A 72,089-nucleotide genomic window follows, 5' to 3' on the forward strand; every position below is an offset into this window, starting at 1 on the left:
ACATTTGATAATAAATATCTGTATTTTTGCTAAAGGAATCATGGGCAATGCTAGTGAAGGAACAAATGAAATGATGAATTAAGGAAATGCACGTACGGTACAAAAGAGGATCAAAACAAAGTACAAATACAATGTAAAGTGGGTTTCAATCATCATCTGACACGGTGCTCATTGCAAGTAATGCATGAAATGAAAACGGAGATGCCCACGTGGGATTGTGGGAGGCCCCACATTTTTGACCGGGAAGTCTTTGAAGATGGTCCACTTGTGGGAGGGCCCCACAGAGAAGAAAATTACCATCTTCCGAGTTTTTCAAAGGAAGGCGTGGCGGTCCTTGAGTTGAGACTTTGGTGGAATCCAGTTGTACATTATTCTCTCTGCTTTACATTTCAAAGCTATTTCCCCCTATAATTTATCAATGCTTTTATTTAAGCCCGACTAGGCTCAACCCAAATATTAATTCACACCCTACGCACACATATTTTTTAAGTATTTATTTTAATTTTCTTTTTTAAAAGTATTTATTTAAATTAATGGGTGCATTAAAAGATATTAATTTCGTCCAATTGAAATCACAATCTTAATTTATAAATGTTTCAAAAGGAGTTGCAGAATTAATCAAAATAATAAGCAATTGTAAGGTCTTGCGTGGGCTGTTTCAAGGGTTGCGGCTTGTCCTGGAACTCTAAGCCACTAACCACAGCCAAATTAATAAATTTATTTTGTTTTATTGGATTTTATAAAACACGTGGCACTCTCTCAACACGTCACCAGCTTTGCCACCATCTCTCGATGGCTTCTCTTTTTGGCACGCGTCTACAAAGATTCCCCGCCGCCATACACCTCTTTCTGGAGAATTTATATCCTACTTTTTTTATCACGATTTCTTCGCCTTCACCTCTCGTCAACTTTCAAACTCTTGTTTTTCCAAGGGCAAAATCGTCATATCAGGTATTTCATACGATCTTAATCTTTCTGTATTCCAATCTTAATATTTTTATACACCAAATTGTTTTGTTTTAAATTTTTTGCATTATTAAATAAGTATTCGATAAGCTCCAAATTATTAATTAATTCAGATACTGAAATCATAATTTTAATATGTTTAAAGGAAGGATTGGAAGGATACTATTGCGATTAAAAAAATAAATTGAAGGGTATGTAGATGCGGTTTTGGCATCATGCATATTGGATTATGCCCGGCTAAATGGGCTCCAAGCAATTTGTCCGTAGGATGGATGACAGAATGAAGAAAGAAGAGGAAAGCAATTAAGCCAAGAAATAGAGAGGAATTGGTACTAGGGAGGCCTTGTAATTAACACTATATATATATATATATAAAATAATTAGCCTTTGAAAGTAGTCCCCCAATGGGCAACTTAAACCCAAAAGTTAAATGAATCCCACAATGCCACGTCTCGAGAATTATCACGAATTATAATACACTTTTTTGCAATCTAGAAACCTGGGACTCTTATAATATGGTTCAGGCCCCATGGCCAATGTTTCAAAAGTTCACATGGCTAATCTAATATATTAATAATATGCTTTTGAGATATAATTAAACTCTTTAAAATATAGATATCTTAGTAAAGTTGCACATATCTTTAATTTACTAGATTAAACTAATTTATCCAAAACCATGCTTATATAATGCAATCATCTATCTATATGGTAATTTTTTTTGAGACTATCTACATAGTAATTAAATAGAACAAAAGGTAATTAACGAGCGACCTACAGTGTCAATAACAAAGAATGAGACCTAGAAAAAGCTCAGATTACAATTCCTCCCCTCCTCTAAAAAATAATAATAATAACAATAATAATAAACAAAGGAAATAAAAATCAAGTAATCCACAATTAGACCTATATGTCTATCACAGATTCTATATGTATATTATGAATCATTCTATGATCCATAGTTTTTTTTTTTTTTTTTTTTTTCTAAATCTCTACAGGTCTCTTTTTGTTGGGGTTTTTCACATGTTGAACCAGATATCCTCAACATTCCATAAATTGTAGGATGTATCCCCACCGTCCACCCAAAATTGGTTGTTGTTATGCTCCATGGCTGGGAAATCCGATACCTGGTTAAAATAACCAGATGGACTAATCATTGACTCCGAGTAGCCAACTTGCCCAGATTGAAAATAATCCGGATTAACCGAGATGCCATAATAATCATTAGGCGAAACCTGATTTCTCAATGAGTCTGATGATGCAGCCGTGCTCGAAGTTTCTGGGGTAGTGTAAGTACTAGGAGTAACATGTGCAACCCCAAACTCACTCCCGACATGAGCTACGGCCCATTGCCCGCTGCCCATGTCGGTGTTGGTGCTGTTGATTAGGTGATGATGATGAGTGGCCTCTGTGATGGTGCTGTTGATTAGGTGATGGTGATGAGTGGCCTCTGTGATGGTGCCATCTATGGTGGGTACAACTGCGGTGGCAGTGCTAGTGCTAGTGGCTGTGGTATTGGCTGCTTGAATTCTCTCCATTAATCTCGGCATCCATAGGTATCGCATGGTGTCTTTGAATTGCTTGCTATTCACGTCACATTTAAGCTGCTTAGCGTGCTTTTGGACACGGGTTCTCCAGTAGTTCTTGATTTCATTGTCGGTTCTTCCTGGCAAGTGTTGCGCGATCTTGGACCATCTACGACAAGCAATAATGTTAGGGTTAATTAATAATGAACCCAAAAGAAAGAAAGAAAGAAAGAAAGAAAGAAAGAGTGTGAGTAGTTGTGTATATATTTATTATTACCGATTGCCCCATCGTGAATGAAGCTCGAGGATCATGAGTTGTTCTTCGAGGGTGATATTACCACGTCGAACGTCAGGTCTTAAGTAGTTGAGCCATCTTAATCTGCAGCTCTTTCCGGTTCGTTTAAGGCCTGATTCATATTGCAACCAAGTTTTGGTAAAGTTATATCGTAAAAAAATATGTAATAATAATTGGAGGAGAAAAGGAGAGCATTTTGGCTCATGCTTTTTTCCAGTTGATGTGGCTGTGCATAAACTTTATGATCGAGTTGCCTTTAGATATCACAGCCTTTTCCCTTGATTTAATTAATATATATAGCAAGTTGTACGGATTACATGTTCATATTCTGAAAAAGATTTCATCAATTGAGACAAAACCCAAGAGTTTCTCATTGAAGGAAGAAGGAAAGAAAGAAAGAAAGAAGGAAAAGGAAGCAGAGACTTAATTTGCCAGGGTGATAAATAGAAAAAGGCTGTCATTTTGTACAAGGAAATTAAACCCATTAATTGTAGAGCAGAGATAAGGTGCAAGAAATGATAGAAAGAAGCATAACAAAACAAGTCGAGACGTGTTGGCAAGTGGAGGTTTGGCCTTTTAACCAAAAATCGGATCGTTGATATTCTCCAAGTGAAAAAGTGTAGAACATAGTAATTACCTGCGCAGCGAGCGAGGGAGTTCCAGCGACCCTCTCCGTAAGCAGCAATGTAATTGATGAGCTTGAAGTCTTCTTCAGCAGTCCAAGGACCTCTTCTTAAGTCACCCATCTCCTCTTCACTTTGTGTGGTGGAGGAGGAGGAAGAGGAGGAGCTATTCTTGTGGTTGCTGTTTCTGCCTTTAACATCCATCATTCCAAATTCCTCTAAATGGAGAGACTGATTGATTGAAGGAGGAAAATAGGAAAAGGAGAGAAAAATTTTAGAGGGAGATAGAGAGGTGAGATTAATACAGGGAAGATAGAGAAGTGGGGTTTTATAGATGCGTAGATAGGCTTGAAAATGGAGATAAAAGGCAGCACGTGAGAGGAAAGCAAGCCGCAATAGGAACTAGGGCTTTAATTAAATGCTTAATTAACCACTTAAGCTTGCTAGTAATTATGGTTAGTAAGAGCCCATAGTGGCTTTGAAGTTTTGACCCTTTGACTTTCCCAAGTCTCTCTCTCTCTTGTGTCAGTATTTTTTGTTTTTTTTAATCAAGTTCCGTGGAAATGGGTTTTTCCTCCCCAAGCAACTTGTCCATTTTTTTTGTGGGCAATTTGTCTACTTTTATTTTCTTTTTTCCTTTTCTTAATAGAAAAGCATAGAAAATTAGTTTGATCATGTTCGGATACGGGTATGAAATTTTGGTGGGTGCGATGCCAGTTTTCTTCCTTAATTAGCTGCTTTATTACTGAGTTATTAATGGCTGCTTAATATTTAACATATATATGGAGGATTTTAAGATATTATTATTATTATTATTGTTTTAATTTTTATCCCTCTCTTCAACGAAGTTGATTATTTTATCCCTGACAAGAAATTAAAGGGGTAGGTGTGCTCTTATGGTTACATTTTCACTTGATCTTGGTGATGCTTCAATATTGGACTTTGGAAGATCAATTTCATAACGATGAAATATAAGCATTATTGTCTCGCATTAGTCAGCCAAAGAGGGCTCAATAGGCAATAGCACAGCATTCCAGAACACCATTTCTGACACTGTATATGGTTGAAAGGAATCAAGAAAAATAGTCAACACCACCACCCATCACAGAACACACTAATTAATTTTAACTTCAATTTTTATTTTTCAATTTTGTTTGGTTAGCCAATCCCATCGGCTATGTCCTCGCTAGCAGCTTCATAAGCCTACCATCTCATCCAACATCTATACTATTTACTCCACCTATATACCCCCTTTCCCTTATACACTGGGTATACGTAATTTTTCTTAACATGTATGTTCCTCAGGACTTAGGAGGCGGTTTAATATGTAATTATAGCTATTAAATTTTATCAAATTAATGGAATTAAGATCGATTTCCATTGTAATCCCTTAATGAGATTAGTATTATACCTTAATTTTAAACTAGGAGAGCCACTCCTTACCTAAATCTTTTGTTAAAAAAAAAATTAACAAACTAATTGAATTTAATTTTTATAAAGTTATCTTTTTCAAAACAAGAAATTAAATAATGACTAAATATATTATCACACACCTGTATTATTTAGTTTTTATCTATCACACCCCTAAATTAAATTTCCGACTTAGTAGACGCTCCAACTTAAAAAAAAAAAAATAATAACACTTAAATATAAAATTGCATAATCAGACAGAATAAGAGGTAAAATCAGCACATAAGAACAAGTGAATTAGAACAATAAAATTTACATGGCAAATCTAATGGTTATAACTAAACCATCTTTTTTTCTTCTTCCTTTTTGCTCGTAACAACATCTCCTTCTTCCTCCCGTATGGTGCCTAGTAGTCATTTTTTTCTTTCTTCTCCATTAAAACCCAACTATCTAAGTGCTCGTGAGTCGTGACAGGGGTTGTGCCTATCCCCACCATCTCTGCAAGAATCATTGACATACCATAGGTTCATGCAACCATGATAGAGGAATGGCAAAGTTCTCAATAAATTGGCGTTATGATTCATCTGAACTTTAAGTTTCACAGTACTGAAATAAAATTTCCCGAATAAGTGTAGCTTAGAGATATGGATAATTATCATAGGATGGCATGTGAAGGACCACATTGATGGCCCAATGACATTGCCCAATACGCAAAAATTGTGAAACAAATCCCATGTCAAGAACTTGAGGATCATTAGAGGAGAAAATATTGAAATCCATCCAAATATTTTCAATAAATTTTGGGATCCTCAACGTTGGCCTAAGCATGTTCTTGTAAGATAGACATGGGAGGAAAATCAGACATTGACGCTACTTCTGGATTCTATGTGTTGTTTGGACCACGTTTGATGTTGTTTGGACCACGTTTGATGTTGTCTTTCATTCTCTCAGTGAGGTTTGTTGTGCTCCTTCTCTTTGCTTGGACTAATTTCAGTCAGTCTATTAGGTTAAAATCAAAACAAACAACTGAATGAAAATTAAAAAAAAAAAATCTAAAGAATATAAATTTTTTAGAAAGTTAAGAAAAAAAAAAGGGTGAGCAGAGGTAAGAATTTTGCATAGCTTCCAGTGATGCCAAATGCTGAAACTTTTGTATAGCTTGATCTTTTAAAACCTTTTGCCAAAGCTGATGAGTTTAAAAAAAAAGAAAAAAGATAAGCCCGATTGTGTGGGTGCTTCTGGTGAAGAGAAGCTTTCAAAGAGAAGTATTTCTTCTAACTTTTTTTTTTTTTTTTTAAATAATGAATTGTACATTGAAATTGCCTAATTCATTAGTAAAGCTCTTTTCTGAAATGAACATTTGGTTTTCAATATCAATAACATTGTGGATTGCATATTTTCAGTCTGAGAATAAATAAATAAATAAAAAGAACAAAAGGAGCTATGTTTTGTGTACATCATGAGGAATACCACACAGGCATGCATGTCATGCTCACAGCAATCCTTATCTGAAATATCTTGAAATCCATGGCCAGGTGAAGAGTGAGACATTCTTTGCAGGTGAAGAGTGAAATATCCATATAGATTGTAGTGAGGATAGATTGTGTGAAAATCATCCTATTTAACTTAATTAATATTTTGAATATTTAAATTCATATTAAATTTAATTAAAATTAATTCTAAATTATTTGAATTCTTTTCAGACCTAATTATTATTATTTAAATAATATTTGATTATATTTAATTTTATATATTTTAATCAATAATATATATAAACATATATTTTTATTAAATTTAAAATTATATTTATTAATAATTAATATATAAAAAATTAATATTTAAATTTTATTTATTAAAAATATAATATATAAAATTTTATAAATATTATTATAAAAAACATATTTTTTATATTTAATTAATTATTATTTATATAAATATATTAGAGTAATGAGTACCCATCACATCAAACTTGAACTTAGTATATATATTATTTTTTAAGCCTAAACTTACCTTAAATTAATTATATATTATTCAAATCGGTCATAATAGAATTTAGTCTCAAACACCGAAAAATACTCGATATGTGGCCATTTTAGACATATTAATATTTAAACTAGCTTATATATCTATAGATGTATTGTAACACCCCAAAATTTTAAATTTTATTATTTTATGAGTATTATGGATATTTTAATTTTATTAAATTTTAAGAAATTATTTGAGATTTTTCGGATTTTAAAAATCGGGTTCGATTTTCCGAAAATATAAACTTTGATGATTTTTAAAAATTAATTTAAAGACCACGTGGCAAAACTAAAAATATATTTGGAATCTACGAATTTTTCTGAGTTTTCTGAAATTTTTTCGGAATTTTTGGACCTCGTTTTCGGTCCCGAGGCAGAGTAAAAATTCAAAAATTTTGTATCCTGAATCGAACCGGCCGAATCGAACCGGACCGGATCGGACCGGTCGAATCGGACCGGCCTTTTCTTTTTCTTCTTCCCTTCCCCGCGCGCGTCCGACCTCCTCCCCTTCTCTCTCTCTTTTCTCTCTCCTCCCTCCTCCCCTTGCGGCGCCACCTCCCCTGCCTCCCCACCTCGCCGGCGCGCCACCTCAGCCCTCCCCCACGGCCGGCCGCCGCCTGGAACGCCGGAAAACGGCTCCAGAAGCGACGCGCAGCGCGCGCGCGACCGTTCACCTTCCCGGCCAAAATCCGGCCGATCCGGCCACCAATCGGACCGGGTCTTGTGTCTAAACTCATCTACTCGTCGAGAGCTTTCCATAGACACCAAGAACACCGAAATCCATCGAGCGGTTTGTCCAATTTTTGCCCGGGAAGTTTTAGCCCATTTTGACTTTCGGGCTAGATTTCTCACAAACCGTGAACCCCACGAAAAAACTGAGAGTACCAGAGCGCTCCACTCGTCGAGAGCTTCGCGGGGATATAAATTTCAAAATTTTTCGACACCGTTTTTCGGTGGGTCCCACGGAACTTCGCAGTGTTTTTCCGAGCATTAAATGAGCTTAGAAAATTCTGAAAAATTTATGTACTAACCCTCGTATTGTGGGCTTCGTGTAGGTATCCTCAATTCGTGGAAATTCGACAGTTGGCCGGGTTTGTGAATTTTCGGCCAAACAGACCCATTACCGGAAAAGTCTCCGAATTGGACCGAGGTTTTGGCTTACCCCCCATTGTCAGACATCCCGAGCGCGTTCCCGAAGTCGGAATCGGCAAAGGTAAACCCGAACCTTGCTTTTTCGTAATTTTCTAGTGCTTAAATAGGATTAAAAATCCATAAAATATTCGTGGTAGCTCAGAAAATTATGATTCTTTTTGCAATAGCCTAGTAATATTGCTAAGGACCGCGGGGCAAAGTTTTAGAATTTTTATAGCTTATTTGGGCAGTTTTTGCAAAAATGATCAATTATAAGGACTAAATTGAAATTTTACGTATTGTGATGGATGACTGATTTGATGGGCCCAGGAGGGGCTGTGTGACGTGATTGAGTTGTGGATATATGGATTGTGAATATAGAAGTGTGTTTTGAGCCATTTTGCAGGTTGGGTAGGTCCTAGGTACGACATAGGACGTATTTGGTCTTTTCTTGATTGTATTGAGTCATTTGTATTAAATAATTGTAATGTAATTGTCAGGTGAGCCGGGACAGCCTCATTCCTCCGCCCAGCCGCCACAGTGACCGTTGTCAAGTCTGTGAGTAAAATATTAATTTTAATTGTAATTTCGATATTATTATATGTTCAAGCATGCCCATGCATCACTTATATGCATATATTTATGTAGTTAAACTCTAGGCACGATTTATGTTGCATTCATAAGTGTTAACGTGCCATGGATGTTGTTGTGGTAATTTGGAGCAGTGTGCGTGCGTTGGCGTGCGTGTGATGTGGTGTGAGCTATGGATAGGACGGGTAGTCACGGCTTGAGTTCTTCGCTGGGACCCGATCCTTCGGGGGATAGTCACGGCTTGAGTTCTTCGCTGGAACCCCCGATTTGGTTTATTAAGCGAAAGTCCGGCTTGAGTTCTTCGCTAGCACCAGGTTGGATTTAAGAGAGCTGTATAGGGGTTCAGCTCCCATATATTATGATTGATATTACAGGGTGTGTGAGTGCTCCAAATTACCTTTTTGATGTTATGATGTGAAGATGTTGTTGATGTTGCATTTCACTCTACAGGGTGTATTAGTTTTAGATAGTTATAGAGATTATGATTAAAATTGATATTTTACTCTCTGAGTCGAACACTCACTCCTGTTCAATATTTTTTCAGGCTACAGGAGGATTTTATTGTGGTTAACCTGCTTTTCTTCTTCGCAGGTTGTTATTCAATATTTGTGTAATTTTATTTACTCCTAGACTTTCCGCATGTGTTAGAATTATTTAAATGATTCGGGTCTGTAATATAATTGTTATGTGGACTTGTAAAATTATTATATACATGTTTGATGGACTGGATGAGGGAGCTGAGCTCCCATTTATCTTTATGTTGATTTGAGTATGTGGAGGGTGAGCTGAACTCCCCAAGTGATGATATATTTTGTTTACAGGTCGGGTGAGTCAAAAAACTCCCCGTTGAAAGGTCCACTTTATGGCCAGATTCCGTCCGGTTGATTTCCTGAAATTGGGCCCAAATGGGCCTTAGAGTTGGGTTAAGTGAATAATTAGGCTTATTACGGGCCTCGGGGGCTTTAGGTTGGCCCAGGTCCTAGTGCCGGTCCGGCCCATAGGTTGGGTCGTGACATGTATCAATATTTAAACTTGTACAATGAGGAAGAAAAATGTATACTTAATCTTCATTAAACTTGTATTAAGTATCGAGGGTTTTTTTTTTCCCTAATATCAAAAACCTTTAAATGGAAGAACGGAATAGAGTTTTAAACTTTGAATTAACTTTAATTGTTTTATCCCTTTTTCCATTTTTCCCCTCTTTCAAATGCACGGCTCTGTTTGGAAGATAGTGAAAAATGGAGGAAAGGGATTTGAGAGGAAAATGGATATGTGGAGGTGGAGGCCACTAATTAAGATCCCTCCCCTCCATTATCCTCCCTTCCTCGAATAGAAGGGTAGGCTGTTTACCCGGGAAGAAACACTGTGCGGAGGCCGAACTACAACATAAGTTGCATGGAGTGGCGCCCGTCTTGTCTGGATTCGAGCCATAAACGACCGTTTTGATTTGGATACTAGTTTGATTTAATTTTAATTTAAATTAAATTTAATGATTAATTTTTTTTTAAAAAAAGTATAATTTTAATCTGAAATTGAATGGATAGGTTTTGGTTTAATTTCAATTTTAATTTAAATATACGCACGATGAATTTAATGCATTTTAATATAGTTTTAAGTTTGAATTAAATCTATCCGATTGAAATCAGATAGTGCCCAAATTCAACATGAGTCATGACCTCTCAAAAAATAGATTTTTTTTCTTTTATAGATTTAATGGAATTGAAATTTACAAACTCTTAACATAAATCTCAAATATTTAATCACCACTTGACAAATAAACAAATTAAATCCTCATTTTAATTAAATTCAGGCAATAATTCCATTAAAAACATTTCTTGAAACCAACCACATGATCGAGCTTAATTAATTATGTCGATGTAATGGCACGGCCATATAAAAAAAAAAAAAAAAGTAATTGAAGGCGCATGAAACATGGACAAATAGGCAAAGTCACCATCTACAAAGAGTAATAAAAAACACAAACCATCATGTGTATCAGTACCATTATAACCATCAATATACATGACTCACTGCTCTTTCTTTCTTTTATTTTAAATGTTGTTTTACTTTCCTTTATTTTTGTTTTCATCATATACATATATGTGCATATATTATATTATAGTAATTTTACTTTCTTAATTTATTTATAGCACAAACCATATAAATACATATTTTAATTACTCATTTTGCTTTTTTTTTTTAATGGCTTCATGATCAAATATTATTAAAATGTAGGCTTTTTTGAGAAATTGCTTACTTTATTATAATAATAATTATTATTAATTAATCTTTTGATGATTAGATATTAAAATCACCAATTGCCTATTGATTGGTTTGCTGGGATTATTATTTTAATTAATTAAAAAAGATATTTTTGTTGAATATAAGATGAAAAAAATTAAATTTTCACACAGTGATATTGACATAAAGATCACGTGTAGATTGCCTAAAAGAAATAGTTTCTTGTTTCTGCACGTCATTTGATACCTTAAGCATCCAATACCTTGTTTGCCCTTTCATCTCTGTGTTCTAAAATCTTTTTATTTTTTTTTTCTTGGTCGGATCAATTAATTTCCTTGATTTGTTCTAATATATGTATGTGTGTAGGATACATAATTGGCATCGAGGAAAGCAAACTCATTAAGAAAAAGGTCGCATACCCTTAATTATCCATTTGTGAACCTTAATTAGTGGTGCTAATCCACAAGTATTTTAATATATATAATATTTAAAAAATCCAAATGATCGATATATAGGTGAGGTGTGAACGACAACCCATAGTCGAAAATGTGTTCGAGGGGAAATGCTGCTGTTGTTTAAAGAATTGTGGACTGGACACCCACATGACTATTAATTAATTGTAATTCATGACAAATTAATTAACTACTAGTACCAGAGATCGATCGATGGATGTAGGTTATGTCCGAAAGCTTACTTTTGAGGATACCTATAATTTAAATATTATTATCAAAAGAGGGTTAGATCCTGTTTTGTAATTTCCATTGATTCCTTTGAAGGTTTTTATTATTTTTTTTTTCTTTTAAAAAAATTGAAGCTTGGATATATATATATATATATATATATATATACTTGTTAACAGACAGGAGTCATAAACTTTTGCAGTCATGATTCTTGGCCACTTGTGGGCTAATTTGGTGAGTCATCACCACAACTTCATCACAGGAAGAGTTTGTCCCTTATTTCAAATGTTAATCTCCATCTCTTGAGAAGACCAAAACCATCAATCATCAATTCGGGACCTTTTTTCCTCGTTAAGTTACCATCTTATTTTCAAACATGTAATTATTGGCTGCATCTTTATTAAAAGATAAAAAAAAAAAATAAAGTAGTGATATTATCGTACACAAAGAAGGAGTTTTCATGTAAAAGTAGTCCCATTACTCCTGCTTTTTAGTTAATAATATAAAAATATTCAAATTTAGCATTTAAATTTAAAATCGAATTTATCTAATTCGGATTTAAAAATTAAAAATTAACAAGAATGAATTATACCATTATATATGCATTGTCTGCTGCTGTACTGTGCCATGCTATGCTTAGGTGTATGGGAGAATATTTTTTTTTTAATTTTAAAAAATAATATGATCATTTATTTCAAATGTATATATTAAATTAACGTGAAAAATTGTATTAATGCATAAAAATTGAATTAAGAATACGATTTTAAATATATGAAAAAAAAAAAAAAAGTAATGGATGAACCTCAATGAACCCAAAAATAGGACCCACCGTACCACTAATGTCTCAGTCTATCAAATAATTATTGTCCTTTAGAATGTGAATTCGAATAACCAACGGCCAGTTTTCTATCCAAATTTATGTATATGCAATTGTTGACATCTCTACAAAATAATTTCAGGTACCCAATGGTTAATTTTTTAGGGCTTAGAGTCCTCGAGCAACCCCCACACAATAAGTTACAAGTCTATGTATGTTTAAAAAGGAATCACAAATAACGAAAAAGGAGAAAGTGCCTTCACTGCATACAACCATTAAATTTAGACGAGGACGACAGGAGAAGAGAATTCTATCCTCACCGCTCTCATTTGACTGTTGAAAAACATATACGTATAAGGTCCAAAATATTGACTCTAACCCTTTAAATTGAAGATAGCCCAGTAATCAATAGAAAAGAAAAATGGATATTCATGAGAGCGACACACATCCATTGTTTTGTCAAAAGCTAAGCGGGTTTCAAGGGTTAATGGAGTTGACTTTAATTTCCAGTGGAAGCTGTACGTTCATATTCGTATATCCACGTTCTGCAATAAAGCTCTAGCCTTTAGCCTTAGCCCCCTCTTTTGGTTATTATGATAATTTCAAGTTAATAATATATTTATATAAGTTGCACTATATTTATCCTCTACTTGTTCTTGTTCTTCTAATTCTTTCTTCTAAAGCTGAAGCTGAAGCTGAAGCGTCTTTGACCCAAACATGGATTGGATTGTAGCCTTTTTCTCCTCACCATTTTTTTGACCTATAATTTGAAAAACATGCCCTTTTTTTTTTTTTTTTTAAAGTTTCCTCCAACAACAAGTATCTGTTGGGTATTAAAAAATTTATCCGTGTTAGAAATTTTTGCATATTCTTCCGCAATTGGATGAAAAAGCAATCCATTGCACTTGAACCATTTGAGCTGACACACAACACGCCAGAAAATTTATTAAAAAAAAAACATTAATATTATTTTAAATCAGTGTAAAATTAATAAAATTACATGTACACAAAAATTAGGATTTACATAGCAAAATTGAAATTATATATAGTAAACGTATGGAAAAAATACGAAAGTATATAGTTGACTGTAATATTATATTAGAAACTTAAACCTAACTTTAAGGCTAATTAAATGTTTCAAGATGTCCTTAAATTTTAACCTTTTATTTTTTATTTTTTTAGATTTCAATCAGAAGAAATTATTTTTAAAATATTAAACATTGATTAATGAATGTTCAATCACTGCCTTCCGCGTTTTCACTGTCAGGCCTAGCTAGCCATATACTTTGCTTGCGTGGCCACACGGTTCTACCTGGTCCAAACTGAATATAGAAAACTTAATCAATTTGCCCTTGTTAATTAGTTTTTCTTTTCTTTTCAATCAAAATGTATGTCTGAAATTATCAATTATGAAATATTTTTTTGTAGCAAGTGGTAAATTCAAGTTGAACCCTAGAGATTAAATTATTAAATTTCGTACACTTGTGTAATGGAAAACGGAAGAGACAAAGATTAAGGGGGGAGGTTGTAACACAAAATCAGAAGAAATCAGAAATTCAAGAACTAAATATGAAAAATTATCAATTTAAACAAATTTCAGTCTAAGGTAATTCTCATTCCAATGCATTGATTTGATCATAGACAAAAGAAATACAATTATCTCTTATTGAATACTTAACGTATATTTACCAAATAGCGAGGTAAACCCCTAACTTCTCTATACTTATCAATTCGAGCCCAGCACTCTTATTGACTCTAATTATTAACTGAGTTGGTATTAAGCAATCCTCATCAAATTAATAACTGCTTTAAGAAAATGAAGTAGTTAAGCTGAACAACAATCTATAAAGCATAAATTATTTAATCCACCATATTGTTTCCTTAGGTTATTATAAAAAACTGGGATCATAATCAATAAAACCTAATTGCAACTTATGTTCACTTACACAACAATTACGGATTATGAAGATGAACTAGCAATTAATCTCATCAAACAATCAACTAATAGGCCTTTTTAACAAATCATTCAATAGATCAAAGACAAATAAATCAGAAAACAATAGATATTCAAAAAGACATAAATTAAATTAAGAACCTGATCTCACAAATCAAGCAAAAGAACTTGAATCCTTTGAACTGAATTAAAAACTTAGCCGCTCATGGCTTACAGAAAAATAAAGAAAAGAAATCTAAAGCGTGAATGGAGAATAAAAGTCTTTCTGATGTCAAGAGCGACTCTCTATTTTTGATCCCCCTTGAGCGGCTGTTGTCTCTTCTATTTATAATAAATGATCTAGGGTTAGGTTTTTTAGAATTTTTGTCAAAACTGCAACTGGAGCAAAATCAGGAATCTGACTATCGACAGATACATGGCCCATGTATCACTACACGGCCCAGGGCTGTGTAACCTACTGGAGCTGAATGGGCATGTTTCGCATGGGCACAGAAAGTTACACGGGTCTCCAGGATTTACACAGGTCAAGTTACACGGCCCGTGTACTTTGTTTCTTCCTCGATTCTCTGGATTTCTTCTGGCAGAAAGTTACACAAGTCTCCAAGATTTACACGGCTCGTGTACTTTGTATCAACCACACTTCTCAACCTTTCCAAGTTTCCTTCCATACTTTTATGTTCTAGGACTTCACCAAAATCCTGAAAAATACAGAAAGAGTCAGATAAATGCAAATGCTAACAATTTCTCTATTTAACACAATTATTCCAATAACTCTCTAAACATATACCTAATAGATAATTATACTTTAATCAACTGAATTAGACATAAAGATATCCTAGAAACACTCAATGTGATGGAAGTAAAATTAATAAATTATGTACTTATCACATTTCCCCACACTTATTCTATGCTTGTCCTCAAGCATACTTAAATTCTCAGTCAACTCCACTTAGAAGTTCCTTAACTTCACCCTATCATAATCATTCTCTAACAAAAGATTAAAAGTTTGAAAGAAGAGGCAAGTAAGGTAATGACCATCACAACAAATTCCATCAACACTATACCAATACATCAATAATTTTCCAATATAAAACAAAAGGCTTGATATCAATTAAGCTCACACAATTAGAGTTCCATAAAATTTTAAGTCAATACATACCAAAACATAAGGTTAATTTATCAAAGCACAATAATTATAGCTCTTTGCAAATCTTAGGGGAGGTAGAAATGCTTTTTTTTTTTTTTTTCATATTTGAAATTGGTACTTCTCTCTTGTCACAGTTATTTTTTTTTTCTTTTTTCAACTGTCACCTTCAGAAAAGTACCTTGCTCATATCCTAGCTAGCTTTTGGCCTGAGAATCGACATGGGGTTCATAAAGACCCCTGATTAGTTTGCTTAACTAAAATAGAGGAGCAATTTTCAAGTTCAACATTTTATTTCCCTCAATTTATATATCTACATATTATAAAGTGCCCTGATAGATTAAACAAAGTTCTGAAATATGCATTACATTAGTTTAAAGTACACATAACTTATCATTTCACCATTAAATCAAGTCTAAATGATTTATGCAGGAAAAAATTTCTCTATGGTATGAAGAAGAGGGAAAATCCATCTTTAAAGTTGCTATTACCTTGCTTAAAATCTCAAAAATTCAATCTAAAGTAGAAAAATTATTTCAAGGACAAAGCACTTCTCTACGAGAGTTAATATAGAATCATGAATCAAAGCTTATAAGAATATTTTTTTTTTTTATTAAAGCAACAAATTTCTCCTCCCCCACACTTAAAACTTACATTATCCCCAATGTAAAGCCCAAATGCAAAAGAAAAGGAAAAATGCTAAAAAATAAAATAAGATAAGGGAAAGAAAACAAATCTGATTGTGGCTAACAAGCCACTCGTGGGTTGCCTCCCAAGAAGCGCCTTTGTTTATTATCGTTAGCCCGACATGGCAAATCTCTTTAATCCTCATAAATTGGGTTACTCAATTTGAGTTCCTCCACTGTATGCTCCTGAAACCCTTCATAAAATGGCTTGAGTCTATGACTGTTGACCTTGAACACCTTATTAGTTCCTAAACTTAGAATTTCAACTATGGGTGTCTTGTAAGCAGTCTTGTAAGCCCACAATGCATCATCAAGTCTAAGGCTCTAATCTTTTCTATTTGGCTTCACTGTTTTTTCCAAAATATGCTTGATCTCTCTATTAAACACCTTTGCTTGCCCACTTGTTTGAGGATGATAAGCTGTAGATACTCTATGGAAAACACCATATCTCCTCAATAATGCCTCAACAATCCTATTACAAAAATATGTGCCCTGATCACTGATTATAGCTCTAGGAACTCCAAACCTGCTAAAAATGTTTGACTTGATAAAACCTACGACAGCTTTAGAATCATCAGTCCTGGTGGCTTTTGCTTCCACCCATTTCGAAAAATAATCAACAGCAAGTATTATATAAACAAAGCCAAAAGAAGAAGGAAATGGACCCATAAAATAAATACCCCACACATCAAAAATCTCACAAATAAATATTGGATTATGAATCATCTCATTCCTACAGGTTAAACTTTCTGTTCTTTGACATTGTTCACAATTTTTGCAAATCAAATATGAATCACGAAATATAGTGGGCTAGTAAAAATCATAATCTAATATTTTTCTACCTATCCTCTTGGGTCCAGAATGTCCTCCACATGCATAGGCATGACAAAAAGCAAGAATAGATTGAATCTCATTATCAGGAACACATCTCCTAATAATTTGATCTGAACAAAATTTCCACAAATATGGGTCATCCCACACATAATACTTAGCTTCACTTTTCAATTTCTCTTTCTTAGTTCTACTCAAATCAAAAGGCACAACTTTAGTAACCAAATAATTCACCAAATCAGTATACCAAGGGATCATACCTTGTAATTTAAATAACTGCTCATTAGGAAAAAATTCCTGCTCATCAGGAAAAAATTCCTGCAAAGGAAGTGGATCTTTTTGTGTCACTAACCTGCTCAAATGATCTGCTACTAGGTTCTCAGCTCATTTCTTATCCTTAATTTGAAGATCAAATTCTTACAGCAGAATGATCCATCTAATCAACCTTGGTTTTGCTTCATTCTTTGCCAAGAGATACTTCAACGCTGCATGATCAGAGAAGAAAATTATTTTAGAACCAAGCAAACATGATCGAAATTTATCTAAAGCAAAAACTATAGCAAAAAACTTTTTTTCGGTTGTAGAATAATTGCGCTAAGCTGAATTGAGTGTTCTGGATGCATAATAAATCACATGAAAGAGCTTCCCAACACGCTGCCCCAAAAATGCTCCCACTGCATAATTACTTGTGTTATACATAATTTCAAACGGTATTGTCCAATCAGGAGCCTAGATGATTGGGGGTGATATCAATGCAGATTTCAATTTGTTAAAAGCCTCCTTGCACTATTCACTGAACTTAAAAAGGAACATCTTTTTGCAAGAGTCTAGACAAAGGCAATGCTATCTTAAAGAAATCCTTAATGAACCTGCGATAGAAACCTGCATGACCAGGAAAAGAGCGTACTTCCCTCACAGTTGTGGGATAGGGTAAGTTCACAATTAAATCAATCTTAGATTTATCCACCTCAATACCCCTATTAGAGACAACATGACCCAAGACAATCCCCTGTTCCACCATAAAATGACACTTCTCATAATTCAGAACAAGATTTTTCTCAATGCATCTCTCAAGAACAGAAGTCAAATGAAGTAAACATGTATTAAATGAATCACCATACACAGTAAAGTCATCCATGAATACCTCAATGCAAGTATCAATGTAATATGAAAATATGCTCATCATGCATCTTTGAAATGTGGCAAGTGCATTACAAAGCCCGAAGGGCATCCTTCTAAAAGCAAAAGTTCCAAAAGAGTAAGTGAAAGTAGTCCTCTCTTGATCCTCCAGTGCAATCACAATTTGATTATATCCAGAAAAGCCATCAAGAAAGTAGAAATAAGACTTACCTGCTAACCGCTCAAGCATCTGATCAATGAATGGCAGTGGGAAGTGGTCCTTCCTTGTTGTTGAATTCAGCTTGCGGTAGTCTATGCATATTCGCCATCCACTCTGAATCCTTGTTGGAACAAGTTCATTATCTTGATTTGCTACCACAGTGACTCCTGATTTTTTTGGCACTACTTGGATTGGACTTACCCATTTGCTGTCTGAAATTAGATAAATAACTCCTGCATCCAGTAGCTTTAAAATCTCCTTCTTCACAACCTCCATCATCTGTGGGTTCAATCTCCTTTGAGCTTCTCTACTTGGTTTAGCCTCATCCTTCAGTAAAATCATGTGCATGCGCACTGATGGACTTATACCTTTGATGTCAACTATTGTCCATCCAATTGCTTCCTTGTGTACTCTCAGAACCCTAATCAATCTGTCTTCTTGAATCTTTGTTAAATTACTTGAGATGATAACTGGAAGTGTCTCATTGTCTCCCAAGTAAACATACTTCAAATGTTCATGTAAAGGCTTGAGTTCAAGAGCTGGTGCCTGCACCACAGAAGGTAATAATTTTGTGTGAGATACAAGTAAGTCAATCTTTGATACTTCATACTTTTTTGGAGCAGGAGGTAATGACTACAATGCCATTACTGCATCTTTAACCTCTACACTTAATGGTTGATTGGTACTGACTTCTTGAATTCCTTGACTAATCACCACTTCTAACTCATCCTCCATGCTTAAATCAAAAACATCCTGTACAATTGTATCAACAACATCAATAGAAAAAACAGAATGGTCATCAGCAGGATACTTCGTGGCATCAAAGATATTAAATTTGACAGTCTCTCCATCAAACTCCATAGTTAAGGTACCATCATCCACATCAATTTTTGTCTTGGCAGTTTTGAGGAAAGTTCTTCCAAACAAAATCAAAGTTGACTTTGATGTGGGAACACTATCCTCCATATACAGAATGTAAAAATCTATAGGAAAAATCAATTCTCCAACCTACACCAACACATCCTCAACTACTCCTAATGGGTAAGCATTAGAACGATTAGCTAACTGAGTAATGACATTGGTTTCTTTCAAAGGACCCAAATTTAAAGTTTGAAAAACTGAATTTGACATAACATTAATAGATGCTCCTAAATCTGCCATTGCGCGTTCAAATTTAGAATCACTTATTCTGCAGGGAATAGAAAAGGAACCTGGATCCTTACACTTAGGAGGTAATTTTTGTTGAATTAATGCTGACACATTTTTCCCCACACTAATCTTCTCATTATTCCTCAACTTGCGCTTTGTAGTGCATAGTTTTTTAAGGAATTTAGCATACTTGGGAACTTGTTTGATCACATCAAGTAAAGGTATATTCACCTCTACCTTCCTGAAAGTCCCCAAAATTTCTTTCTCTTGTTTTTCTTTCTTCGTCTTGGCCAACCTGTAGGGGAATGGAGGAAGAACAAAATTATTAACCTTATTCAAGTTAGGTTCAGTATTTACCTTAACTTCAGGAACTTCTGACTCTTTTTCTCCTTGCTTATTCATTGGCTCATGTGGAGTTTGGTCCCACGTCGCAACAGTATCGCACTCGCATTTTCTCTGGGATTCATGACTATTTGTGATGGGAGCTTTCCAGAACCTTGAGCTTCCAGCTTACTCACAGATGAGGCTAACTGACCAATCTGCCTCTCTATGTTTTGAATGCTATTTCTGATATCCTGTTGAAACTGTTGTGTATTCTTAGCTAAGGCTTTAACAATTTCATCAAGTAACATACCTTGACTTGAGGGAGGCAGAAATGGAGGCGGTTGTGGTTGATTCACTTGTGGTCTTTGTTGCTGGTATCGGTTTTGCACCGGTTGATTCCCATAACTCAAATTGGGATGATCTCGCCATCCTGGATTATAAGTATTAGAATAGGGATCATACCTGCATTATGGTTGTCCATAATGTCCTACTGTATTAGCATGTTGCATTGATTCATCCTTTTGTAATACATGACACATGTCAGTAGCATGACCCGAACCCGAATAAATTCTACATACCTTAACAGTTTGCATGTTCCCTACAGCCAACTACCTCACCAAAGAAGTTAAATCAGAAATTTGTTTCTCAAGGTTAGATGTACTTATCTCATTAACCTTAATGGGTGAGTGATCTATTCTCATTCCAAACTGCTGAGAATTTGTTGCCATATTAGCAATCAACCTCCTTGACTCTTCTGGTGTCTTATCAACTAAAGCTCCTCCACTAGCAGCATCTATCATACTGCGGTCCATTGGTAGAAGTCCCTCATAGAAATATTAAATTAATAGCTGCTCACTTATTTGATGATGGCGACAGCTTGCACACAGCTTCTTAAATGTCACGACCCAACCTATGGGCCAGACCGGCACTAGGACCTGGGCCAGCCTAAAGCCCCCGAGGCCCATAGTAAGCCTAACTGTTCATTAACCCAACTCTAAGGCCCATTTGGGCCCAATATCAAGAAAACAAACGGACAGAGTCCGGCCATAAAATGGACTTTCCAACGGGGAGTTTTCGACTCACCCGACCTGTAAACATAATAAATACTCAATTGGGGAGCTCAGCTCACCCTCCACATACTCATATCCTCATAAAAATAAATGGGAGCTCAGCTCCCTCATCCAATCCATCAAACATGCATATCATTATACGTTTACAGGTCCAACATGATAATAATATTACAGACCATAATCAAATAAATACTTCTAACACATGCGAAAATTCTAGGAGTAAATAAAATTACACAAATATTGATAAACAACCTGCGAAGGAGAAAAGCAGGTTAACCAAAATAAAATCCTCCTGTAGCCTGAAAAAAAATATTGAACAGGAGTGAGCGTTCGACTCAGAGAGTAAAATATCAATTTTAACCATAATCTCTATAACTATCTAAAACTAATGCATCCTGTAAAGTGAAATGCAACATTAACATAATTTTCACATCATAACATCAAAAAGGTAATTTGGAGCACTCACGCACCCTGTAGCATCAATCATAACATATGGGAGCTGATCCCCTATACAGCTCTCTTAAATCCAACCTGGTGCCAGCGAAGAACTCAAGCCGGACTTTCGCTTAATAAACCAAATCGAGGTCCCAGCGAAGAACTCAAGCCGTGACTACCCTCGAAGGATCGGGTCCCAGCGAAGAACTCAAGCCATGACTACCAGTCCTATCCATAGTACACACCACATCACAAGCATGCGCAACGCATGCTGCTCCAAATTGCCACAACAACATCATGGCACTTTAACAGTTATCAATGCATCATAAATCGTGCCTAGAGTTTAACTACATAAATATATGCATATAAGTGATGCATGGGCATGCTGAACATATAATAATATCGAAATTACAATTAAAATTAATATTTTACTCACAGACTTGACGACAATCACCGTGGCGGTGGGCGGAGGAAGAAGGTCATCGGCTCACGACAATTTTATTACAATCATTTAATAAATCGACTCAATACAAACAAAGAAAAAGACCAATACGTCCTAAGTCGTGCGAAAATCAGTGAGTCTCCCTATACCTAGGACCTACCCAACCTGCAAAAGGGCTCATAACACACTTCTATACTCACAATCCATATATCCACAACTCAATCACATCACACAGCCCCTCCTGGGCCCATCAAATCAATCATCCGTCACAATATGTAAAATTTCAATTTAGTCCTTATAATTGACCATTTTTGCAAAAACTGCCCAAATAAGTTCTAAAAATTCTAAAACTTTGCCCCGCGGTCCTTAGTAACATCACTAAGCTATTGCAAAAAGAATCATAATTTTCTAAGCTACCACGAATATTTTATGGATTTTTAATCCTATTTAAGCACTAGAAAATTACGAAAAAGCAAGGTTCGGGTTTACCTTTGCCGATTCTGACTTAGGGGACGCGCTCGGGACGTTTGACAATGGGGGGCTAGCCAAAACCTCGGTCCAATTCGGAGACTTTTCCAGAACGTGCATGCAGCCGAATTTCGAACCGGTCAACTGTCGAATTTTCGTGAATCGAGGATACCTACACGAAGCCCATAACACGGGGGTTAGTACATAAATTTTTCAGAATTTTCTAAACTCATTAAAGGCTCGGAAAAACACTGCGAAGTTCCGTGGGACCCACCGAAAAACGGTGTCGGAAAAATTTGAAATTTATGTCGCCGCGAAGCTCTCGATGAGTGGAGCGTGCTGGTACCCTCGATTTTCTCGTGGGATTCACGGTTTTCGAGAAATCTAGCCCAAAAGTCGAAATGGGCTAAAATCTTCCCGAGCAAAAATCGGACAAACCGCTCGATGGATTTCGGCGTTCTTGGTGTCTATGGAAAGCTCTCGCTGAGTAGATGATTTTAGACACAAGACCCGGTCCAATTGGTGGCCGGATCGGCCGGAGAAGCCGAAACGCCAGCGAGGAGGGAATTCGCGCGGTTCCGCCGTTCTTGGCCGGTGGCCGGGAGGTGGGTGGCGCGCCGGTCGGGGTGGGTGGCGAGGAGGTGGGCGGCAGGGGAGGGAGGAGAGAGAAAAGAGAGAGAGAAAGGGAGAGGGAACGACGCGCGCGGGGAAGAAAAAAGGAAAGGGAGCCGGTCCGATTCGACCGGTCCGATCCGGTCCGGTTCGATTCGGTCGGTTCGATTCGAAATATAAAATTTTGAATTTTTTACTCTGCCTCGGGATCCAAAACGAGGTCCAAAAATTTCGAAAAAATTCCAGAAAACTCAGAAAAATACGTAGACTCCAAATATATTTTTAGTTTTGCCACGTGGTCTTTAAATTAATTTTTAAAATTCATCAAAGTTTATATTTTTGGAAAAATTGAACCCGATTTTTTAAAATCCGAAAAATCTCAAAAAAAAATCCTAAAATTTAAATAAAATTAAAATACCAAAAATGCTCATAAAATTTAAAATTTTGGGGTGTTACATTAAATCTCTCCCAATACTCATACAAACTCTCTCCATTGTACTGCCGGATGCCATAAATTTCTTTTCTTATATTGGCAGCGCGAAAAGCAGGAAAATACTTCTCCAGAAATATCTGCTTCATCCCATTCCATGAGTTGACAGATCCAAACGGAAGGTAATACAACTAATCCTTATCTGTGCCCTCCAGTGAGAAAGGTAAAGCTTGAAGCTTGATCTAATCCTCTGAAACTCCTTGAGGTTTCATGCTGGAACACACAACATGAAATTCCTTTAGATGCTTATGCGGATCTTCACTTGCAAGACCATGAAACTTAGGTAATAAATGGATTAGTCCAGATTTCAATTCAAAAGCAACATTTAAAGCAGTGTATTGAATACACAAAGGCTGTTGGTTTAGATCAGGAGCAGCCAACTCTTTCACCGTCCTAGCAGCAGCCATGGTCTCGTTTTGGGAATTTGACTCTGAATCCGAATCCGAATATGAACTTAGCTCCTTTGGAGATTGGACTCCTTCAGATGTACTCGGAATCAGCCTACCTTGCTTAGCCAATTTTCTCAACTGTTTAGCTGTTTTTTCTACTTCTGGATCAAAGATCAACTCACCAGATTGAGAAGTTCTTTTCATAAACAAAAAGAAATCAAAGTAAAAATAGAAAAATACTTCAAAACCTTAGAAAACAATCGAATTTGGCCTCAAGAGGATGGGGCCAATGAATCCATTCTGATTAGAATGTCGTTTTCTTCAAAATAGGTATAGGCTGCCCTTTAAATTCAACCAAAAATCTACTAATGAATCGTAACACCGTAAATTTTTTTTTTCAAAGATCTGAAAATAGCAACGCTTCACAAACAAAATCAATAACAGAATACCCTAACAAAAAACACAAAATCCAATAAATTTCAGTCCCGACAACGGCGCCAAAATTCTTGATGGGTGTCGAATCCACTAGAAATTAAATTAACTGAAATTACCAATTATGAAATATTTTTCTATAGCAAGTGGTAAATCCAGGTCGAACTCTAGAGACTAAATTATTAAATTTCGTGCACTTGTGTAATGGAAAATGGAAGAGACAAAGATTGGGGGGGGGGGGGGGTTTGTAACACAAAATCAGAAGAAATCAGAAATTCAAGAACTAAATATGAAAATCTCAATTTAAACAAACTTCAGTCCAAGGTAATTCTCATTCCAATGCATTGATTTGATCATAGACAAAAGAAATACAATTATCTCTTATTGAATACTTAACGTAGATTTACCAAACAGCGAGGTAAACCCCTGACTTCCCTATACTCATCAATTTGAGCCCAGCACTCTTATTGACTCTAATTATTAACTGAGTTGGTATTAAGTAATCCTCATTAAATTAATAACTGCTTTAAGAAAAGGAAGTAGTTAAGCTGAACGACAATTTATGAAGCATAAATCATTTAATCCACCCTATTGTTTTCTTAGGTTATTATCGAAAGCTGGAATCTTAATCAATAAAACCTAATTGCTACTTATGTTCAATCTTACACAATAATTACAGATTATGAAGATGAACTAGCAATTGATCTCATCAAACAATCAACTAATAGGCCTTTTTAGCAAATCATTCAATAGATCAAAGACAAATAAATCAGAAAACAATAGATATTCAAAAAGACATAAATTAAATTAAGAACTTGGTTTCACAAATCAAGCAAAAGAACTTGAATCCCTTGAACTGAATTAAAAACTTAGCCACTCATGGCTTACAGAAAAATAAAGAAAAGAAATCTAAAGCGTGAATGGAGAATAAAAGTCTTTCTGATGTCGAGAGCGACTCTCTATTTTTGATCCCCCTTGAGCGACTGCTGTCTCTTCTATTTATAATAAATGATCTAGGGTTAGGTTTTTTAGAATTTCTGTCAAAACTGCAACTGGAGCAAAATCAAGAATCTGACTGTCAACAGATACACGACCCGTGTATCACTACAGGGCCCAGGGTCATGTAACCTACTGGAGCTGAATAGGCATGTTTCGCATGGGCACAGAAAGTTACACGGGTCTCTAGGATTTATACGGGTTAAGTTACATAGCCCATGTACTTTGTTTCTTCCTCGGTTCTCTGGATTTCTTCTGGCAGAAAGTTACACGGGTCTCCAAGATTTACACGGCCCGTGTACTTCGTATCAACCACGCTTCTCAACCTTTCCAAGTTTCCTTCTACACTTCTATGTTCTGGGACTTCACCAAAACCCTGAAAAATACAAAAAGAGTCAGATTAATGCAAATGCTAACAATTTCTCCATTTAACACAATTATTTTAACAACTCTCTAAACATATGCCTAATAGATAATTATACTTTAATCAACTGAATTAGACATAAAGATATCCTATAAACACTCAATGTGATGGAAGTAAAATTAATAAATCATGCATTTATCAGTTTATATAGATCCCTAGCTTGTTTTATTAATATAGACTCAACAAGCAATAGTACTACAGTATAATTTGATGTCCACAGCGTAGTTGTTTTTTGAGAGAAGCGAAAATACGATAATAAACATAGTAAGAATCCAAGTAGCTAGGTGGAATATTAACATTTTTATATGTAGATGAAATTAGTGTAGAAATTAAAGCCGCCAGAAAAGGACGACCACCGATGTCTCATCCAGCAGACGCATGCCTTAATTAAAGCTAATTTAAAACTAAAAGTATTTCATTTTGTTCCCTTAGTCTTTGCCATTTCTTTTAAGTATACGTAACTATGTTGGTTTCCAACTCTAAACTTGACATGTTCTATAATTTAATCTAATTAAGTCATATTCTTCTGCTAATTAATTAACAACTAACAAGAGCGTGTTCTTGCTCCACTAGTCAAGGGTTTATGATTAGTTTGGATAATTTTGATTGTTCAATGGGAGAAAGTGTAGATCACCATCTTTCCTAGTTAGAGTTCACACCGCAGGAGGATGGATGAGGAGGAGGAGATTTGGAGTTGGTCTTGCCTGCCGTCTCGACACATGTTTATTGAGCATTATAGAGATTAGAGGGGACCATAGTTTCTTTTTCTTTTTCTTTTGATCTTGTTAACAAAAACCCAGTTTGGGTTGGTGCATGGTGACCTTTCAGGTGATAAATATGGGTCTTTTCTTTTAGAACCTTTGGATGAAGTTGATCTTCTCATTGGGTAGGGCAGCTCTTTTTCTTTTAGCTAGGGTACTAGTCCCTCTCCATCTCAAGTGAAGATTATTAGGGTTAATTACTCACAAATAACTAGTTAGATAAGTAATGATGGAGTCAAGTAGCTAGTGATTCAGGGATGTAATTTTTGAGTACCTCTATTTGTTTTGATGATCAAGTAATATAATTAATTATCAGTCCATATTTAGTTACGTTTTATGGTAGAAAATTGATCATTCGAAATTCATTTGCTTTGAACCATGTTAATCGATCACCAATTGTAGACGCCTGGTTTGGGGAGGAGGAGAGTGGAGTTGGGTTTGGCTGGGGGGGGACCAATTATCCAAAAGCCCCACTGACCTACTGCTAAGAAATTTTCGAAACCTTTTGTACGATATGATCAATACCATTGCCCTAGCTGTTGGATCATTATTATCACATTGTTATTGACGATTACATTTTTAACACGTCGTCATCGGGCATGTTGATTTTATAAACAATGCATGGTGACAACGGAAATGACGATAATAATGATGAAATCGTGGACGGTATAATGGATATATAACTACAGTGGCAGTGAGATGGAGATATGACTAAGAAATAAATAAATTAATTATAATTCTTCTTTAGTCCAGATTCAATGGCACTTCTTAGATATCAAGTGTCCACGTTGTAAAAGGACTTGTCTTTTGGAATTTTTTGTTTCTACTTTTTTTTTTTTTTTTTCCTTATTAACTTTCTGTCACTTGCTTCCTAGTTTAGCCAAGTGAGTGAATACTTCCATTATGCCATGATTAATTTAGCACCTTTAATTTCTTTATTATTATATCCATCTAGAAGCACATATTATAATTCCTAATTAACAATTTTAAGAAATTAACTGAAATAGCAATTGTTTTTCAATAAATAATTAAAATTTTGAATTATCGTATTTTTGGCTCCTCAAAATTTTTATAATTCTTATTGATTGATAATATATTTAAAAATTAACATATATAATAGAGGAGTAAGAGGAATAGTGCCATTTGGCAGATTATGCTATGTTTCATTTTCTTAGTGCTTGGTTTAATAATAAAACCCACTAATAATGAAGTGGATTTTCAAGAAAAATAGAAAGACTTTTGGATGGTCAAGCAAGTTAAAAGTCCATATATAAAATCTTAATTATGAAGACAAAATGGGCCCACTTTGTTTAGTTTAAGTCGTAATCAAGATGATATATTGGGGAGCGTGGGCAGCGCTACTATTAAAAGTTAGTTGAAGAATTTGAATAGATCATGAGGATGCATGTATTGTACCCCACCCCTCACCGTCCTATCTCATGGCTCTAATTTTTAATTTATCAAGTATTGCTAGGTTTATAATTAGTCTTAAATCTATTATTACATGAAATTGTCTCCATATGAGGCATCACTCACGTGTGGCCGCCTTCTATTTGTCTTTTTTTTTTTTTTTTACTCATTTAACTAATTAATGAATCTCAACTTACAAATATTTGGATTTCTGCATGTGTTAATACACTATATTTAAAAAAAAAAAAAAAAGGCAATTTGTCTTAAACAAGGTTTGGTTTTTTTTTTTTTTTACAACTCAAGTGGTGTCAGACAAGTGGGGCTGCAGGCAACCCACATCAACGAAGAAATATAAATTAATGGATTTTCTTGTTTGATTATTACAAATAATATATTTTTGGTAAATAATGTAGTCACCTTCGATAGGAATTCAGATTAGTCATATTTATTAGAAAATTAATTAATTTTTATGTAAATACTTTACTACCTCTTTTTTTCTATTGAAATTTAAATTTTGATTAATTCATCTCTAAACTGCTATTTTAATTTTTTTACAGTGTTTGCCTTTTATATTCAACTGTTACTCTTCAAGTATATTATAAACTCAACTCAACTCAACTCAACTCAATCTTTATCCAAAAAATTTGGGGTCGGTCATATGGATTCACTTTCTCCATTCTAAATAATTTTGAATCAAATCTTTAAAAATGTATAATATTTTTAGGTCATGTTGTATTACTATCCTCCAAGTTAATTTAAATCTATCCATTTTTTTCGAGTATATAATAAAAGAGAATAAAAAAAAGAAAAGAAAAAGCTGGCGCATGCACCATCAAACATGGATTCCCATTAATTATTGACAAGAAACATTCTTAAACATTTAAACTAGCAAATAAAAAGAGTTATGCCCCCAAAACCAAAAAGAGAAAAATCAAAGTTGGTTGAACACGTGCTCTCCCTTTGTTTTTAACTCCTAAATTTGGAGACATTCTGTTGGTTAAAGCACAACCAATATAATGGTTCAAGTTGAATCAATACATATCAAACTCTCATAGGACCTTGTGCAATAACAAAAACTTTCTTTTTATATATATATATATATATTTCAAACCCTATAAATTAAAATTGTAATCCAAATTGCCATTATTGTCCAAGCAACTAACTATTCAAAGTGTGAATGTGAATATCTAGCCATTGTGCTTTGCATGTTATATAAAAAGCCTCATTATTAGATAACATTTTAAAAGATGTCTTATTCTTTATTTCAAAACCCTATGTATAAATCAGGCTACACAAAACTATCAAATAACATGTTCTTGTAAGCAACTTTAATTAGCCATCGCTCGTGGTCTTGCGTTTTATATTTGTGACCTAAAGTTTCAACACCTATATATTAGTCTATGAATTGCACCCATATGTATATAATATAAAGCCATCTTGGAAACACCATTCCATTCGTGTGTTTTTGCCTTGTCAACGAAGGACGCTTATTTCATTAATTATAATAACATTATTTACATTTCAAATATCTATCCTACCCTTAGCATCATAAATTAAAGGGAATATAAAAGTACCTTTTTCGGACTTGAATTTAAAGAAAAATAAATAAATAAATTCAATGAATGGTTTAACAATTTCAGTGCGCCAATCTAAATATCTAGCCAGTCAATATGTTACTTATGAATTAGGAAATTAATCATTTAATAATTTAGAGTGAAAATGGTTCGTCATTATTTTCTAATTACATAACTCAGACCCCATAAATTTCTTATTGTGTTCTATCCAAGTGTATAGTCATAAGCTAATAACCCACCACTTGCATTACATGTATATGAATTTAGCAGATTAACAAGGTTGTTAGCTAGCTAGTCAAAACTCAAAACCAAAGTTTTACCCACCTTAAAATGTATAAATATAAATAAAAAGGGTTTAAACATATAAGTCCAAAATGTCAACTAGCAGATGCAGTACCATAAACAAAATTGAACCAAACTCTAAGTGGGTAAGGCAGGAGTCAGCTCAAGAAGCATTAATCGTCGCAGTTTGAATTAATCACGACATAAAATTTCTTTAGTTCGCAGAATTAGAATTGAGCACTCCATGAATTTATAGTATTTGCATTTGCACTGCCACCTAATTTCCTTTGACATTAATTTAATTGTGGACTTCCATATCATATCTAGATTGGACAAGTTTCCATGAGTTTTATTTTCTTTAATCTTTAACAAGGTTTTGTTTAGTGGCTCACCAACTGCTGGTTAGAAGTCCTGACAAGCTGCAAATCTCAAATGACAGGCACGAGGCCCTAATTGTGGTTCTGATTTTTATAAGCCACAAGCCTAGGCCCATTCATTTTCCAACCTAAGGAGCCCAACTTGGTTCTCTTTGGACTTGGGCACCCTAAAATGTCGAATAAGATGGGATGGCTCTTGCTATTAATATTTCAAGTTGTTCAATACCTGCATTGAAACGCGTTGGACTGTCACTTTTTTTTTTTGAGAAATTAAAACGAAACGGCATTATTTTACAGTCCGCCAAGTTTTTATCACGCAAACGCAGGCATCACAGTCTTTTTCTTATTTGATCTATTAACTTTTCCTAGTCTTCACTCTCCCAAGGAAAGGCGAGAGAAAAGCGTGACAAAAAATTCATGAACTCCACCTCTTCTGCGCCTCTCCTGCTCCTTTCCTAAATCCAAACATTAATTTTTCCATTCTCTCTTCCTCCTTTACAACAAAAACCTTCTCCGCTATTTTATTTTCTGATTTTTTCACTTCACTGTTCCCTTCATTTTCTCCGATTATACCCAAATTGCTCAACTCGGGCCTTGACTCCACCCTCCAAAAACTTTGATCGATTCTTAAAGCTCCAAATTACACGGTGTGGTTCATTTTAATTTTCTAGGAATCAGGGCGTGAGTTAGTTGAGTCAACCCTGAGAAGATGTTTTTCACCGGTGATCCAACTACTCGGAAGCGAGTTGATTTGGGAGGCCGGAGCTCGAAGGAGAGAGACAGAAAGAAACTTCTGGAGCAAACTAGATTGGAGCGAAACCGCCGGTTGTGGTTGCGGCAACAGAATGCAGCTGCAATCAAAATTCAGGTTAGGTTTCTCTTTATTAAGACTTTTTGCTTTTTGTTTTATGAACTCTAGCGTTATTATATTTTACGTCTACTTGCTAGTATAATTGATGAAAGCTTTTTGTTTATCTTCTGAAAGGAATATGTATGGTTTGGACTTGAAAACTTGGTTCTTAATGTGTACATTGTCACATTTTAATAACAATGGTGTTCTTTAGGTATGGATTCTATTTAATTTTGTATTTATGGGTATAGGATTGGAAGGATTCCAAAGTTTGTGCGTTTTGTTATCAATTAAGTTCCATTGGGGAGTTATGACTGTTGTGAATATTTGATGGTTTCAGCTCAGCTTTGATGTGTAGCAATCTGGTTAGATACTTTTAACTTGCTTTTGTTGGGAATGGAAGAGTATTGGTTACAATGAATGGAAGAGTATTGGTACAACGATCACCTTGTGATGGTCAATTTATTTTTGATAAATGTGTCAACAAGCTTTTGAATAGTGTAGAAATGTGATGCTTTGGTGGCAAGACGAAGTGATTCGTGGCCCCAGTTTGTGCAGTGACCTCTAGCAAGGATTCATGCGGAAGATCGTGAGGGAAACTACATTCAAGGGACTGAATTTTTTTTTTTTTTTTTATTGCAAAGCAGTTTATTTGCGTTGATTGTGGATGAATGTTGTGTAATGTGTAGAAAATTACATGTGTTATGGTACAAGAGAAAAAAGAAGCAGCATATGTCATCAAAATCATTATGCAGAAATAACAAGTAAGAGGACAATTAACATGTGTTTTGATTGGCAACAATTAACATGTGTTTTGGTTGGCATTGTACATATGTTACACAATTCAGTCTGAAGAACACTAAAATAAGTAAAAGGACTTCAAGCTGATTGGCCATGGTAGACGTCTATATCTATCATCTTATTTTCTTTATGTCTTAGGGCTCATAGCTGTCTCTTCTTTCAATAAGAAGGTCATGATGCTTTTCAATCAGGTGAATGCAAATGAAAAATTATCAAGTTTACTCATTCCAGTGATTCTTACTGGTTTAAATGGAGAAAAATAAATGTGTGGTTTTTGTTTCTTTATCAGGCTTAAAAAATTAGATTAAGCTTTATGTATGTACCCTAACTAAATCGAACAGGTTTATGTTGCAAGATAGAAAATCCATGGCAACTTGAAACACTGTATTCGTAATTTTTCAGAGCTATCATTAGATTGGACATAACCTACATCTCATTCACGGTGTATCAAATCTAAAATACATGCAGCTTGAATTAGTTGATTGAAACTTTCATCACGAGTAGAATTTTAGGACTTGATTATGCATTTATTGCAAATGTTGACTAATTAATAACCACAGAAATGCTTTAGAGGGAGAAAGGCAGTGGAAGCTGAGCATCATAAGGTGCGAGATCAATTCTATGGAACCTATGGGAAGCATTGCCTAAATATAGACAGGTAGCACCATTGTATCTTTATCCTAATTTTAGGAAAATGCATTTAACCATTGTCCATCTCTAATGGTCATTACATGTCTGATGTGCTAACTGGATTTTTCCACTTTAAATTGTCTTTGCATCTAGGCATTCTTTTGGTCCAGATTCAGAGTTCCTACGTGATCTATTCTTTTTCTTCAATGCACAAAACAATGGTGATTTTACTGTCCTTACGGAGACCTGCCGATTGCTTTTGCAACTCTTTCGAGACAATGGTATCTATGCTTTTCATCAAACAACTTCTTTATGAATTCTTACTTGTTTGATCGCTTCCTTTTTCCCAAGACTTCTGTCTGCTCTGTAAAGAGCTATGTCATAGGATATAGTGTTTTTTTCATTCCCAACTATATTACTAATTTATTATAGTTTGATATACTTTGCTGCTGATTGCATTTTTGTTAGTATTAACAATCTGTCATTGTGGAACAGGGGATATCATTAGTCTGTTTGGTGGTGTGGATTATGTAACCACTCATGCTTTGGTGGACTATAGGGTGAAACAACTTGCATTCTACTGTATTCAGGCTGTATATCATAATAGGTTAGTTCCACCAATACCTTGTTCAAAATATTTCTCAAAATTTTTGAGTAGTCAACAATACTGAATTTGGTTGTCTGTTGCTTGCTGAAGTTTAACTTGATTATTTGGGTCTAGTCTTAGCACTTAGTTTGTGAGAGGCATCCAACTGTATGATTTATTTTCATTTGAAGTTGCTATTTTGGTAATGCTTTTGATTATAATAAATGAAGAGCATAGATGTTCAATTCTGGAAGTTCGAATTGTATTTATGTCCTTTACAAATGTTCTTGGTTAGCGGGCATTCTTTGTTAATCTGTTGTGAACTTTTGATGCTACCCGACTTTACTTTGATAAGCAAGGCATTATATGGAGTTGTTGCATGAAAGGTATTGTATGTGCCATGTTTTTATGTATATCATTTAGGGATATTGATTGACTTGATTATTGTGGTGGTCTCCTTTAAGCTGGGGTAAATACTATAAATGTTTAAATGGCACAGTTATATTGAATCGGTAAAGGTGCTTTTCTAGAATATATTTTACCTTTTGTCTTTTCCTTATTTTCTGCAGTTTTTTATTTTTCTTTTATGCATGTAGTTCTAGGCTATCTAATTTTACAGTATGCTCAATTAGTGTAATTTTTTTCTTGAATGATGCTGCGAGGGCATTTTTTAGTGTTATCTTTATGTTCAAGTTGTTGTGATGCAAGTGTTGCTTATGGGGGCATTGCATTTTGGATCAGAGAACAGTTGAAGGATCAACTATTGATGACACCCTGGGAATCTAGTGAACCAGCAGTTCTCTTGTTGGAAGTTGTAGTTTTTTTGATAGATCAAAAGCTTCCATGGGCATGTAAGATTGTTGGTTATCTATTGCAAAGAAATGCCTTCACTCTATTTAGAGAAATTGTTCTTGTGGGGAAGGTATCCATCTAATTCCTGAAAACTTTCTTTTGCTTCATGATTTGATGTTGTTAAATTCAGTCTGGAAGTATTTGATACAAAAGGGACACAAACTGCTAGGGCTTGACCCTAACTTACTACATTAGGGCACTTGACCATTGGGCTACTAGCTCAATGGCAAAGTACGCTCTTTGTTGTAGGAGAACAATGGATTTAGGTCCTGCATTGCATTGCACTATTCCAATTCTTCATTCCTTTTTGTTTCTACAATGATCATCAATGTCTTTAGGCTTTTCTTCGACCTTTGTATGATGATCTTTTTAATTAACATTGCAAAATCTTCGTTCTTGCTTTATATCTGTATGGTTATCATGTTTCCTCTAGTCTGGAGTTTCATAGTGTTCATGCCCTTAATGATGTGCAGGAAAATAAAATGCCTAGCAGTTGTATTGGAAAAGTATCTTCACTGGAGCACATGCTTTCTATGATGATTTCCCACATTGGTCAGAAGCCATGTATTTGCCCACATACTGATCCGCAATGTAGTTTCTCCTCTCAGATGCTGACAATTCCTTTCTTGTGGCAGCTTTTTCCAAGCTTAAAAGAGGTTTTGTTTTTTGGTTATTTTTTCCCTAATATTCTGGTGGCAGGCTACATTTCCTGATTATTTCAACTTTTTTTTTCGGTTGATCTTGTTCCCTAGAATTTGTGTATTTTGCCAATGCATTTCTGTTTTGGACATTTCTTAATGTTCTCTTCACTGTCATTTGTTTGAAATTATAGAATTGTTATACATTATAATTGTAGTGACTTTTCTGAACCAGGTTTTTGCAACTTGGGGGCTGAGCCAACATTACGTTCATCAGATGGCACTATGTGTGCAGGGCCATGCTAATGTACTTCCCAATGATGTTTCAGCAAAATATCCTGGTTATGCCTGTCTTCTTGGAAACATGTTAGAAACTGCAGGAGTTTCTTTGTCTCAGCCTGATTGTTCATTTGAGATGGTGAGGAATTCTTGAAAATCTGAGTGGCTATGCATTCATACATGCGCGCACGCGCGCGCACTCACACAGAGAGCAGGAACTAACATGTTTCTCTAATTATGAAACTTTCCATACTCCTCTTCTTAACTGACATTTCTTTGTCTTTATCATTAGTTATTCCTTTTTTAGCTTACTTGATATTGGTTGCTGTTTTGTTTTTTATCGGAGTTGCTTAGTTTGTTAGTTTCTTAAGCTAACTTTTATAGATTTTGAAGCTAATTTTCATTCTTTTATTTATTTTAACTAGGCCATAGACCTTGCAGCAGTTACAAAATTCTTGTTGGGGACAATTCCTCCCATAAAATCATCAAGTCGGGAAACTAAAGAAAGTATGCATTCTGGACTTTCTATATTAATTTTGTATTTGGTTGTTCTGCTCAATGTGGATTAAATTTACCATTTACCATTATTTTTAAGCTGCTTGATTGAAATGTATAAGTACATGTAACTGCTTTTCTTCAGGTTCTACACTGGGTGAGGAAGATGCCACTCAGCCTGATGAGATGGAAATAGTTTTGAATAGAGATTTGGAACAACAAATAACCAATGCTATAGATTCACGCTTTCTTTTACAGTTGGTAAATTGCCAGTTTGACAATTTCTATTGGTTTATTTCTAACAAGTAAAGCAGTATTTATCCTTTGAATCTAGGTCACTGAGCAATAATTAGGAATTTTGTTTTGGAGCAGACAAATGTTTTGTTTGGAGGAATTTCACTCCTCAGTGGTTCTCATTATGGCCTGGATGAAAAAGAGGTTACAGCCGTTGGTGCTGCATGTGCTTTTCTTCATGTCACTTTCAATACCTTACCGCTTGAAAGAATCATGACTGTACTAGCTTATAGAACTGATCTAGTTCGAGTGCTTTGGAATTTTATGAAGCTGTGTCATGAAAAGCAGAAATGGTCATCCTTGCCTGAGCAGTTATCTCATCTTCCAGCTGATGCGCCTGGCTGGTTACTGCCTCTGGCTGTTTTTTGTCCTGTATACAAGTATGATTGTGTAATTTTGGTTGTTTCAGTTTCTTCTGATGTTGGTATTTGAATTGTTTTTCTATTTTTTGGTTTCATTTACATATTCCTTTTCAATGTTACTGTCATGTAGCTTTTCTGGACCCAAGTAGGGTTGACATTATTTTAAAATTGTTGGGCCTGGCCCAAGCAATAAAAATATTAATATTTTGTTAATCAGGTATGATATAAACTTAAATTTCAAACCCAGCCCATCTTTGAGTGGGCCTCTATTGGGTTGGGGACCCCTGCTCAAGCCTCACATTTTTTTCAGGCCAACCAGGTCCCTCTGGGCCCATGAATTAGTCTAATCTCCCCCTCATTCTCATTCTCTTACATTTCATGGAAGTGGATATTTCTTACTCTTATCATTGTTCTACAGGCACATGCTTATGATTGTTGATAATGAGGAGTTCTATGAACAGGAGAAGCCACTATCGTTGAAAGATATCCGATGCCTAATTATTATTCTGAGACAGGTAATTTTTTGCAGATGTGAAACTAGACTGTTACTTTCATTAGTTTGTAACTTGGTAGGAACCTATGACTTAGCAATGTTTAACATGTGATATTTACAATTATGTTTGTTGCATTTGCAATTCTCTGCAGGCCCTATGGCAACTCCTATGGGTGAATCCAATGGTTCATAACAATGTGGTGAAATTGGTTACGAACACTTCTGCTTATAAGCGGAACTCAGTTGAATCTATCAAACACAGAGTTAGCGTTGTAGCTTCTGAGCTCCTCTCTCAGGTACTTGTTGAATTTCTAATTTCTGGAGACTGTTCTGTCTTGTTATTTGTATGCAATTATTGGTTTTTATTTTTTAGTCTACTCTAGGTGGAATCCATGAATATTTTTCACTGAGGTAATATGCTTTGTATTGTCTATTATCTTAAATAAAATGTTATTGTAGTTGCAAGATTGGAACAACAGACGGCAATTTACACCACCCTGTGACTTCCATGCTGATGGTGTTGATGATTTCTTTATTTCTCAGGTAAGCATCTTCAATGCTTCTTTTGGACCCCCACTGAAAAACAAAAACGTTCTGTTGCTGGTTTTCTTACATTTGTTTTTTCAGGCTGTAATATATGGAACCAAAGCAAATGACATATTGAAGCGAGCTCCATTTTTGGTACCTTTTACAAGCAGGGTTAAGATATTCAATGTAAGTGATACAAGTTGTCAACTTGGATTGGAGTAACTGAAATTGTGAGAAATGGAGTTAGAGTGGGCATTATTGCCCTCACCCATCCCCTCCTCCTACCCATCCAGTGATCCATTTATCTATTTTTCCATGGGCTACTGTCAGTCAGATGTCCTAAATTCTGTCTGATATATGGATCAGTTATGAACATTGAAATTTTTCTTGCAGTCACAATTATTGGCAGTGAGGCAAAGACATGTGGTGGATGGTGTTTTCACAAGAAACAGATTCAGAATTCGACGGGATCGTATTCTGGAAGATGCTTATAACCAGATGAGTGCATTGTCTGAAGAAGATCTTCGAGGATTGGTATGTTTATTTATTTATCAGAAGCTTCTGTTTTCAGTTGAGAAAATTATGGTTTCTAGTATGATCATGGTTTGCTCACACACAGATCCGTGTAACATTTGTCAACGAGCTTGGAGTGGAGGAGGCTGGTATTGATGGCGGTGGAATTTTTAAAGATTTCATGGAGAATATTACTCGAGCAGCATTTGATGTGCAGTATGGGTTATTTAAGGTCTGAAATTCATGAATTGTGACATTATTGTGTGCCTCTCTCTCCCTCTCGCACATGCGCACACACGTGCACACTGGCACACATACACAGTCACATTAAATTGAACACACACACGCACACACATGATAAAAAAACCTTGGGGCTATGCATGGTGAGTGGTGACACCCTAAAACATCTCAGATGCACACATGGCCATATTTCTATGAATGTGTTTTGACCCGATAAATCATTGCTTTCTTGCTTCTTTTTCATATATGCTAAGTATGTTTTGTTTGCTTCACAATTTCTCTGCACTTGGATTGGTATAATCTCTCTGTGTCTCTCCCTCCCTCCGTCCCTTCCCCACATTTGCTTGCGATCCAATGGCTGGTGGTCCCTCCCTTAATCAGTAATCACTCCTGCTTGATGTTCCACTCTCAAACCCCTCCTCAGTGCTTTGTTTACATGCAGAATTTTTTTTTTTCTGAAAAAAAAAAGCTTATTTGAGTGCTGATTTTAGATTGTAATGCTGTGTTGTTTATTTATTAACTTTTTGCTCGCATGGTACATCCAGGAAACAGCAGATCATCTACTCTACCCTAATCCTGGCTCAGGAATGATTCATGAACAGCATCTTCAGTTTTTCCATTTTCTTGGAACTCTTCTTGCAAAGGTTTTGAATTCTCCGTACTTCTATATTTTATATCTTTCTCACATAATATCGTGGTTTCATGATTTTTTATGGCTTGAAGATGAACTGCTTGATGTCTTTACGTGAATTAATTTCTATCACAAGCATTTGAAGCTGTCTATATCATTTACTCTGGGATGGCACTAACTATTAACCAACTGTATGATTTTCCATCACTCCATTGTTTGTTTATTTAGTTTGATAGTATTGTGAAGAACAGAAACCTTATTTATGTGTTTGTCTTCTTAATTTCTGCTTATACCCAACATGGTGACGCTTTTATTGGATTCTACCACGTTTTTTTAACCAATTCAACAGACTCACAATAAATTGTACACACACACACACACACACTAATGTGGAGATTATTACAAATAATATGTCTGCTAACCTTATTCATGTAGTCAAATGCTAGACGTTAGAATTAGACATTTTTTGGTTTTAAACAGGGAGTTCTCCATGTTTTTACGGCTCTCCATTGCTGTATTTATGTGGCTGTTTCATCATTCATTTGAAGTTGGAATACTGTACTTTGAGTAAATCAGTTTAGAGCATCTTTGATAGTCTTTCACTGTAAAATTCATTGTGGTGTGAGCATGTGATTATTTTTGGTGTTGCCAGTTTGCTATCAGTTGGCTGAAAACACTGCTACTATCTTCTTATCCGTACTTCGATCCTATTTTTGATTCAACATCTTTGTATTTGCTGATGGTTGGTCAATAGTAAGGTTTCTTGTAAAATGTTTCATTGTGTGTTTGAAACACGGAAATAGCCTCTGCAACATCTAGTGAAGGCTGCTTTCTCAGAACCTGCAGTGGCAAAAACTTGTGTGCTTGGCTTGTCTTTTTTTTAATGTGGATCTGAAACTTTGCCTTTGTAGTTGTGTAACTGGCTTTTAAATTTATGCTTCAGATTGTACATTGTAGCCATGTGATTGTTTAGTTTCTCTGCTTTCTGATTACATTTTGTAATGATGCTATGTTTTCTTTGTGCAGGCTATGTTTGAGGGTATTCTTGTTGATATACCATTCGCTACATTCTTCTTGAGTAAATTAAAACAAAAGTATGACTTCCGATGCTTTCTATTCTCTATATTCCATCAGTTTGCATGTGTTTGTGCTAACGTCCGCCAATTCCCTACTTGTGTGTTTATGTGTTTTCCGTCAGTTTTGGATTTCATTTTACATTGTTTGGTCGCAAGTTAATCTCTTAGCATGTTGTGTTGAGATGTTGGCACTAGACTGATGCTGCTGAATGTGCTATTGCAGAGTTTTAATCACTGTGATACTGTTAGAATAGGAATGTAAATGTGTTCTTCAATTAAAAAAGGGAATGTATGGATGTGTTGACTAATTAGGGCTGTAATTAGTAGATTAAATCCCTGTAATTAAGGGATTCCTTGATTAGGATAATTATGTATAATTTCCTTTATAGGTTCATAGAAACTGTATACATATCCATAAAGGCTTGAGCGGATAATTAAGCTATTTTCTTCAAATTTCTCTTTTTTCCTGCTCTTTTAAAGATACTTTTGGTGGCTGATGTAGAATAGTTTTGTCTAATAATGCCTTTTAATATACTTTTAACATTTCTAGAATCATTGTGATGTAGAGCCAATGGGGTATTGGGGGATTAGGGGTGAGAAACAGATTCTCAAATTGAAGAGAAACACATTCTCATTTATTAGCTCAAAGCAATAGTCAATAATCATGAAAATCTCTATATATGTAGAGATCCTCGGCCCTATTTATATGAATGATCTGTAACATTTTTGCTGCCCTAATTACATTACGATTGGGAATTGAGGAATCACAATGTACAAAGCAAATAAAACTTCTAACTTCTAAATAAAATAAATTACTATTTCTTATACTTTTTCCTAAAATAAGTGGTCCTAATATCTGAAGAATTTACAAACTGATATAGAAGAAGAAGAAACCTAAGCATCTACATAATTTGTTTCTTTTCCTTTGTTTCTTGATAATTTGTTTTTCCTTATCCTTTGGTTTCTTCTTTTTCTAAATCACATTGTCATCAAATTTCCTTAGAAGCTTGATATAAATATTGCAGTATGATTGCTATTGTTTATATCATAAGGATCCATATCATGAGAGATGACTAAATTATACGCTAGCCTTCAACCTACCGCAACTTTGCTCCTTATTCTAGGCTTGGGACCGGTTATGTTTTGCTAAGCTCACATAGGCAAGATTGGGACTAAGGCTTAGTTGTTGTTGTTGACTACTTTTCTGTGGTGCATGCTGATTATAGCGTGGATTAAATGAGCTGATAAAATCACTATTAGTCAATGTTCCTTGCTGTGGATATATCTTCATTGCTGTAAATTTATTGGTGTCATTTACATTTATTTGTATTTGTTGGTTGATCAGGTTCAACTATCTGAATGACCTGCCCTCGTTGGACCCAGAATTATATCGTCATCTTATTTTCCTAAAGGTACATTTTGCTTAAACTAAGATTTTATGCTTCTACCGTGGATTCTTTTAAATTAGAGCCCTCTCCTTTTACACACCAACACATGCATATGTTTTGCACTTATCCTTACTCTTATTTTTGTTTTTGACAGCACTATCAAGGCGACATTTCTGAGTTGGAACTCTACTTTGTCATTGTAAATAATGAATATGGAGAGCAAACAGAAGAGGAGCTCCTTCCTGGAGGAAGAAACTTGCGTGTTACTAATGAGAATGTTATTACATTTATTCATCTTGTATCAAATCATCGTTTGAATTTTCAGGTATTCCAACCTTTCATTTTTAGTTTATCTAGTTCATTACAGTTTTATCTTGGAATATCTTTCATCATATGATCATGTTACAATATGAATTAAAATTTCAGATACGCCAACAAAGTTCTCATTTTTTGAGGATTTCAGCAGCTTATACAGAAAGATTGGATTGATATGTTCAATGAACATGAACTTCAGGTATTCAGCTACTTTATGTATAAATCATTAAATTGTGCTATCTTTCAGGAATTCAATTTGCTCATCAATCAACATCATAGTTAACTACAGTACAAATCTTTCACATTAGTGAATTGATTAGTCTCCATTTCTTAACATGGTAAAATGATGTGGTAATTACAATTTGTTCATCAAACAACTCAATTTCTGTTGTAGTTGCAAGTGAAGCACAATATTGCAATGACATGTAAAAAAGTGTTATGCCCAAGAGGTGCATGCATCATGCACAATGCTTCGAAGTGCATATGTTAGGATTTAAATTCTCTAGTTCTTAATGAGAGCATCTTTTTGTGTTCTATGAAAGCTGAGCTACTAGTAAGTAGCCTACAAAAGCCAATTCTAAATTCATAGCAATCTTAAGTCTTTGGTATAGCAATCTTAAGTCTTTGGTGTAAAGGCGAAATCTGATTAGACAAATGTAATAGTTAGTTGCAACGCACTCGGACTATTCATTTGTTTTCAATTCAATTATCCTTCTGTTACTAATGCATGGGATAATGCCTTTTGACCGCCATAACTGTATTGAATGGTTGTTTTTATTTATTTTACATTTTTTTTCTTTGGAAAATGGAGGAGGGGTGCTCACTTATTTTCTGCATTTACTTTGACCCATTGGTTTTGTTTACAGCTCCTGATATCAGGTTCCCTTGAGAGCTTGGATGTTGATGACCTTCGTCTTCATGCCAATTATGCAGGGGGTTATCACGGTGTAAGTTATTTTTTTCATTTGTTTTGAGTATCATTTGTTTTGAGTAGCGAAGCTCTGATGGAATTGGGAAACAATATGTACTGTTATTTTTTAAACTGTCAGCTCAAATGTATTAGTTAGTATGAGTCCTTGGAATTCAATGCATTTTGTTCTTTTTCTTATTGATTGAAAGAGAAACAACATAAACTATATAAGAAAAATGTGAGGGAAATGGCAGGAAAAGAAATGCTTTGGGTCCCTATATGCACTATTACCCTCCTGATTTTTTCAAATGGAATTCTAATTTTGAATTTCCCCTCTTTTCATTATCCCAGTTTCATCCCAATAAAATAAGTATCTATACTTTGGTGGATGATCAAAAGTGAATTGTAATTTGTGTTTTTGCTGTTGAGATACTTATTTTATTGTTTCTTGACAGGAGCATTATGTCATTGAGATGTTCTGGGAGGTTCTCAAAGCCTTTTCACTGGAAAATCAGAAGAAATTTTTGAAGTGAGTCTTTTACCTATCATTTTTTGAGTGTTTATGTATATTGCTGTCTAAGTTATCAGTTTTTAATCAGTTTGAGAACAAACTCCAAGACGATATAACTAGAAAGACTCTTTTAGGTTTGTGACTGGTTGCTCGCGAGGACCACTTCTTGGATTTAAATACCTTGAGCCATTGTTTTGCATACAGAGGTAAGAGTTCTGCCAAATTTAGTTGAGAGGTCCAGAGAGATGCTGAGGTTGATCTAAGCCAATTGGTTAACAAAGTGCTTATAATCGTATGTTGGAAATTCTTATTCTGTATTTTCTTTAAATTTTAATCTACTGTTGATTTTTTTTTGCCTTTTTTTTTTCCAGGGCTGCTGGCAATGCTTCTGAAGAAGCTCTTGATCGTTTACCAACATCAGCTACTTGTATGAATCTTCTAAAGCTTCCACCTTATAGGAGGTTTGTCCCTGTTCATTGGTTAAGATTTTTATTTTGAAATTTCTGCCATTTTAGGGGAGATAACGGACAGTAATGCGTCAAACCATGTAAATTAGCTAAGCGGTTACAAAGATAAAAACATTGAGCAATTATAGGGCATTCTAGGATGGGTAACACTCTTGGTTTTGCCCTGAAGTTTTACATTATACTCCACTCAACTAAGCCTTTATCTCAAGAATTTGGGGTCGGTTATATGGATTTCCATTGTAAACTATTTTGGGTTAAATCCTCGGAAATGTGTAATGCTTCTAGGTTATGTTGTACTGCTCTCCTCCAAGTTAGTTTATGTCTACTGTTTTTTTTTTCTTTCTATCCTCTAACCTAACGTGCTCTACTCGTCTAACTGAAGCCTCCGTATGTCTACGCTTCACATGACCAAACCACCTCAATATCCCTTTCCTCAACTTATCCTCAATTGGCACCACTCCTACCTTTTCTCTAATACTCTCGTTACGGACTTTATCTAGTCTAGTATGACCACTCATTCACCTTAACATTCTTATCTCCGCAACTCTTATCTTAGACACATACTACTCATTCAATGCCCAATACTCACTACCATATAACATGGCCGGTCTTATGGCTGTACGGTAAAATTTTGCTTTCAATTTATTGAGAATTTTGCGATCACATAAAACTTCCGTGGCACTTCGCCACTTCAGACATCCGGCTTTAATCTTATGACTAACATCCTCCTCACATCCCCCATCTACGTGAAGGATTGAGCTGAGATATTTAAAGTGATTACTTTGAGGTAGTACCACTCCATTCAAACTAATTCCTTTACTATCACCAGTTCAGCCTTCACTGAACTTGCAATGCATGTATTCTGTCTTCGTTCTATTTAACTTAAAATCCTTTGACTCTAGAGTACTTCTCCAAAGTTCTAGCTTTCTATTGACTCCTTCTCGCGTCTCATGTATCATAACTATATCATTTGCAAACATCATGCATCAAGGGATATTCTCTTGTATATGTTTCGTCAATTCATCTAAAACTAATGTAAAAAGGTAAGTTATATATTATAGCAAAATTTGGCACTGCACTTATATTTTATTCAATGAAGTTAACTGTATAGATAAGGCATTCTTTCATAATTTAGGTTTTGAAGCAGTCATCCTTTCATTTACAGACATTAGTAATTCTCTTATCACATGTTTATGGTAACAGCAAACAACAACTGGAAACAAAATTGCTCTATGCTATAAATGCGGAAGCTGGTTTTGATTTGAGCTGATAGATTATCTGGATAATACCAAGTCGAGAAAACCAATCTAGTGACTTTGTGATGGTCATCATAATCCATCTGATGCTGAGTCTCCAGGACCACCATCAAGAGCGGTGCAGGAGGCAAAAGATTTATGGAAAGCCCAGAGTGAAGGTTAATTATTACCAAGAAGTTCGACTAGTACAATAAATGAAGGCACGGTAGTATAACATTTAGATTATATGCAATGTGATGGTCAATTTTCTGAATGGGTTTCAAATGTACATATGTGGGGACATCTGCAGCAGAGCCGATATAGTGTTTGTAAAGTTAGTACACAGTCCTGGTAGAGCAATCAATGGTGGAGCTGCCACCAGTTCAAGTGCTGGTAGAGCAATCAATTGGCAAACTGTGTCTTTGTCTGAATTTCCTCGAATAACATCTGTAAATGAGAAAGATTAGTCTTGTGATTTAGGTCCTCCCAAAAGCTTGGTTGTGTACAGGTTGGTTTTTTTGGGTCTTTTTAACAAATAATTGGTATCATCTATCACTGAGGTATGTATTTGCCTGTAATTGATTGACAGAACGAATGGGAGGAAGCTCTGTTGCCTCTTGGTTAGTTGGAAGTCGTTGACGTCGATGGATGCTTTCTTTGTTTTTGTGCAATTCAATGGGAATATTTTAATGTGCATTGTTTTGTTGGAAGTCATGAGATATTGAAATATGTTTTGGGTAACCGGGATCACTTACCTATATCTATATAAATATAAAAAAAAATTAGTTTTAAAATAAATTTCACTAAAAATTAACATGCGACGCTTCGTTATATTTTTTTCATATTTGTTTATGTTGCTCTTATGTTTCTAATAATTTTAGGATATCAATTGATGATAGATCTATAAGGCATTTAATAATAATAAAGGTTTATAATAGTAGTTATAATTTAATTAATATTAAGAAAATTAATAGTTATAGTTATAAATTATATAAAATAAAGTTATTTTTTTATTGTCTAGTATAAAATTATGTACTTAATTTTTTTATAATAAAAAATTATAATAATAGTTACAATTTAGCTAATATTAAGAAAACTAAAGGTTGTAATTATAAATTATATAAATCAATATGGCACATCAAAAATTAAACAAGTCACCTTTTTAGAAGATATAATGTCTAATTAGGATTTTCTTTTAAATTTGTTAAATGATATTTTAATAATTAAGATATTAAAAAAAGATAAAAAAAAATATATACAAATATTATTAAGGTAATTTTTATCTTATTAAAATTTATTTATATATGTTTTATTGGTATCTTATTATTTATTCTTTCTATCCATTTTCTATATATATATATTCATAATTTTTTTTATAAATTATTCTAAACATAAATATAATAAAAAAGTTATATATTTATAATTTTATTCAATTAAATAATATATTAAAAATTACTGAATTGGCACAATGCTCAAGCAAAAACCTAATTTAAGTAATGCTTAGAAAAGCTTTCGAGTCGCCAATATTTCTGGAGACGGCTTTGATTGATTGTACAAGGATCATCAGCCGAAAAAACAACATTGCTCTACAAAGTGCGACACCCAACTATAACTACAACAGCCGAAAAAACAAAAGGTGGAAATCTTGGCTGGGGCTTGAAGCGCTGCATGCCTCTCGCAGCAGAAGTCGGCCTCCACCACGGACGCAAGGCCGAAAATGTCCCACGCACTCGAATTGAATTGATTTATTTATTTATTTATTTATTTTTTGTTGAAATGATTGATTTAAGATTTTTCGAGCAAATGTTTCATTCATGCCCGTAATATTATAGGCCCAAATTTCACTTGGCATAAATAAATACATATGACAATAGATATTAGTGGACAACTCACAATTTGATCTTTGAGATTTAGCGAAAATTATAATTAATTTTTTTTATTTTAATTTGAAATAATTTATTCTTTTAATTTTGATTTTATCAACAATGTGATCTTTTTCATTAAAATAAAAAATTTATTCGTTAATGTGAAAAAATAAAAAAAATATTAATTATTTAAAAATACTAAAAATTCTCTCTTGAGCATATAATGAAAAAAAATATATGAATAATATAATAGTGTATGTACAGCTATGCACATAATAATCCCAATTTAATTCTACTGTAATATTTAAAAAATTTAAAAAAGAAATAGTTCCAAAGGAAACATGGAAAGAAAAACGACGTCGCATAGCATGTTGGAAAACAGCATTAACAGACTCTGCAGTGGGAGCTCGCAGGCGAGGCGGTGAACTTTCGCCGTCGTTTGAAATCCAGAAACAACTCCTTTTGCTGCCGCGACAAGCACATACACATAGAGAGAGAGAGAGAGAGAGAGAGAGAGAGAGAGAACTGAATGGGGAGAAGATATGGTGAAGGTGCGGATGAACACGGCCTACGTGGCAGCAGAGGTCAAGTGCTTGCGGAGCTTAATCGGCATGCGCTGCTCTAATGTCAATGATCTTTCTCCGAAGGTTCTCTCTTGTTCTTTCCATACATATATGTAATCGTAGATGATCACCAATTGCTCCTCGAATTGCCTCGTTTAATGACCTGCTGTTTAGGGTGTTCCTTTCATTGCTTTTAATCTCTTTGCATTTGATTGAATCCCAAGGAGGTCATTAATTGGATCCTTATTTTTCTTTCATTGTTCTCGGTAGACGTATGCATTTAAGCTAATGAATAGCAACGGAGTTACCAAATCAGGGGAGAGTGAGAAGGTTTTGCTCTCGATGGAAAGCGGTCTCCGCTTGCATACTACTGCTTACGTTCGGTAATGCTTGTCTATTATTTCTTGCTCTATCCATGACTTTTAAAAAAACAAAAAATTAGACAACTGACTGCTGTTCTTCATGGTCTATAGGGACGAAAGAAATACACCTTCTTGGTTTACGCTAAAATTAAGAAAGCATATACGTACAAGGAGGCTTGAGGACGTGAGGCAGCTTGGATATGATAGGGTATAACCTTTCTGGATCCTTTAAAGACTCTGCCATTTCCTTTTTCTGTTCCTTGCTGGTGGTTTTACTGTGAGTGCTTTTGTCTTTCTTTTTTCCCCCTTAGATAGTTCTCTTCCAATTTGGACTTGCTGCTAACGCACATTATGTTATATTGGAGTTTTATGCGCAAGGAAATATTCTAATGACTGATTCTGATTTTACAATTCTTACACTTCTTCACTCTCACAGGTTGGTGGCTCTTTACACTTGACCAGGCACACTAATAGAATAAATTATTTAATATTTCATACATTTCTAGCGTGTGATTTATTTTTTAAATTATGAACTGATTGACAACTTATTGATGAGAGGGATGATGATAAAGGGTTTGTAATCATGCCAAGGCATCAATATCCTACTGAAATTTGCCGAGCTTTTGAACAAACAACTGCTGCTAAACTGCAAGAAGCTCGTACATCCTTTAAGGAGCCTGAAAACAGTGAACCTGTTGATGATGATGAAAATAATTTGTCTGATAAGGCTCAAAAAGAAAAGCAGGGTAAGCATAAGGGTGGTAAATCTTCTGACCCAAGTTAAAAAAAGCCAGTGATGGAAAACATGCCAAACAAGTCACACTGAAGAATGTCCTTGAGGAGTCATTGGGCTATGGTCCTGCACTCTCCGAGCACATGATATTGGATGCTTGTTTGGTCCCAAACACAAAATTTTTTAGAAATAATAGGTTAAATGATGATGCAATACAGGTTTTGGCCCATGCTGTTGCAAAATTCGAAGATTGGCTTCAAGATGTTATTTCAGGAGACAAAGTTCCTGAAGGATATATTTTGATGCTGAATAAAAATTTGGGTAATGACTGTCCCGCATCTAAATCCAGAAGCTCTTGCCAAGTAATTGTTATAGTCGTCTATTATCCCACCATATGTGCTTATTTACTTCTTGAGCCACATCTTAAGTGTGGATGGTTAGAGTTCTAGTTGCATAATAGTTTTAATTAGCATATTTTGGTAGTACTTTTGCAGATCTATTATGAATTCTGCCCCATATTATTGAACCAATTCAGGACAAGGGAACATATGGAATTTGATACATTTGATGCAGCATTGGATGAATTTTACAGCAAAATTGAGAGTCAAAGGTCACAACAACAACAAAAGGCAAAAGAGGACTCTGCCATCCAGAAACTAAATAAAATATACCTTGATCAGGTCTTTTTTTATTGCTTAATATGCCATTTCAAAATAAGAACTCTTTATTATTACACTGTGTAACATGTAAGATTGTATGCGCTTATCTGCCCTCTCCTTTTATCAGTTGATCAGTGCTTCCTAGAATGTTTATACATCTCAGGGCATGCTTTATGCTTATCACCGGCTTGTTTCTTGTTTATGGCTTGTGAGGACAATTCCATTATTCATTTGAGTCAAGGCTTGCATCTTATGTTGTCGTATATGAGTTTTGAATACTCTTTGGTTGGGAATTGTCTTTTTTGTCATATGAACTGCAAAGAAAACCCTTCTTGGATTTTTGAGATGAAGAGTGAGAATCGTATGTTTCCTATCTCATACATTCATTAAAAAGTTATTGGATTTAGGATGTCTGTAAGAGTTGAGGGGTAAAAGATGGTAACTATGTAGAGCTCCATGTGTTCTTTCAAGCCACTTATTACAGTTGTCTGCAATAAAGTATTAGTATGGTGGGATGCTTTGTATGATTCCGCAATTGACTATTTCTAATTAGGGCTGTGCACTGTTCTTGGGGGAAGGGAACCGAACTAAACCGAAGAACCATATCTAATTGATAGAAACCATACCGAATTGAATTTATTTTGATATTTTGGTTCAGTTCTGGTTCTTCACTAAGAACTTAATTAGAACCGTAGAGAAACCGAACTGTAACTGCACCAAATCGGAACCAAATTGAGAACAAAATTTATACATATGATTTTTATTTTTTATTAGATGTATTATATACTTTCAATATAATTATATATATTTATATATGTATATATAATTATGAACTAAATACAACCTTATATTATATTTTACTTTTCTATATTTTTTTAATAATTTTATTTATAAATATATTAAATTACTTTATAATTCTTAATTATAAATATACTATTATCTTATATATATATATATATATATATATATATATATATATATATGTTAATTATTAATTATATTTGTATCTTATAGTTAAATATTATATGATTAATAAATAGTTAACATGCATATTATATGATATACTTATACTATTATACTATATAATATATTTAATCCAAATTATATATGCACTTTATAGTTAAAGATTATATAATTTAGGTATAGCTAAAAAATATATTATATGATATATTATGTATTAATAACCCAATTCAAAACTTAACATGCTAATTAAGTATGACTTTTTAAAGAAATAATTATATAAAATTGTTTTAAAAATTGAGAACCGAATAGGAACCGTACCGAATTCAACGCTGAATCAAGAACCGAGAACCATACCGAACAGGAACCGTATCGAAATTTTGCTTTGGTTCCGGTTCTTAGGCAAACCTTGAACCGAACTGAAACCGACCACCCTTATTTCTAATGTCTGAAATTTGCATATACCCAAGGAGTAAGACCACCTTCCAATTGCCATTGGCTTCATCATATATATCATCAGGATAATGGTGGTCCTATAAATGGGTTTTAGTGTCTTCTGTTATGCTTGTTTTTGCAATGAACTTTTTACATTTTTAGTTACTTTATTTTAATATGTTTCCATTCTATGTTATAGGAAAATTGTTTGCTAACATTGAGGAAAGAAGTAGACCACTGTGTTAGAATGGCAGTATTAATAGAATACAACTTAGAAGATGTAGATGCTGTTATATTGGCTGTTCGTGTAGCTCTTGCAAAGGGAATGAGTTGGGAGTATCTTACTCGTATGGTGAAGGAAGAAAAGAAGTTGGGAAACCTTGTGGCTGGCCTAATTGACAAACTCCACCTTGAAAGAAACTGCATGACATTGCTTTTGAGCAACAGTCTCAATGACATGGATGATGATGAAAAGACACTTCCTGTTGACAAGGTGCTACTTGATTGCAAACTAAAACTTGCACACTTTAAGAGCTTGCACTAAGAGTGAATCATGAAATCCTTTTCTGTATTGTCTTTTTTCTACTGTCAATTTCAATTCATGCATGTTAACAAGTATGTGATTAATCTGCTTTTGAATTTTGAAGGCATATGCTTCATATTTTATTTATTCATTAATGGCTTCGCTGTGACAACTAAAATATAACTAATGGAAAATTTAATGATGGTTCATTTTTAACATCTTCTATTTTGTAGGTTCATCAGATTAGCGAAAGATTTCATATAACTCTATTTTGATTCAATCTTATGATTATTTTCATAATATTATCATCATTGGCATATTCTGTTTGAAGCATAGTGTTGATTAGATGCATACATTGATTTAAATACCTGTACAACTGCATTTAAATTGTTAGCAAAAAGATATATCACCCAAAACTTATGCCATCATTATTAATATTTACTTGTCAATTTTTTTCTTTTACATGCTTAGGTTGAAGTGGATTTGGCACTTTCAGCACATGCCAATGCTAGGAGATGTTATGAACAGAAGAAAAAGCAGGAAAGTAAAGAGGAAAAGGCAGTTACAGCCCATGAAAAAGCTTTTAAAGCAGCTGAGAGAGAGACTCATCTCCAGCTTTCACATGTACCCATAGATTGGAAATATATTCATGTTGATTTATGGCCAGCTGATGCACATAGTTCCTTTTGCCAATCAAAAGGATATTCATTATTAGAAAAATAAAAAATTCATCAGCATCAGCATGAAGTGTGCTGTCATGTTGAATTGGTGACTGGCTCATATATTTCTTATGATGTATATTGTGCCATGAGTTACTCCTAGGAGGTTTACATTTTTTAACATTAACATTTAAAAGGATAAATAAGTTACTATGTGTAACATAAAATAATTCAATTCTAAAAACTTAGTGCATGCTTGTCAAAAAAGCAACAGACAAATGTTTTTGTTTATATGGTATTTATGTTCTAAATGTTTTATATATATATATATATATATATATATATATACATATCTTTGAAATGATGCAACACATTATATCTAAAAACTTGTTTAAATATCTATTTTGTCCATTTGATGAATGCAGGAAAAATCTGTTGCCACTATATCACATATGTGCAAAGTTCACTGGTTTGAGAAATTTAATTGGTTCATCAGCTGTGAGAATTATTTGGTTATTATTGGATGTGATGCTCAACAAAATGAGATGATAGTCAAGCGTTATATGTCAAAAGGAGATCTAAAAGTGTAATGTTGAAATTGTTTTCAGAGGAATTTTAGTTAATACTTTGCTTGGCTAGCAAGAGGACATGCTAGTAAATTTTAGATAGTAATCTCTCATTTTGGCATGCAATTTGCAATGAAGTGGATGTTGTAACATCCATTCATTGCAACTGTGGAACAGGTATGTCCATGCTGATTTGTGTGGAGCTTCTTGTACTGTGATCAAGAACCATAGGCCTGAACAACTTGGACCTCCTCTCACTTTAAACCAAGCCGGATGTTTTGCTGTAAGTTTTCACCATTGTGTTGATTTTATTCATCTTATTATTGTGGTACTAGAACATATGCAGCATGATTTGAGTTAATTAAATTTTACATTGTAGGTTTGCCACAGCCAGGCATGGGATTCAAAGATTCTTACTAGTGCTTGGTGTGTGTACCCTCATCAGGTCAGTAAAACTGCTCCTACAGGGGAGTATCTCACTGTTGGAAGTTTCATGATTCGTGGGCCTCTTATAATGGGCTTTGGGTTGTTGCTTTGCTTGGATGAGTGCTCTTTGGGATCACACTTAAATGAAAGGTACGTAGTGAGGAGGAAGGGATGAATTATGATGAAGAAAGTGGACCTCTCTAAGAATTTTCTGATTCTGGGTTGGAGAAGGAAGTGACAGACAAAGAACTTGCGTTAGAATCAAAAAATATTGCTGATGACCTGACAGTCTCCAATACTGGAGTCACTGATCTACACAGATTTCTTCTGCTAGATAATTATACCACTAGTGGGGTCAACAAGGAAGATGCATCCAATATTGTTGGAAATGGTGTTGCTTCTGTTACCCCACAACTTGAGGATCTCATTATAGAGCTCTTGGGCTGGGAGCTGCTGCTGTGTCTCGAAAGAATTATGGAGTTGAAACATCTCAGGTTGATTTGTTTGAGGATCATGTTGTGAGGAAAGTAAGGCAACAGAGAGAAGAGATAAAACTCATATCTCAAAAGCTGAAAGGAGAAAACACAAGAATGGTCACAAAAGTGGTGCTGGAGATGCAAACATTGAGTTGGAAAATGAAGAATCAAAAGAGAGTGGTGTTCCTATCAGTCAATCTGAAAAGAGTGTCCAAAATAGTGAGGCTGGAAGTGGAAAAATCAGCCGTGGGCAGAAGGGCAAACTTAAGAAGATGAAGGAGAAATATGCGAATCAAGATGAGGAAGAGAGAAGCATTCGGATGGCTTTACTGGCAGTGAGTACAAGAACTTTCATTTCCACCTTTTTGCTCCATTTCAGATAATTCTTCTATCATTACATGGTGTCTCTATGTTTCTCTTTGAACTTATTATTGCCAAAATTTTTGTAGCTTCTTTCAGAGAACCTATCACTCGCAAATACAAAGATTTGAGCTAATTTTTTCCCTTGAAAAAATAAATATATACGTTAGTGGTTTTTTTTTTTTTTTTTTTTTCTTTTTTGCTTTATTTTTTCAGTGGGATTTTAGCATGGTAGTGGAATCTTAGCTTCAGTCTTCAAGGTTGTCATATTTATTAGTTTCACAACTCTGAAAAATTGGGCCTGTTAGGCCCTCCTGCCAGTTGACATATCAAGCATTCACATCGGAGTCATATTAGTACCAGTGATGCTGACTTATTTTTTGTGTTCATGCTGAAATTGACAATGCATTTGAATGTTCAGTCTGCTGGAAATACACGCAAGAAAGATGGAGAGACGCAAAATGGAAATGCCCCTGCTGGCAATGGGAAGATACCTGTTACCAGTATGTGTTCCATACCCAGTGGTTTAAGTTTACGGAATATTGTTGATATTTGATCGTGTTTTTATGGTAAATCTAGACATTTGATTGTTTATTCTTCCTTAAATGCTAGCACTAGATGCCAATGAAAACCTTTCAGGTTGTTTACCAATGAAAACCTTCCATTGCCTAGCGACATTTTCTTATATGCTGTGCCTGTCTGTGGCCCCAACAATGCAGTGTAGTCATACAAGTATAGTGTGAAGATTGTTCCTGGCACTGCAAAGAAAGGAAAAGGTACCTCTTTATTTTCCAATGCATATATTTACTGGCTTATTTGGCTTATTGTAGTTCTACACATGCAGGCATGCACATACACGAAGAAAGGTTTTAAGGGGTATTTGCTTAGTACTCCAACTTCAATTTACTTTCATCTTTTCTACCTAGAAATCTGACTGATCTTTGTGCATGATCTCTTTCTAGCTGCAAAAACTGCAATGTACTTGTTTAGCCACATGCCAGAAGCAACAAGTAGGGAGAAGGAATTGATGAAAGCATAAACAGATCCTGAACTAGTTGCTGCAATTATTGGCAATGTGAAGATCACCGCTGCAGGCCTTACACAATTGAAGCAGAAGAAAAAGAAAGGTAAGAAAGGCAATAGCGTGGAGAGCTAGAGAGTTTAGGTTAGGTTTGGAATTTTGATGTTTAACAGGAGGGCTGTACTCCTGTATGCCCTTTATAGACTTCAGGAAGACAAGAGTGTTGTCTTCAGAACTGCAGTTACAGTGCTTATATTGTACAAAATTGTTGTATTGGGGATGTTAAGAAAAACCATTTTGGTTAAATGCCAACTTGCTGTCTAGGAAGTTTTCCAGTTGTAAACGTACATATATGCTTGTACACAATAAAATCAAATGGAATACAATGGTAACTTTATAGCCCAGGCTCAAATGAAGCCATTTGTACAATTTTAATTTTACTGACCAAATCAATGACCAGGGACGAAAGTATTGCAAGCTCAATCATCAATCCTCTGCTGTGGGAACATAACTCAAGTCTAAACCCTCTGCTGGCATGTCCGAAGTCAACGGACCCAAGATCCCATCAGAGCTCAGAGTTAGTCCACTCTGTTAACAAATGTAAAATTAGGTTATTGAATGACTATATGGTCTATCTCTCTCTCTCTCTCTCTCTCTCTCACACACACACACACACACACACAATGTATCTGATACATAAGCTCTCCAACCCACCCAAAAACATACGACCAATCAGACAGGCTTGCCAAAGTTAAAAACACTAATCAAGATATCTCTAGCAGTCAACCTGATTGACCAACGATTCATGAATAATGCATGTCCTAACAAAGTAACAACTAAGTAACCAGGATAAACTGAACAGAAACAATCTAATCCATCAGCTCTAATTTTATAAAGCTCCAAGAGTTAGAAACTTGGATTTCCACCCTACCAAAATTTTCTTATTTGCTTCTATTAGAGAAAGAGTGAGAACAATTTTCCATCTCATTATTTTCAGACAAAGTTCAAATGATGAGAAATGTGACTGAACAAGTACCTCAGGCTGGAATCTCAGCATGTCAGCACGAGCCATAGCTTCTGCTTGAGCAATTCTCTGCCTGAACGTCTGAGCCATCTCCTCAGCCTATTAAAACAGGACAGTTAGTGATAAGAAACATATCAGCAAAAAAAAAAAAAAAAAAGAATGAAAAAAAAACTAACACAACCAATGGGAATTAATTTCAGAGCGTCCTACATCTCAAGTACTTTTAAACTACAAATAGATAGTCATACTGAAGAACAGAACATGTTGCTTCCATAAGTATAATTTATATGCATTGCTATAAAATGATACATTAGCCAATATAGCCAACAATCTGGTGTAAGTACTGGTCAATATTCTTGAATTACCTTCTCAAAAACAAGCTTTGGATTACGAATCATATCCCCAGGGGTCGGTTCTAACTTTTTGGTAGAAAGACTTACTCTACCTCTCTCACGGTCATGGCTCAGTATCATGACCTACATAATAAGATACAGTTAAAACATGTTTAGCTCTACAAAATGGTAGATCTCTAGAATGTGACAGAAATGACCAAGAACAACTGACCTTGAGAGTATCACCAGGTTGAAGGACTGTGGCAATATCGGAGACACGATCATGACTAATCTGACTGACATGAAGAAGGCCATTGATTCCACCAATGTCAATGAATGCACCATATGGTTTCAGGCTCTGAACAGTTCCAGTGACCACTGATCCGATGCCTAGCTGTGCCTGACTGTCTGCCATCGCCTTGCGGTTACTGAGTACAAGCCTAGACTGTTCCTCATCAACATCAACAAACTTCAGTGGAAGTTCCTTATCAAGAAGTTCTTCTGCAGTTGATTTCTGACAGAACGCAAGGGAAAGGTGACAATTTGAAATACAGAATAATGTACTGATATGTACATTTGAAATAAAATACAACAATAAAGAAGCTGAAAAATGAAAACGGTTTATTTTTTTTTTTCTCTTAAATTACAAGAATTGACAAAGCCTAAAATCAAAACCATATTCATTAAATGATATCCTGCTACCATCCGTAATTTTCCCTGTCTGATCATTCATAAAAGCATTTTTAAGTAAAATCTCCGGGTCCATGTTGATAGAATAGAACTTAACAGAAGAGTTTAGAAAAAGGGCCTGTAAGTTGGGACTGTTTGAATATGGAAGCATACTAGTTCCAACATATGAATTTAGCACTGTACAAGCTAGGTTAAGTACCAACCGATGATATCTGAGAGAAAGGGACAAATCCTCGGAGGCCTTCCACTAGAGCAACCACTCCACCTTTGTTAGCACCAACAACCTACATTGCTCCATTTTGTTTAAGGTATCAGATGAGTCATTCATAACTTACCATCCACCATGAAAGAGGAAAATTGCAGTACATATAGGATTGTAAATACATTTTTTTAGATGTGTAACACGCACCTTACCCTTCACAATAGCATCCTCAGCTTGAAGCTGCCTACACCTTTCCCAGGCAAGGTCATACTGAATTGCCCTTAAGCTCAAGACTAAACTATCATCAGCTTCATTTTCACCGATAATAACAAACTCCTCTGTCAATCCAGGAACTATACCAGCTTCTTCTACATGTTTGATCTTGTGAATGCAAGCTTCTTGGATTGGCAAATATGCAGAAGATTTTGCAGTAATGTCAACTAATGCACCATTGGCATCAGTCATGAAAACTGTGCCCTTGACCTGATGCAGAAACGCACACAAGGATCATCAAAATATTCTATCGCTTATCAGAAGTCCATAATTTTCAATTTTTTTAACAAAAAGAAAAACACCAATCATACAGAAATTTTCCAACTTTAATGTCAAACTCACTAAAAGTCAGTACAAACCTAATAACACATACAGCACTTCGTTCGAGCCCATTTCTGATAACGACCACACATTCCTAGTAATTGTCCAGGATCAATAAAAATTTAATTTAATTTAAAAAAAATTAAAATTTACATGATACCCACTTGTAAAACAACAATTGAAAGCATATTCAGTAAAAATCACATATATTTCCTAACAAAATGCAAATCTCCCATCTAATGTTCGAATCTTGATAAATATAAAAGTAAGAAAACAAGTGCTGTTAACTAACCGTGGTACCAATCTCGGAATCGAAGTCATACTTATCAAGAGCAGAGTGAAAGTCTTCGAGGGTGAAGGCAACGCCTTCCATAGGGGCAGTACGGCAGCGTTCGTAAGCTTCTTCAAAGAGCTGTTTGAGGTTTTCCCTCTCCTTGGTCTGGGCATTTGATATTGCCACCGCAGATACTACAGAAGATGACTTTCTGAACTTAGGAGAAGATAAGAGGGAAGCTCGATTGGAGAGGCGAGAAGTTGAGAGCGGTGGGCATCTGAGGCCTGTGAATTGCTGAGCCAACGATGCCATCCTCTGTTTTCTCTTTGGTTTCGCTCTTCTTGTGTTTGGTTTTGGCTGCTTCTTTTCTCTTGATACAGGGCCTGCCTGGCCAGGATAAGGCAAAGCTCGTTCGCGAGGGGGGCCGTAGCAAAAATTTTTTTTTTTCCTTAATTATTAATAATTCAATTTGCTTGAAAACCGAAAATTTAATTCAATTAAATTTTTTTTATTAATTTTCATAATTAGAAAAAAAAATCAATAAAAATTTAACATTTTAATTTAAAAATAAAATTCATTGAAAAAATATAAATTTAGTGAAAAATATGTGAAAATTAAATTGAAATCTTTTCTATTGCAAAAGACAATTAAAATTCCAGCCCTCAAATAACAAATAGCTGAAATGTGCCTCCAAAATCAGTTCACTAGAGATCCCACCTGAGTTATTTTGGCTCTTAAGATTATTACACTTCAAATCCAAACTCAACATCACCCAAAACTTTATTTAATCTCACTAAAAAATGCATTCTAAGAGAGATTAGAGTGCTGGTGAGGTTTAATGAGATATACTTTTAAGCGAACTTGAAGATAAAACTACGTGATTTAGAGCTTTCAAGGATTTTGACTCGGAGTGAGATAGAGCCGAATAATAATGAGAGATGAAAAAAGATGAGTTTTTTTTGAAGAAGTTATAATAGTGAGAGAATAGTAAGTCGATTCGAGGAGACTGAATTCAAAAGGAAGGTAGCCAATAAGACTTTTGTTTGGCAGAATGGGAGAGTTTACTTGCATCAAAACTTGAGTTGCCTCGGTGATGATGGTAGCTAAGAAGGCATGGCTATATCTGTAACACTATTTGAGAGTAAGTTTTTGAAGATAAACGTATGAATTTTTAAATTTACTTAATATTCTTAAAGCTTTACATAAATAATTTAGGTTAGCAATTAATTTGATCGATTGCTAATCAATTTAATAATCAATTCAGTTGATTGCAATCAAGTTAATCGTAATTACTAATCGAAAATTAAATTAATTAAATTTTAAAAAATAAAATTTATGATAAAAAAATTATTGATTGCTATTAATAATTAATTTAGCAACTAAAAAATAATCAGTTGCAAAATATTCAATACCTTTAATTTTATAATTTTACGATTATTTTATAAATCAGTTGCTATTCATAATTAATTTAGCAATCAAAAAGTTAGTTATTAATTTAAAAAATTATAAAAGAAATAAATTTTCAAATAACAAATAAAAATTTCAAATAAATAAATTTTTCAAAAAATTATTAAAATAATAAATTATTAATGAAAAATTAATAATATAAAATTATAAAAAATTAAATATAAAAAATATACATAAGACGAAATTACTAAAAAAATTTATATATATATATATATATATATAATAACAAAAAATTGCTAAAAATTAATATTACAAATAATTTACCGATAAAAAATATATTTCTACAAAAATTTTTATTTTATGCCAAAGAAAAAATAACTAAAATAAAAAAATGAGAAAAAAATGATAAAAAAAAAGATGAGAAAGAAAAAAATGATTAAGAAAATGTGAAGAAAATAAATAAAATGAAAAAGATAAAGAGTAAAATAGAAAAGAAAAAATGATAAAAAAATATATGAGAAAAAAAATGATAAAGAAAATAGATTAGAAAAAAAATATTATGAATAAAATAGATGAGAATGAAAAAAGATTATTAAAAAAATGAGAGAAAAGAGGAGAAAAAAAAAGTAACAAGAAAATAAAATAAACAGTAATTTATATAAAGTGAATCAGAAACTAATTTTAACAATCGATTGTCGGTTGCTAATTTTCTTAAAAAAAGTGGGCAAGCATTTTTTAGGAGAAAATTTTGTAACCAATTCGCAATCAGCTGCAAAAATTGGTTGTAAATAAAAAAAATAAAAATAGTCGAAATTTTTTAGGCGAAAAAATCAGTTATAAAAATTAGTTACTATTAGCAAGCAATTTGCAATTTGATAACAAATAAAAAAAATTTTAAAAATTAGACATAAATTTTTAAAGGGAAAAATTTAGTAACTGATTCGCAATTATTTACAAAAATCGATTGTTTATTAACAATCGACACTAGAAGAAATGTTAAAAATAATTACAAAAATTATCGACTACAGAATTTCGTTGGTAATTTACCAATGCTTTACCAACGAAAAAGAGAAATAAAATTTAAATCAATTTTTACCGATGAAATTACTGACTAATTACTAACGAACACTTTACCGATGATGTAATTTCGTAGGTAAAAGTGGTGCCTAATATTGACGACAAAATTAACGACCAAATGAAAAAAGTAACGACTAAATCTTTCTTCGGTAATTACCAACGAAATGTTTTTCGTAGGTAATATTAAGAAGAAAATAGAAAATAAATTTTTTTAAAAAAATACCTATGAATTTTTTTGTTTGGTAATTACAAACGAAATGCTTTTCGTAGGTAATATTAAGGAAAAAATAGAGAAGAAAAATTCTAAAAATCTTAAAAAATTTTAGCTATGAATTTTTTCGTTTGTGAATTACCAACTAAACGCTTTTCGTAGGTAATATTAAGGAGAAAATTGAAAATAAAATTTAGAAAAAAAATACCTACGAAAAAATTTTTGCCGGTAATTACCAACGAAAACCTTTTTGTAGATAATATTAAAGAGAAAATAGAGAAAAAAAATTCTAAAAAGCTTAAAAAATGTTACCTACGAAAACTCTTTCATCGATACTTACCAACGAAAAACTTTTCGTAGGTAATATTAAGAAGAAAATAGAGAAAGAAATTTTAAAAAGCTAAAAAAGTTTTACCTACGAAAAGTTTTCGTCAGTAATTACCAACGAAATACTTTTTGTATGTAATATTAAGAAGAAAATAGAGAAGAAAAATTATAAAAATGTCAAAAAATTTTATCTACAAATTGTTTTCGTCGGTAATTACCAACGAAATGCTTTTCGTAGGTAATATTAAGGAGAAAATAGAAAGTAAAATTTTAAAAAAATACCTACAAAAATTTTTTCGTTGTTAATTACTGACGAAATATATTTAGTCGGTAATTCATTGGTAAATTATGAAAAATATAAAATTTTCATATCGTTTGTGAATAGATTGAAGGGTGGTAAGTTTATCTATAAAAGGAAAATTACTCTATAAAAGGAAAATCACTCCTAAACATAAAGCAACTGTGGCATAGTCATATATGTGGGGTCTATTTTGGGCCCTACTAGTAAATTTTTTTTTTGAAGTCAATTAAATCTTAAAAAATTATAAATTAATTTTGCATTTAAGTTAAAATATTTTATATTTAATTTAAAAATAAAAATAAATTAAAAATAAATTTAAAAAATTATTTTGAAAATTTAAAATTAAATTAAATTTAAAAGTTAATTTAAATTAAAAATTAAATTAGAAAGTAAAGATTAAATTAAAAAATATTAAATAAAAATTAGCTATGAAAATTTGTTTTCGTCGATAATTACCGACGAAAAATTTTGTCGGTAAATAATCGATAATTTATAAGAGTAAAATCTCTGAAATTATCTACAAAAATTTAAATTTACGTATGTAATAATTCTTTGATAAATTTAGTGATAATATTTTTTTCGTCGGTAAAAATTACCTACGCTAGTATTTGTGAACTAAAAAATTTCATCCGTTATTCGTCAATAATCACTGATTACCAACGAAATTTAAGTATATTTGGTTGGTAATTTTCGTAGCTATTTTTTCAATTTCTTGTAGTGCGAATTCTTAATGCAATCAATTTTAGCAATTGTTTGTAAATTGATTACTAATAGCAACTGATTTTTGCTAATTACTAATAGCAACTAATTTCAGTCGATTGCAAAAATTGGTTACAAAACCGATTAATTTTAACAGTGAAGGAAAATTAAGAATTTTTCGAAGTTTTAAAATCTTTAAAATCTTTACTTTCTCATAAACCAAATTGATTGGTTTGAAAAAATTTGATACCTTATATTTCATTATGTTATCTTATTTTATTTATCTTATTTAAAAATAATTTCATTATATGTTAATCAGCGATAGCCTAATTAGTCTTTCTATATATATTTTTAATGTAAAGAATAGGGAGTTTGAATTCGAGTATCTTCGTTTAACTTTTTTAATATTGTATACTTTTATAATAAAAATTAAAAATGATTATCTTCTATCATGCAATCCATTATATTTTCATTGAATGGAAAAAAAAAAAAAGAATCTCATTACAATACTCTTAAATAGAGTGCAAGAGAGATAGAGTGGAGTACAAAGAAAAACAAAAAATGCAGTGATGATCGAAAGCAAGATCAAGTTGAGTATAATTAGGATGCTCTAAAAGATTTTGAGGAAATTAATTTGTAATAAAATTTTTCCTTATTTTTTCAAAAAAAATATGATTTTGAACATGGAAATGACTCATTTAATTAATGTTTTTATCCACGAGTTACATATATTTTTAAATTTATTTGAGTTGAAATTAAGAAATTAAATACTCTATTGATTCAATTTAAACATTAAAAATTGAATTGACTTTTATTTTTATCATTTTTATTTTTGGTTACTGAACAAAATAGAGCAAAGAACATGAATTGAAACACTTAAGTTTCATTCAATAGTAAAAATGAAAGAAGATACGTTTTACAATATATTTTTCTTCTTTATATACATGATCAGTAAAAGGAAAAAAAATAAGAACTAATCTATGCCATTGATCTTAACTAATGCCACGGATTGCCAACTTGGATTCCCAGTTGTGTTTCTCTTTCCCGCCATGTTATCCATCTTAACTAACATGTGAAATAGCACAAAACAATCCTTTTCCATCTCTTCCTTTTGTAACTTAAGTCTGTTTCCAAAACGCCCCGTTTCATTAACCTACTCTTTTCTTTTGGATGCTACACACCATTTTACACTTTTTCTTCACTTCATTTTCCTCGTAACATAATCAATAATCTTTCACCCGCAACCCCCCCCCCCCCCCCCTCCTCTCTCTTCCAAACTGGAGATGGGGAAAAGTCTACCAATCCCAGCTTGGAAATAAATGATGAAAAGAGGGGAGTAGCGAGGCACTTCGTAAAAATGTCTGCTAGTTGAGCTTTGGAGATGAGATGAGCAGGTTTAATGAACCGTTTCACTAACTGATCATGCACAAAGATGGCAATCAATATCCAAGTGCTTGGTCCTTTTATGGAAGATTGGGTTCGCTGCAATATGTAATGCAACTTTTTTGTCGCAGTATAACGGTATGGGTAAAAGCAAAGAAATGTGGAATTTCTTTAAAAGATAAGACAACCATTGAAGTTCACATACCGTAGAGGCCATGCTACAATATTCAGCGTCAGTAGTAGATCGACTAACTGTACTGTCACACCTTACCCCTCTGTAAGGCATAACATGATCCCGTAGAATACCTAATGAACTACCGAACTTCACCTACCGATAACTCATTAAGTACCCTACAAGGGATTTTAAAACAATTTTCTTATCTTTGACAAGTGGTGAGCATTTCTAATAAGTATTTAAAATATTTAGTTGAAATTAAAACTAATTAATATTTTTGGCCATTTTAGTTTTCCGCAAATTTTATAAAAATTTTGACAGAGTTTCCTCTGTATTTTGAGAAAACCGTTCTTCGAATACCTGTAAAAAGCACTTCTAAAAGTTTTTCTCAACCACTACTTCAGTTTCACAATCAAACTCAATCAATTTCTCAAGATTCACAAGTTCAATAATTCTCAAAATACTGTCAATCAATATCATTCATATTTCATTAAAAACAAAACAATTTGTACACAACCTTACAAATTTATATCAAAAGAAACACAAACTAAACTTTATTACAAACTTCATACAAATTTGTGTACAAGCTGCTCAAGACCCATTTTTACATGTCCATACATTTATGTGCAATATATACATCAAAAGAAGTATTTACAGTTAGGGTATAAATTATACCCGAAGGCTTCAAGCTGATGACTTCACACACCTCAGCAGCTCAGTCTGCTACTCCTCTAGTCTCTGTATCTGCGACAGCAATAAAAGCTATCGCTGAGTACTAGGACTCAGTGGTGCACAATATACTAAAATAATCTTTATGCAAAACTTAAAGCACATTCATTCAAAAATTTGGCTAAACATGAAAATTAAATACAATCATGCATTGTGAGATTTTACATGTAAACCAAGTTCATTTCAAAGTATCAAAACACATTTCATAAAACCCACAGTTAGATCACGCCATTCGAAACAAATAGAATCTCAATAGCCAGAGGCTAAAGAGAAATCACATGAATCTCAATAGCCAGAGGCTAAAGAGAAATCATATCACAAGGCTAGCTAGCTCAAATATATGGATATCCATTCACATCCTCTTCTACTGGCACACCTCAACACTTCTCCAGAGAAGGAATCAAAATTCGAAACTAATTACCCCCACTAGTCGTGCTAGTGAGGTGTTCAAATATATGGTCATGACACTGTGGTTTCAAAACTTATCTTAACAATTTGCTAAACATTGTCATTTCAAATATACACAATAACTTTCACAATTTAAATCAAACATCATAAAAATGCTATAATCCAATATTTTACATTATTCAAAACATTATGCAAAAGATGATTATAAAAGTATATGTTGTGCACAAACCTCAAACGAGTCGCCTGTTGGCCTTGACTCGACTCCTCGGGTTCTGTCCCGGTATTCTTTTCCACTAAAACACGAAATTTTCCAATGTTTCAGTACTAAAACTTAAAATAAATCCAAAATAAACTTAACTTCACATTTACCTAGCTCTAACGTGTTAAATTCGATGTTCTCGAAATTTTGTGTTTTGGGTTACTATTCACTGCACTATTCAAGTCAAATTATTGACTTTCTAAGGCTTAATGGGTATGGGAACTCCAACTTCACCCACATACCACATTTTGGTCACCAAACTTGTTGGTTTTGGTCATTTGTTTAAAGCTTAGGTCATTTTGGCAAAATTGCCAATTTTCGGTTTTAGTTCTCCGAAGTTGCACTGTTCCATTGGTCGATCTACTGTTGGAATTTGACAAAACTTCCTTCATAGAAAATGTTCCTTATTGTCTTAAATGTATTCTCATTTTTGGATCACCTCAATCGGAGTTTTGTAGCTCAAGTTATGGCCAAAATAAGTTTACTGTTCATGTGTACTGCTCATACCGAGATTTTGATGCTCAGATTTTTGGTCCAACTTTGGTTAATAATTTGATCAAGTTAAGTTCATAATTTGGTCTCACTTTCTTCATATGAAATGTTGTACTATGTCTTAGGTTTCCATCGGTTCAAGAATCGCCTAAATACGAGTTTTCTAGAGAGAGTTATAGCCATCCAAACATTGCTGCTCAATGAAAATTCTGCAGAATCTCAGTACAGTAATTTAATTTTGCTCAATGATTTTGAAAGGGTTAATGGCCTAATTTGGGTTGGTGTTCTTCATGAAAGTTTTAGATCTATATCATATCTAATTGCTGGTAAAATTTCAGGTCAATTTGACCTACCTAGCTCGAGTTATGACCAAATGAACAGTTAGTGGCAGCCTGCTATCAACTCACTTTGGTCAATTGTTTCACCAAGTTTTGGTCAGTTTTTGGCTATAGTTCCTTAATGAAAATTGTGCTCTTTTATGTCTATTTTCATCTCCAATTGGTGGCATATCAATTGGACTTGTAAAATTTGAGTTTTGGTCGTTCATTGTGGGTTTGGTCATGCTGCCAGCAGCATGACCATTGACCTACGAATTTGATTTTTATTCCAACAATTCCCACACAACTTATTTGGTCATAATTGACCATTATTTCACTTCACAATAAGTCCAACATGCCATTTATGCATTTCTCCAAATTTTGGTTCATAAACCCTAGCATTGAAACCCTAACTCACTCATTCAATCACAATTGGTGCATTTCCATCTTAACACCATACTAATGTAAGTTTATTAACATCTTTAATTCCCTTTAAATACATCAAACCATACCAATCATACTCCCATCAACCAAGCCAAAATTTCAGTTTAGTCCTTCTCCCATGATTTTATTTCATTTCAAGTTTATTGACAAGCTCTTGATGCCACACTAACACTAATTAAACAATAAAAATTGAAGTTTATAGTACTATACCTTGAGCAGAATTTTCTTCCTCCTTTTCTTCAAATTTTTTTTTCTTTCTTTTCCTTGAATCTTCTTTCTTAGTTGCCCAAACAAGGTCTACTTATGGTAGGACAATTTTGTATGGTTGGATTTTAGTTTTTCAAGCTAAAAAATGAGCTTTCATGGTGGTTTTGTGAGGGAGAGAAGAGAGTGACGTTTTTTAGAAGATGAAGATGACTTTTTGTTGTTAATTTTTTTCTTTTCTTAATTTATTTTAGTTGATGGAAGACCACAAAATCCCATTTAATAAATAACTTAATTAATTTCTTATTGACATCATTCATGATGTCATCATCTTTAACTTTTCTATCTTCTTCTTCTTTTTTTTTTCTATTAGTTTTTTAATTTAATTCTCGATTCCGAAATTTTCTTTTCTCCGATTTTATTTGACAGTTAGGTCAGGAGTCAGCTCTCGGGGTCAATTGACCAAATTGCCCCTCGTCGGTTCATCCCGGTTTGCAAATAATCCAATATTTATTTCGGCTCCCTGACCTAATTATTTGACTGACTTAACAGTTCTTTTTCGTGATTTTCTCTTTTCCACTGTGTCCATAAGGGTCCTAAGGACTGCAGCGTCACTTTTTACGGTTCGAAATTTGAGTTTAAAATGACTTGCGATCGTTCAGGAGGTCACTCATCGCTGTGACTCTCGGCTCGTTTAACCTCTTATGTTCTGTTTTTCTTATTTGTAGTTAACTAATTAAACATTACTAATTATTTGTGTTTATGGCTTCTCCTGTTGTCTTAAATGTGGCTCTAATCTCCTTAATTGTCAGAACCGACACCGGTCACCGGAACAGTGAAATCTACCAGGCTATGCAAACGGGGGTGTTACAATTCTCCCCCCCTTAAAATAAATTTCGTCTCGAAATTTTACCTGGTACTAATCTCTGAATAGCTGTGGGTGCTGTCTCCTCATGTCCTCTTCTCGTTCCCAAGTAGCCTCCTGGCCCGAATGATGGCTCCACAGCACTTTTACCAACGGTATTTGCTTGTTCCGTAGCTGCTTCACCTTATAAGCCAGAATCACTATGGGTTCTTCCTCATATGTGAGGTCTGGATTCACTTCAATATAATCTACTTGTAGAACATGAGATGGGTCCGATCGATACCTCCTCAACATAGACACATGGAAGACATTATGTATCTTTTCCAACTCGAGGTAGTGCCAACCGATATGCCAAAGGACCCACTCTTTCCGTAACCTCATATGGCCCAATGAAACGAGGACTCAGTTTCCCCTTTCTGCCGAATCTCATAATCCTCTTCCAAGGAGAAACCTTGAGGAAAACTTTCTCACCCACTACATACTCAATATCTCTTCTTTTCAAATCAACATAGGACTTCTGACGGTCTGATGCAGCTTTAAGTCGATCTCTGATCACCCTAATTTTCTCTTCAGTCTGTTGGACAATTTCGGGTCCGATCATCTTTCTTTCACCCACGTCATCCCAACACAACGGGGTTCGACATTTTCTGCCATACAAAGCTTCATATGGAGGCATCCCAATGCTTGATTGGTAGCTGTTGTTGTAAGCAAACTCAATCAAAGGCAAGTGGGTATCCCAACTACCCTCAAACTCAATCACACAAGCCCGTAGCATGTCCTCCAAAATCTGAATTACCCTCTCAGACTGGCCATCTGTCTGTGGGTGGAATGCAGTACTAAAGTTCAATCTAGTTCCTAGGGCTCTCTGAAGACTACCCCAGAATCTAAAAGTGAACCTAGGATCTGTCTGACACGATAGATACTGGCACTCCATGCAATCTCACAATCTCATCGATGTATAACTTGGCCAATCTTTCTAAACTGTAGTCCATCCGGACTAGCAGAAAATGAGCAGATTTAGTCGATCCACAACAATGACCCAAATCGCATCATGACTTTTCGTGTCCTCAAGTCCCATCACAAAATCCATCGTTATTCTCTCCCATTTCCACTCTGGTATTGGTAGTGGATGTAACAACCCAGTGGGTACTTGATGCTCTGCCTTTACTTGCTGACAAGTTAGGCATTTGGGCACAAACTCTGCCACATCTCTCTTCATACCCATCCACCAGTAATGCTCCTTTAGCCCCCTATACATTTTTGTGCCACGTGGTGCATGGCAAAGGAGACTCATGTGCTTCCTTCAAAATGATCTCTCAAATCAACATCATTAGGAACACATATTCTCGCCTCGTGTAACGAAGAAACCATCATCTCTGATTGAGAATTCTGGTTTCTTGCCCTGTCGGACTTCTTCCATCAACTTCTGATACTTCTGATCATTCTGAGCAGCCATTCTTATCTGATCAATCAACACTGGCTGTACATGCCATGCAACTGCTGTCTGCCCCTCATCATTAATCTCTAAACTGGCATGTAATGATCTCAACTTATGTACCAAAGACAAAGGAGTAACTCGTAGACTTGCCATAGTCTTGCGACTTAAGGCATCAGCCACAACATTAGCTTTCCCTGGCTGATAGTCTATCAGACAATCATAGTCTTTTATCAACTCTAACCATCTCCTCTGTCTCAAATTCAGCTCTTTCTGGGTGCCCAAATACTTCAAACTCTTATGATCTGTGTAGATGTAGCACTTCTCCCCATACAAATAATGTCTCCAGATCTTAAGAGCAAACACAATGGCTGCAAGCTCCAAATCCTGTGTCGGATAATTCCTCTCATGCGGTTTTAGGGCGTGATGCATAGGCAATGACATTTCGATCTTGCATCAACACACAACCTAACCTGTGAGAAGCATCAGAATCGTATATTCTTTACCCGGTGTGGGTAAAGTTAGGACTGAGCTTCACCAAACATCTCTTCAATTCATCAAAACTCACTGGCATTTATCCGTCAATGAAATTTCACATCTTTTCTAAGCGGCTTGGTCAATGGAGATGCCAACATGGAGAATCCTTCACAAATCTACGGTAGTATCCAGCTAAACCAAAATCGCGAATCTACCGTGACATTTCTGGTGGCCTCCAATTAAGGACACTTCAATCTTACTTGGATCTACCTTAATGCCCTCTCGATACTACATGCCCCAAGAAAGATATCTCCTTCAGCCAAAATTCACATTTCGACAATTTGGCATATAGTCAAGCTTTCTCCTCAAAGTCTGCAGTACAATCCGCAGATGTCTATCATGCTCTTACGCATTCCTCGAATAGACCAATATATCATCAATGAATACCACAACAACCGGTTGAGGTATGGTCTCAAGATAGTGTTCATCGATCCATAAAAGCAATGAGCATTAGTTAACCCGAATGGCATAACCAAAAACTCATAATGGCCATAGCGGGTTCTAAAGGCGCTTTAGAAATACTCGCTCTTGTACCTTCACCGATAATAACTCGATCTCGTGTCAATTTTGGAGAACATACCGCACCTCAACCGATCAAACAAGTCATCAATGCGGGTAATGGATATCTATTCTTTATTGTCACCTTATTCAATCGCCGATAATCAATACACAAGCGAGAGTGCCATCTTTCTTCTTTACAAACAACACCGGGCGCTCCCAAGGTGACACACTAGGCGGATAAAGCCCTTGTCAAGCAATTCTTGCAACTGCACTTTCAACTCTTTCAATTCTGCAGGTGCCATTCTATATGGCGTTATGGAGATTGGATCCACACCAGGCATAACATCAATTTCAAACTGCACCTCTCTTTCTTGAGGTAATCCTGGCAATTCATCAGGAAATACATCCGGAAAATCACATACAGTAGGGATGTCCCTTAGTGCTGGACTCCCCACTTGGGTGTCTATCACATGTGCCAAGTATGCTTCACACCCCTTTCTGATCATCTTTCTGGCTAGTGCAGCCGAAATGATGTTTGATGGCAGTAAATGCCTCTCCCCGTATATGACCACATCACCGTACAAAGGGAGACCAAAAATGACTGTCTTCAGTCTACAGTCAATCATAGCATGATGCCTGGCTAACCAATCCAAGCCTAAGATAATATCATACTCTCTGAAGGGAATCTCAATCAAGTCTGACAGGAAAACATGTCCTTGGATCACCAAAGGACAGTCTCTATAAATTCTGTTGACCCGGACCTCTTGTCCTAACGGACTAGTTACTAGCACTTCAAAACCCATTTGCACACATGGGACAGCAAGTGAACTGACTATGCTAGCACTAACATATGAATGGGTTGAACCCGGATCAAACAATACAAATACATCTTGACCAGAGATAGAGAATGTACCAGCTACCACATCAGAAGTCTCAGCCTCTTCTCGCTGTTTCATTGCGTAGATTCTGGTCGAAGCACTTCCTTGTCCTGACTGACCAACTATGCCCTGACTGCCTGAAGTAGTGCCTCTACCTCTGCCTCTTCCTCTACCAACTGACTGTGAACCTCTGGGAGCAGGACTCTGAATAGATCCTTCAGCAGTAGTAGGAGCTGGACCATATCTCGGAGCACTAGTACGCTTTAGCTATATGGCCCTTGCCTCCACGCTAAAAACAGGCTCCAGTGGCCCAATAGCATTCCCCACAATGAATCATGCCACAAGTATCACAGGCGGCGTAATGTGAACCGCTGATCACGACTAGACCTAGGGGTCTCGACTGTAAAATCTGCCTCGCCGTCGCCACCTCGACCCTGTTGGGTCCACTAAACTTCTTTTTCTTTCCAGAGGTAGCACCGTAACTCGCTCAACTGATTTTTCCCCCTTGTCTTTTTCTAATTTCTCGACTTTTTCCTTCACTGGGTTTGCTTCTGCTTCAACTCTCTCCAGTTCAAGTGCTTGAGACATAAGTTCTGAGAAGTTGCTGTGTCTAAATCCCACAACTTGCATCCTTATGCTGGGCTTCAAACCTGTCTCAAATCTCTTGCATCTTGCCTTACTGGTAGTAAGGAGACTCTCCGCATAGTGACTCAGGCGGGAGAACTCCCTCTCATACTCCGCCACTGATCGGTTCCCTTGTTTCAAACTCAAAAATTCTTGCAATTTCTGATCAACATATGCGTCTAGGATGTATTTCTGTCTGAACTCTCTGATGAAGTCATCCCAGGTTAGCACTGGTGGTTCAGCCAAGCTGTGGGGGATGGTCTTCCACCAGTCATACGCATCCCCTTGCAATAGAGACACAGAATACTCAAGCTTCAATTCATCTTGGCAGTGTAGCTTCTTAAATACTCTGTCCATTCTTTCAAGCCATTTCTCTGCCAAGTGGGTCCATCAGTACTTAAATTCGCAGCCCCATACTTCAATAACTTGTCATACTGTTCGCCGAGGCGTGGTTGTGCCATAGGTGGTTGGGGTGGAGCTTGAACAGCATACCTCACCATTTGTCAAACATCGCAGCCATCTGTATGGCGATTGTGCAGAAATCATGCATTTGTGGGGGGTGTCGACCCACTGACATTCGGTAAAGCTGGGGCTTCCCCTTTTGCCTCAGCTTCAACAGACTGCTCAACTGAGCGATCCCCTTCTTCCATAACAGTCTGGAGTAGGGTATCTCCTGAACAAGTAACACAAGGAGATTTCCCTCCGTTAGTTCATATTCATGATGTAATGCACTGTATGTAACAATTATGGACATTGAGCAGTTGTACTTAACAAAGAAAAGACACAAATTCACAATTGAAAACATAATTCAAAAACTTGCTCTGATACCACTAAAACATGTCACACCTTACCCCTCTGTAAGGCATAACATGATCCCGTAGAATACCTAATGAACTACCGAACTTCACCTACCGATAACTCATTAAGTACCCTACAAGGGATTTTAAAACAATTTTCTTATCTTTGACAAGTGGTGAGCATTTCTAATAAGTATTTAAAATATTTAGTTGAAATTAAAACTAATTAATATTTTTGGCCATTTTAGTTTTCCGCAAATTTTATAAAAATTTTGACAGAGTTTCCTCTGTATTTTGAGAAAACCGTTCTTCGAATACCTGTAAAAAGCACTTCTAAAAGTTTTTCTCAACCACTACTTCAGTTTCACAATCAAACTCAATCAATTTCTCAAGATTCACAAGTTCAATAATTCTCAAAATACTGTCAATCAATATCATTCATATTTCATTAAAAACAAAACAATTTGTACACAACCTTACAAATTTATATCAAAAGAAACACAAACTAAACTTTATTACAAACTTCATACAAATTTGTGTACAAGCTGCTCAAGACCCATTTTTACATGTCCATACATTTATGTGCAATATATACATCAAAAGAAGTATTTACGATTAGGGTATAAATTATACCAAGGCTTCAAGCCGATGACTTCACACACCTCAAGATCTGCTACTCCTCTAGTTCTCAGATCTGACAAAGAATAAAGCTATCACGAGTACTAGGACTCATGGTGCACAATATACTAAAATAATCTTTATGCAAAACTTAAAGCACATTCATTCAAAAATTTGGCTAAACATGAAAATTAAATACAATCATGCATTGTGAGATTTTACATGTAAACCAAGTTCATTTCAAAGTATCAAAACACATTTCATAAAACCCACAGTTAGATCACGCTATTCGAAACAAATAGAATCTCAATAGCCGAGGCTAAAGAGAAATCACATGAATCTCAATAGCCGAGGCTAAAGAGAAATCATATCACAAGGCTAGCTAGCTCAAATATATGGATATCCATTCACATCCTCTTCTACGGCACACCTCAACACTTCTCCGAGAAGGAATCAAAATTAAACTAATTACCACCACTAGTCGTGCTAGTGAGGTGTTCAAATATATGGTCATGACACTGTGGTTTCAAAACTTATCTTAACAATTTGCTAAACATTGTCATTTCAAATATACACAATAACTTTCACAATTTAAATCAAACATCATAAAAATGCTATAATCCAATATTTTACATTATTCAAAACATTATGCAAAAGATGATTATAAAAGTATATGTTGTGCACAAACCTCAA

General features: G+C 34.7%; 3 protein-coding genes and 1 pseudogene across 3 annotated transcripts; 2 read left to right on the forward strand and 2 right to left on the reverse strand.

Moving 5' to 3' along the window:
- Nucleotides 1-1,722: 1,722 nt before the first annotated feature.
- On the reverse strand, nucleotides 1,723-3,716 carry LOC110669050 (transcription factor MYB108). The gene is made up of 3 exons (XM_021830504.2): nucleotides 3,422-3,716; nucleotides 2,767-2,896; nucleotides 1,723-2,658 (listed from the first exon to the last, which is right to left on the reverse strand). The coding sequence occupies exons 1-3, from the start codon at nucleotides 3,612-3,614 to the stop codon at nucleotides 1,983-1,985; spliced, it is 999 nt and encodes a 332-aa protein (XP_021686196.1). The 5' UTR covers nucleotides 3,615-3,716; the 3' UTR covers nucleotides 1,723-1,982.
- A 26,486-nt stretch (nucleotides 3,717-30,202) lies between these two features.
- LOC110669055 (E3 ubiquitin-protein ligase UPL6) lies at nucleotides 30,203-44,694 on the forward strand. The gene is given in 27 exon segments (XM_058135866.1): nucleotides 30,203-30,758; nucleotides 32,102-32,199; nucleotides 32,325-32,452; nucleotides 32,667-32,778; nucleotides 33,499-33,679; nucleotides 34,083-34,265; nucleotides 34,483-34,665; nucleotides 34,952-35,033; nucleotides 35,167-35,282; nucleotides 35,394-35,695; nucleotides 36,096-36,192; nucleotides 36,323-36,466; nucleotides 36,630-36,713; nucleotides 36,798-36,884; nucleotides 37,092-37,232; nucleotides 37,318-37,443; nucleotides 37,997-38,095; nucleotides 39,109-39,176; nucleotides 40,504-40,570; nucleotides 40,701-40,871; nucleotides 40,973-40,998; nucleotides 41,000-41,060; nucleotides 41,728-41,808; nucleotides 42,227-42,300; nucleotides 42,417-42,488; nucleotides 42,654-42,743; nucleotides 43,953-44,694. Coding segments are annotated over 27 exon segments (3,099 nt in total). The 5' UTR covers nucleotides 30,203-30,599; the 3' UTR covers nucleotides 44,020-44,694.
- A 1,563-nt stretch (nucleotides 44,695-46,257) lies between these two features.
- On the forward strand, nucleotides 46,258-53,935 carry LOC131174148 (uncharacterized; annotated as a pseudogene).
- Nucleotides 53,875-57,095, reverse strand: LOC131169226 (30S ribosomal protein S1, chloroplastic). The gene is made up of 7 exons (XM_058137248.1): nucleotides 56,727-57,095; nucleotides 56,048-56,323; nucleotides 55,842-55,922; nucleotides 55,181-55,462; nucleotides 54,982-55,092; nucleotides 54,629-54,715; nucleotides 53,875-54,180 (listed from the first exon to the last, which is right to left on the reverse strand). The coding sequence occupies exons 1-7, from the start codon at nucleotides 57,018-57,020 to the stop codon at nucleotides 54,079-54,081; spliced, it is 1,233 nt and encodes a 410-aa protein (XP_057993231.1). The 5' UTR covers nucleotides 57,021-57,095; the 3' UTR covers nucleotides 53,875-54,078.
- Nucleotides 57,096-72,089: the final 14,994 nt, after the last annotated feature.

This window comes from Hevea brasiliensis, chromosome 15, assembly GCF_030052815.1.
Source record: "Hevea brasiliensis isolate MT/VB/25A 57/8 chromosome 15, ASM3005281v1, whole genome shotgun sequence".
Lineage (NCBI taxonomy): Eukaryota > Viridiplantae > Streptophyta > Magnoliopsida > Malpighiales > Euphorbiaceae > Hevea > Hevea brasiliensis.

Bases quoted from the DNA above. Each gene is read 5' to 3' on its own strand.
- LOC131169226 (XM_058137248.1), bottom strand. From the start codon at position 57,020: ATGGCATCGTTGGCTCAGCAATTCACAGGCCTCAGATGCCCACCGCTC. The intron at 55,923-56,047 runs GTGCGTGTTACA...GGAGCAATGTAG, and splicing joins ATGCTATTGTGAAGGGTAAG to GTTGTTGGTGCTAACAAAGG. The intron at 54,716-54,981 runs GTAATTCAAGAA...CTGTTTTAATAG, and splicing joins CAAAGCTTGTTTTTGAGAAG to GCTGAGGAGATGGCTCAGAC.
- LOC110669050 (XM_021830504.2), bottom strand. From the start codon at position 3,614: ATGATGGATGTTAAAGGCAGAAACAGCAACCACAAGAATAGCTCCTCC. The intron at 2,897-3,421 runs GTAATTACTATG...AATATGAATCAG, and splicing joins CTCCCTCGCTCGCTGCGCAG to GCCTTAAACGAACCGGAAAG. The intron at 2,659-2,766 runs GTAATAATAAAT...TGCTTGTCGTAG, and splicing joins CATTCACGATGGGGCAATCG to ATGGTCCAAGATCGCGCAAC.